At 45.0% G+C, this 72,089-nt stretch overlaps 1 protein-coding gene across 1 annotated transcript; it reads right to left on the reverse strand.

The window, feature by feature from the left end:
• Positions 1–13,349: 13,349 nt before the first annotated feature.
• On the reverse strand, positions 13,350–49,714 carry LOC311247503 (uncharacterized protein; the record flags this gene model as incomplete). Its single annotated transcript, XM_084338545.1, has 5 exons — positions 49,588–49,714; positions 43,077–43,301; positions 31,399–31,555; positions 15,081–15,556; positions 13,350–13,406 (listed from the first exon to the last, which is right to left on the reverse strand). The coding sequence occupies exons 2-5, from the start codon at positions 43,200–43,202 to the stop codon at positions 13,350–13,352; spliced, it is 816 nt and encodes a 271-aa protein (XP_084194671.1). The 5' UTR covers positions 43,203–43,301; positions 49,588–49,714.
• Positions 49,715–72,089: the final 22,375 nt, after the last annotated feature.

The raw sequence follows: 72,089 nt of genomic DNA on the forward strand, positions 1-72,089 counted from the left end.
TCGTCGGTACCATTGAACTTGACTCAAGGGGCTTGTCCCTGGCGCCAGGTCCTTGTCCAATAAGAGAATGAACTATTATGGGCTATAGTAGACTAAAGGGATATTCCGTGTATATGTACAAGGAATATACAAGGGATATCAAACGATATACAAATACTATTCAATATATATCCATAAATAAATATATATATTCGGTTTAATCTGATCCTTCACAACACTAGCAGTTAGTCAACTATGGAGATGTTAAAATACTACAAATGTAAAACATTTAGCCGAGAGGGAATATGTTTTGCAATTTGGTTAAAGGTATTGCAAAAGTTAGGTATGGTGTTAGGTATGGGCATAAGGTTTTAATAAATCACTGCATACAAGTTGGGGTATTCGCCTGGTGGCCTGTATGCATAAAATCCAATATGGCGCCGTCGGCCATATCCAAGTCTCCTATTAGAACTAGATCCTTGTATTATATCACCTTTTCTATGTTTGTTGATGCAAGGGATCAATTTATGAAGTAATTATTATGTCTCAAGGTCATTGTAAAGGTCAAATGTCATTTTCAAGGTAATGTTTAGCAAGAACTGATGATAACTATGGAACTAAGCCACATAGGAAGATTAACTAAAGCATGGTATATAATTATTTAATTCATTAATCATTAATAAGTACATTTTGTGTTTCAAGAACATGTTCAAGTTAATTTCCTAAATCTACATGCAAAACCCCAGACATTTTAAACTTGGACAACTTGCCCAAACAAATACCAAATTGTAAAAGCCTTCACCGTCTTAACTTAGGGAGACTGGGCCAGTGGGTAAGTTGACCCGCCCTCTGTAGGCACCTACACATTTTTGTCATGCAGCCATAAATGATAGAAACAGTTTATAAGAAGCTAGTGGAGGGAATCTTAACCTTTAACATGGCCATGTGGTAAGGAAATCTGAACATAAGGAAGGAATAAGTTGCAGAGGATAGTGAATTTGGCCTCTAAAACCATAGGGAAGCTGCATAAACAGCCAAGCTACATCTACAACGAAGTGCTTAGGAACAAAGCTAGGAAGATTGTGGGTGACCCCTTTCACCCACTCTATGGGGAGTTCGAGCTGTTGCCCTCTGGTCGTTACAGACTACCTAGGGCAAACCGAAACATTTTTAAAAACATTAAATGAATCTTGCACTCGTTAGACCCGGTCCTTGTTGATGTATTCCTACCAGTGTTAATTTTGGCAGTTATTTTCATTTTAGTTTTAGTCTTAGTCATGTGTCAAGTGCTCCTTTTTCGTTTATCCTAATAGTCATCTTCATTTATTTTTCGTTTAGTCCGTTTTAGTCAACTGAATGTCTGAGCATTTTAGTCTTAGTCAGTTTGTCTCAATTTTGTCTTTTTTGTTTTAGTCTAGATTTAGTCGACGAAAACGGATGACATTTTTGTCTATTTTTAGTTAATGGAAAAAAACTTGTCAGAAGTCAGAAATAGTCAACATGGAACATATTCTGATTTAAATTGCGTATTTATTTTTTAACCTAGGGGAATCTGAGTTGGCGGCACAAGTGATACACAGGAAGGGTGCGCTGTCGATCTGTGAATGGGGAAATAACTTAATAAGATACATTATCTCTTCTTGCCTTGCTTTCACTACCACACTACAGACTGTTAACCCTTCACCCCCTATTCATAATTCATGCAAGTACTCAATCTGGGAAAACATTACTCGTGCCCATCCGTGCCGGGTATGTCTGTCTCTGTGATGCTCAGATCGAGGTGGGCATGGATCAGAGGAAGCTGACCGGCTGGCTGGACGCCATGACGGAGACCACGGTGTCGGTGCAGATCCCACGTTTCCGTGTGGAAGACGGCTTCAGTTAGAGTTAGAGGTGGTCTAGGTCTGGTTAGGGGTTAGAGTTAGAGGTGGTCTAGGTCTGGGTATACTGATCCGATACCAGTGCATACATTTAAAAAAAAATTAATAAAAAATTATATTATAAAACCTTTTTTTTCTTTTCTTTTTTACAGCTACTGTTTTATATATACAGTTTTTTAGCAATAACTAGAAAGTAATGGTATTTATTCAACAACAGGTGATATAGATAATAATAATGTATAGATTAGTATTAGTATCATTAATTGACAACTATGCTCAATGAGTTCACCCACGGAAAGGTTGTTGGCACATTGGTTCCACACGGAGGTTACACGTTGTTGCAGTTCCTATCCAGTCGGCTCCGTTTAGGTTAGCTACTGTAGTAGCAGAGGCTCTGTTGTGATTTTTAATGCAAAATAAATATTCAACTTTCTTTTTTGAGACTCCGCCTCAGACTATTATCATTTGGCACTAAAAGCTAAACATTGTCACCGGTATGGCTGTCCGCAACATGTCATTAATTGTGTGCGAGAGGTCGATCAGTGACCACGTTAGCATGAGCTAGGTTAGCCACTAGTTAACGCGAGCTAGATGGAAAGCGAGCTAGATGGAAAGACAAACAATGTAACGTTACTGGTGAAAAAGTGATTTACCTTGGAATACTCCTTTGCCAACTTGCTGTACTTTGCTTGCAGGTCTGCAGCTGGATTATGAATAGTCCCAACTTTAGCCAAGGTAACGTTAAGCTAAAACTAGCTTTTCAAATAGCTCTTCAGCTAATGCTAATAACAGAGCTCCCCGTCACACTGCTCTGTCGGGACGATGGCATTAAGAAAAGTTATAATTCATTTGTCTCGTCTTGTTTTAGTCAAGAGAAATTTCGTCCTGGTTTTTGTAAATTACATTTTTGTGTCCTCAGTTGTGGTCAACGATATTTAATTAACTATTTAGTCACGTTAGCGTCGCCGTCACATGGTCTTCAATAACGTGACATCACGTCTCGTTGTCATGAAAAAAACCTTTGTTGACGAACATCTTTCGTCATAATTTTTGTTGACAAAATTAACACTGATTCCTACGTTCTCTGCACTTCTCCATTACTGATTTATGTATATGTATAATGTCTGCTGTCATTGTTGTTGTTTGTTTGTTCAAAGGTGAGACAAAAGACATATTTCCAGATTGTGGACAATGACATTTGTGCGCATGCGTCGCCTGTGACGGCCACTGCTGCAGATCGCTCTACCCGTTTCTGTACTTTATCTAATTCTACATTTCTATTGTATTTTTTTTTACCTTGGACACAAGTCCTTTTTATTTAAGTTATGCCCTTCTAAACATGCAAGAAGAGTTTTTGTCCGTCTGGCTGATGGTGGAATTTCAAGTTTACGAGTGGACAACAGCTGATCGGAGTGTCCGGGTTCTTTGTTTACATGAGGTTAGCTGTTGTCGCTACACAACCAGCCGGCTTTCCACAGCCAGCTAACCAACCCGGACTTAACTAACACAGTCCCAGAGGAGCTGAAAAGGACTAATGGTGGCTTTCGTGGATGTCGAGGACGTGGGTGACTTGTAAGACAGAAGAGGGCTGAAGCACGGAGAGAGAGAAAGCGATACAAACCATATCTCCCTTCCGTCGTCATGGGTAACGTGAGGTCTTTGGCAAATAAGATGGATGAGTAAACAATAAACAAGGTGGCCTATTGGGATGTTATATGTCTGCACTTTATGTGCTCATTTTGTGTCCCCGTCTTTTTTCTGTTGTGAAGCACATTCGAGTGTCAAACAGACTCTCGAATGCTCTCCCCCTGATCAACCAAGACCCAGGGATTAAAGCAAAAAAAAATCTCCTGACTGAACTTTTTTTCAGGCCAAGTCATATTCTTATTTTAACCTCCACTGTATTTATTTTTAATAGCGTTGGCGTTTTAAGGGAGCCTACTTGTTTCGGTTTCGTCGATAATGTACAGTCCCCCCCCCCCTCCACCCAACCTCCTCCAATGTACAGTTTCTTCGTCAAATGTATATACTCTCTTTTTTAGACTATTGTATCACAAACAATACTGTATTTGTAAATCTGGTGTCATAAATGTATAGATGTAGCAGTATTATCTATCTGTATGTCATGTATGTCATGTTATGATGAATAGAAAATGAGGGACCCTGATGTAAACAAGAGGAAAGTCTTTTTCTGGTCTGCAACCCCTTAACAATTGTGTGTATTGAGCTGTACTGTACCCATTCTGCAATATGTTATAACAATCAATCAATATTTAACAGATTGCAGAATTGGTACAATACAGTACGGCTCAATACACACAATTGTTAAGGGGATGCAGACCAGAGAAAGACGTTTGTCTTATTTACATCAGGGTCCCCCATTTTCAATTCACAGTGACATTTATGACATACACAACATTTATGGCATAGGGACATACATGACATACGTACAGGTATATAGTAATGTTACATTTGTGACATATACGATATGCAAATATACAGTACTGTTACCCATAGATCCTAACAGATTATATACATTATGATGGGGAGGAGACTGTACATTAGGGTGGGTGGGAGAAAAAAGATACATACAGTGGGGAGGAGACCGTCTACAGATACACCTGTGTGATGTTGCTACGGAGTTAAGCTAATAAAGGATACTCACAACCACAGCAGAGGACTCACATATTTGTACTGTGAAGTAACACGACAATGACAAATGTGTTGTTTCTGTTTTTCTTTTTGACATAGTTGCGGAACACGGAACAAGTTAACAACTCACCACAGTCTACAGCCCCCACATCATACTGTAGCCTAGCCAGTCTCTTGAAACACTGCTATCTTCAAACTTCCATTCCTCTCGAAACTTTCTTTTGTTGAGTGGTGCCGCTCATCCTTTTCGTCTGAGAACACTGTGTGTGTTTTCTTTTTAGTGGCCGGCTTACTCCTTCCATTATCGCTATTATGCTGACGTTAGCTAATAACTATGTGTTGGGGATAATGGTTCCGCACGGACCATATTGTTTGTTACATTGCTGTCGGCAATCTCGCTCAGAGTGTCAACATAGTGTTGACATTGAGTTGATGTTAGCTGCTAGCTGGCTACCCAAATCCACAACAGCCAGGCAGCCAACCGTACAAAATACAGTCTCAGCCAATCACATCGATTTGTACAGTTAGCTAGCTCCACTCCATTTGGGAACGAGGTTAACTCCATTGCGAAATAAAAGTTAGCCAGCCAGGACAGCCCGTATTAGCAAGCTACAGTTGCTAGGTAGCTAACGTTAGCCACAGCTTCAAAAACTAATTTCAATTATGTTATGAGCTATCAGCTAGCCAGCTAGATAACGTTAGAAAACGCCTTGTGTAGTAAACTAAAGTGATTGTTTAATGCTTCAGTGGTGTTAAAAGAGGACCTGCACGCTTGCCATCTTCGGTGCAAATGATACGGGTCTGTGACAAGACGGGTCTGTGAGGGGGAGGGCACTGTGAGCAGCGTGTGTGCGTCAAGCTCACATTTGATTGGTTAGAATGGTCAAAATGCCCTACGCATCTACAAATCATATTATACCAGGTAGCCAATTCCGTCAGACTCCAAATCAAATTGACGGAAAAAGAAAAAAAAAATACTGAAATCCGTCTGGAGACGGAACACTTTAATGCATGCAAGACTACAGTGTCAAACAGACTGACATTCTCCACCTGGTCAACCAAGACCAAAGTTTCTCTCAAAACTCCAGTCCTGCAAACCCACCTAGTCCCACCAGCTCTCCATCAAGGCCACCCTATCATCACTTCCCCTAATTGGCTGGTATCAATCCCGGTGTCCTGAGCCTTTCAGCCATTGTGTAGTGTGATGCGTGCCTGGTGCCAGTGTCTCGCAGCCATTGAGCCTGTAGCCCAAGGTTGGGTGCTACCCAGTGGTGAAGGAGGCCATTTACATCCTACACTGTAAAGTGTTAGGAGTGTCTAGAAAATAACTATATAAATCCAATGATAATCATGTCATGACCGTGAATTACATGCAATAGTATTGATTCTGAATTCCAACTCATCTCCTAACATGAGGCGACAGTGGCTCAGGAGGTAGAGCGGTCGTCTGGTAATTGGAAGGTTCCGGGGGCGATTCCCATTCCTCCCGGGCACGGGCAGTATGTCGAAGTGTCCTTGAGCAAGAAAACGTAACCCGTAATTGCTCCCAATGAGCAAGTTGGCACCTTGCACCGTTGGTGTGTGAATGTGTGAGTGAATGGGTGAATGTGAGGATCAAAATCGTAAAGCGCTTTGGATAAAAGTACTATATAAATGCACCATTTAACACACACATAAGAAAGAGACATAAAGAGATTGGCACTCTTATCCGACCCAGATTTGACCGTTGGGCTTTAAAGTTAAAACCGCTCTGATTTAGGGTTAGGTTGTTAGGTTAGGTTGAACAAGCAGCGGCTTTCTGTCTCACCAGGAATAATAAAAGAAAATCAACTATTATTTCTTTATTTGCATACTCATGTTTAGTGTATTAGCCCAATATATTCGCGCTGACCCTTTGTACACAAGACAAGAGCTACTGGACATTGGTCGGATTACTGGATATTCCCATCTTTTTCGATGGACCGAACAACATCGTCAGACCTCCGGGCACACCGGGTCGGTTTACATTGCCTCCCCGGACAAAGAGGCCTCATAGACGGCGTAGGGATCGCAAGCAGAAGCGGGGCTGCAGAGCTGGTGCGCGAGTGAGGCTAGCTCAGGCTCCTCATAGCGCTGCTCTTCCCAGCCTCCTTCGTGCACAAAATGGACGAGCTACGTTTATGGATTACAAATAACAAAAGGATTTTGGATGCAAACATGCTAATCTTCACTGAATCCTGGCTACACGATGGTGTACCAGATAGCGCGATTGAACTACAAGGATGTTATTGCATCCGCTCGGACAGAACAGCTGACTGCGGTAAGAAGCGTGGGGGAGGAGTGTGCGTGTATGTAAACAACTTGTGGTGTACAGATAACGTCACCATCGTTAAGCATTGTTCTGCTCAGCTTGAGTTTGTCATGATTAAAAATAGGCCTTTCCATCTGCCCAGAGAAACTACATGCATCATTACAGTTGCAGTATACACACCACCCAAAAGACCCCAAAACACCTGGAGAAGAGACACTGAGCAGGAACTCAAGACAAGGGGACTGACGTGGAAACAGCTGGAGAGGATGGCGCAAAACAGACGGGGGTGGAAACTTTTCATCAATGGCCTATGTTCCAAAAGGAATAAAAGGCCTAAGTAAGTAAGTAAATACACACCACCAGATGCTAATGCAAAGCTAGCCATGAATGAACTGCATGTAGCCATTAGCAAACAACAGACACGACACCCGGAGGCTGCCTTCATTATTGCAGGAGATTTCAACCACTCCAATTTAAAGTCTGTACTACCTACATTTTTCCAACACGTTTCTTGTCCAACAAGAGGAGACAAGACATTAGATCACGTCTATACTAACACCAAAGACGCTTACAAGGCCCTCCCTCTCGCCCACCTGGGCCAGTCGGACCACATCTCACTGTTCCTCCTACCCAAATACCAACCACTCATCAAGCGAATAAAGCCCATAGTTAAATCTGTGAAAGTCTGGCCCGAGGGAGCAGACCTGGCACTTCAGCATCGGCTTCAAAACACCAACTGGAGTAACTTTGCTGCGGAGGCCAGTGGACTTTCACACAAACATTGATACCTTCACCTCCTCCACCCTGGACTGCATCAGCACCAACGAGGTCACCACCACCAAGCTGATCACAATCTTCCCTAACCAGAAGCCATGGATGGACGGGCAGGTCCGCCAGCTGCTGAAGGCACGTGACATCGCCTTCAGATCAGGTGACCCACAAGCCTAGTCTAGCCCGGGCCGATCTGAAGAGGGGCATCAAACGGGCCAAGCACGACCACAAGCTCAAGGTCGAGGAGCATCTAAATGGCTCTGACCCCCGGCTCATGTGGCAGGGCTTGCAGGCCATTACAGACTACAAACCCAAACACGCCACCCACCCCGACCGCTGACCCCTCCCTCCCAGACGACCTAAACTACTTTTACGCGCGTTTTGACAGGGACAACCACGAGAGGGCCATCAAGACCCACCACCCCTGCCAACCACCTGACCCTCACACTCGCCCCCATTGACGTGTTTGCAGAACTGTGCAAAACCAATACACGAAAAGCTGCCGGACCCGATGGGATCCCCGGGCAGGTACTCAGTGTCTGTGCTGGGCAGCTGACGCGGGTCCTGACTAGGGCTGCAACTAACGATTATTTTGGTAGTTGACTAATCTGTCGATTATTTTTGTCACACCCTCAATCTCTGCTTCCTGTGGGCGCGGCTCCTTCTCCAGTGCATGTTTTACCTCACATGCTCAAGTCTGCACACCTGTGAATGTCACCCTGTTGTCCAGTCAGTTAACTTAACATAACATGATGATCCCATAGCAAATTAAAATAATGACTCGTGAAACATTTGAATTTGGATCTTAAGCAACTTTAAATCAAAATGTATTTGAACAATACAACAATCACTCATAACAAGATAAATAAATTAAATAATACAAATTAAAGTGGAAGTGTTTAAATAACAAACAAAAAAAAAGAAAAGAAAAGAATAACTAGCAGCATCTGCCCCCAGCACCGCGGCTGATGGGGCTGTAACTTGGTCCAGGACCAGGAGGGTGACGTGGAACAGCTGTAGAGGGAGAGGAGAGGAGGATGAGTCAGATCAGACATACTTCTAGGTCTTTTGTTTGCTATGTGTGAGAGGAGTCAGTGTGTGTGTGTGTGTGTGTATGTGTGTGTGTCTTACTCTGATCACTGTGTGTGAGTGAGAGGAGTGTGTGTGTGTGTGTGTGTGTGTCTTACGCTGATCGCTGTGTGAGTGAGAGGAGTGTGTATGTGTGTGTGTCTTACTCTGATCGCTGTGTGTGAGTGAGAGGAGTGCGTGTGTAATGTATTGTGTCTTACTCTGATCATCATCTCCTGCAGGGGAACACACCATTTACAATTTCTTTAAATTGCAGTGCAGGAACGTGAGCATATCGACATGCTCTGGAGCAGACCTGGGCATTGTATGGCCCGCGGGATGATTCTGACCGGCCCGCGAAAGATTACATGATAATTTTTTTTTTTTTTACTTTTTTCTTTTCATGTCAACATTCACATGCACAATATACGCTTAGGAGACATACTCAGAAGATGTTGGTTCTCTTTGGATCCACCTACATATGTGAACAGACATTCTCAGTCATGACGTTTACCAAGTCCAGGTACAGATCCTCTCTCACTGATGAACATCTGTCAGCTGTGCTTCGCATCTCCACCTCAGACATCCAACCTGACTTTGATGGACTTGTTAAAGCTCAACAGAGACTGGATTTCTCACACTGAATGAAAAAAAAAGAACCGAAGAACACTAAAATGTGGAAATATAAGTGAAATGGGACAGTTGATTTCTTTTTTTTGCACAGTTCTGAAAACATTAAATGTTTAATATAGGCATGTAAAGTAAAAAAGGCTACAAAACTGGGACACTTTTCTTTACACAGTTCAGTGACATGTCTTGTTTATTTTTGCTATAAGATGATGTGATGTCTTTAGAAAGCTAAGAAAATCCTTGTTTCAATAGTATATGAAACTCAAAATGCCCTTTGTTATTAATGTTTCACATTTTGTTTATCATTTTGGAAATAAATTCTATTTGAATAAATGATATTTTTTAAAGCTAACCTCACCTTTTAATTGCCAAATAATAACATACTCTTACCAGGGGTCAAAACAATGCCATTTACTGCTTTTTATATAGAAATAAAATGTATATTATGCATAATTGAGTTTGGAATTTTGGCCCGGCCCCCCAACATATTTTCAGTTGCTCATTAAATAATTGCCCACCCCTGCTCTGGAGTGAGGCTGGCCCTTTTCTTTGGGGCGATGTTCCCAGCTGCTGAGAATTGATTGAATAGTTTATTGGTTTAGAAGAGACGCTCAGAGGGAGTGGAAGTAACTGGAATGCACAAGAATGACTTGGCTTGTGATGCAAGGGTTGGGTACTTTGCCTCATTCAACTTCCACCAAGACAGGGGATTTTCTGTCTTTGAGATGGGCTGCTCTCTGAAGTACATAAGCACTTCGTTAATGATCGCTTGTGTGCGTGCATCCTGATCATTGGTCTCAGTGTCACTGTCTGTTGAGTCACCTCCAAGCAGTGAATCGAGAGCTGAAACAGACCTAGTTGTCTCAGCTGAGGTTGTGGCATCATTGTCAACTGCTGTAGCTTCTTCATTCCTACTGGACTGTAGGACCAGAGCTTGCAATTTATTCTGAACACTGAACCTCTCCTCTGGTGTCAGGAATAAAAAATTTCTGAATCGTGGGTCTAGTGCAGATGCAATGATCGGTTTGCTTGGGTCATCATCTGTGATGGCAAGCTCTCTTGACCAGCGTGCAGTGGTCTCCTCTGAAGCAGCCACCTGGAAGGCCTGCACAGGAGCTGTATCATAGGCAGTGTGGGTGGACTTCAAAAGCCCTCCGACTAGAGGAGGCAGAGCGGAGACGGTCACATAGTTTTCAGCACTCAAGTAGACAGTGGCACATTCAAAAGCTTGGAGAGCTTTGGCCAGTTCATCTAGCAGGTTCCACTGCTCAGGCGTGAGGTCCAAGTATTGTTTCCCTCTCTGTGTTACTGCCGGGTCAGACAGAGTCGCAGTCAGTGGCCATCTCTGTTCCAGGCGAGTCACCATGTAATAGGTGCTGTTCCACCTGGTAGAGACATCTTGGACAAGTTTGTGTTCCGTGGTGCCCATCTGTTTCTGCTTTATTTTCAGCTTGAAGCCAGTTCACTCCTTTTAAAGTGCTCGACGAGACACCTCGCTGCTCCTAGTGCTTTACTAATCAGAGGGTGTTTCAGTGTACGATTGATCACCAACTGTAATGTGTGGCCTGCGCAGCGGATAGACACCCACCCATGTTTTTCCTGCAAGATGTTTGCAGCCAGCACGACATTGGCGCCATTGTCATGAACAACCGCCACAACCTTGCTTGGAGGGATCTCAAACCTTTCCACAGCCTGCTCAATTCATGCAGCAATGTTGGTTCCAGTGTGCCGTTCTTCGAGTGGCATGGTTGTGAGGCAGAAGCTATTGAGCTTCCAGTCATCACTTATAAAGTGACAGGTGATGCCAAGATATGCCTCTGTCGCAACACTGGTCCAGGCATCAGTTGTCAGGGCAATCTTGTTCTTGGTTGCTTTAAGAGCATCTTTAACCTTAGCAAAAGTAGCTTCATACTTTCCCTAAATGAGCTCTGTAAAATGAGTTCTGGAAGGTAAGGTGTAACCTGAATGGAATGTGGTGACCATCTGCTTAAAGCCCTCATCTTCAACCATCGATATTGGTCTCATGTCTTTAACAAGCATGTTGAGGATGCTCTCTGTGAAGACTCCAGCCATTTGAGGGGTGCATGAGCCTCTCTTCAGGACAAACTCATCCACACGTGTTTGCTTTGTACTACAATAGAAAGAGAACAAAACAGAAAGCTGTATTAATTATCATCAGAATTTCAAGTTCAAGTTTCAAGTTTCTTTATTATTTGTCATACAGAATACAGAATACTTTGCATGAAATGCTTCTTTCTGATTGCTCCTGAGAGTGTGCTAGATAAGATAGTATAAATAAGTATAATAAGTATAAAATAGGCTATGGTATCAGTTTATTTTAGATGGTTGTTATAATGTCAGCCTTATATATACCTAGGATTAATATTGAGATGCAATATCTATGTTTTCCCACTAGAGGGAGTTATTGCTTAAGGGATATCATTTTGTGGACTACAGAGTGACTACAGATATATATATGAGGTATTTCCGCATCCGGTTAGTCGGCATAACTGAAATGAAACTGAGAGTGTAAGCATGGCGCTGTTTAACGTTACATACAACATAATACCGCAGCCTCTATAAGCCTCAGCAAGAGTTCGCATAGCAAGCATTATCCATATCCATGAGACGTTCCGTGTTCCAACATGTAAGCTAACGTAAAAAATACAATACTATGGCTAACTATCTAAAACTTACCCATGTTCCGACGTCACCATGGCTCCGGGGTGCTTTCGTTTTAGATGCTCGTGCATCGCCGTGGTGCTGCTGTGGAATGCCAATTCCACTTTGCATAATCGGCATTTAACAGTTTTCTTCGGTTTGTCATCTGTAAAATACTCCCACACCTTTGATACCCTCTGTCTCGCTTTTTTTAATTCATCTCCGTCGTTCTCTCTCCCTTCCGCCATCGTTCATTCTTTCTTCTGAAGTTCTTACCCGCGCCGTTACTACAGAATGCAGTCAGACAATGTAAACGATACTGCCCCCAGCAGTTCCTGTAATGCATTGCAGTTACAAATGAACATTTTGCGTCTCCGATTGTTTTTATGCGACGCATCGACGCAACAATTCCTCGTCGCGGATTTTTTTATGATCGACGTCGTCAATTATGTCGACTAATCGTTGCAGCCCTAGTCCTGACTGAGATTTTCAATCTGTCCCTGGCCCAGGCAAAAGTTCCCACATGCTTCAAAGTCACCTCCATCATTCCTGTCCCTAAACACGCCTCCCCAGAGAGCCTCAATGACTACCGACCCGTAGCACTCACCTCCATCATCATGAAGTGCTTCGAGAGGCTAGTCCTGGCTCACCTTAAATCCTGCCTACCGCCCTAACTTGACCCCTACCAGTTTGCCTACCGCCAGAACAGGAGTACGGACAACGCCATCTCCGCAGCACTACACCCTGCCCTCCTCCATCTGGACCAGAAGGACACGTACGTGCGACTTCTGTTCATTGATTTCAGCTCAGCGTTTAACATCATCATCCCCTCCAAGCTGATCACCAAGCTCCATGACCTTGGTATCGACCCGTCACTCTACAACTGGATACTGGACTTCCTGACCGACAGACCTCAGCATGTCAGACTGGACAGCCTCAAGTCCTCCACTCTCATCCTAAGCACTGGTGTACCACAGGGCTGCGTGCTGAGCCCTCTTCTCTACTCCCTCTTCACCCACGACTGCAAACCGGTGCATGGCTCAAACACCATTGTCAAGTTTGCAGACGACACCACCGTGGTGGGACTAGTCAGCAACAATGACGAGTCGGCGTACAGAGAAGAGGTCCAGTACCTAGCTCTGTGGTGTGCTGATAACAACCTGGCCCTCAACACCAAAAAAAATAAGGAAATAGTGGTGGACTTCAGGAAAAATAAAACAGGCACGCACAGCCCCATCCACATCAATGGAGAGGAGGTTGAGCGTGTCTGTAGTTTCAAATTCCTGGGAGTTCACATCTCTCTGAGGACCTGTCCTGGACCACAAACACCTCGACCCTGGTCAAGAGGGCCCACAAGCGCCTCTTTTTCCTGAGGAAGTTGGCCAAACTCCACCTATCCCCTCCGTGCTAGTGAACTTTTATCGCTGTACGATTGAGAGCATCCTCACCACCAGCATCTCAGTCTGGTACGGCAACTGCACAATTAAGGACCGGAAATCACTGCAGAGGGTAGCGAAAATAGACCAACGCATCACCAAGACCCCCCCCCCCCCCCCCCGTCTCATCAATCTATGAGAAGCGGTGCTCACGGAGAGCACAGAACATCATCAAAGACGCTTCTCACCCCAACCATGGACTGTTCACCCGCCTGCGGGGTACTCGCTCTGGGGCACGCTATCGCAGCCTCCCAGGCAGAACCAACAGGACCACGAATAGTTTCTTCCCCTCAGCTGTCAGACTTGTGAATCAAAACTCTACATAGCCCACTGCACCTCACTGTATATATAGCCATAGCTTATTTAGACTTTATTTTAATGATTATTTTTAATAATATTTTGTATTCTCACCATTTCACATTGTGCTAACCATTGCACTTTACTGTACAGTTTTATTTATATGTGTTTTATATGCAACTGACTGACTGTCACATCCTGATTAGACATACAAAATCTCGTTGCACTGTCTTGTACTGTGTAATGACAATAAAGTGAATTTTCTAATTCTCTCTGACACAAAAGTCAAAACACCACTTCAGAACCCTGACTTGTATTGTTAAAAGTAGAGGTGTTTACACTCACTAGAACAGATATTATGGCTAGATGATGCCTCAACCACAATCTAAATTTTTTATTGATTTGCTTGATTTATTTGGATGTGTTAGCTAACTGACTAATCGTCCAAGAATCAGGAATAATCCAACACCAATCTCTCTGAGCAGGGTTTTACTCACACTAGTCTGAGCAGGGTTTTGGTGTGAGATTTGGTACAGAAAAGGTACACAACAGGGGCACATTGTACATCCCACTATCAAAGTGTCTACTTTAATCTACAGCGCAAACTAAACTGAGTGTGTTTGGTCAGAGTGTCTCTCTCTCCACACCTCTCTCTCTCGCTATGAGACAGTAGGCTACAGACAGACACCCAGTCAAGCCCAACTCAGCCAGGAACAAGACTAGGCAAGTCAAGTTAAGCAAGACCCAGCCAAGAACGAGACTAGGCAAGTGTAGTTAAGCAAGACCCAGCCAAGAACAAGATTAGGCAAGCCTAGTTAAGCAAGACCCAGCCAAGAACGAGACTCTGCAAGTCTAATTAAGCAAGACACAGCCAAGAACAAGACTAGGCAAGCTTAGTTAAGCAAGACCCAGCCAAGAACAAGACTAGGCAAGCTTAGTTAAGCAAGACCCAGCCAAGAATATACAGTATATCTATATTTTTATCATGTAAAAGTTTATATAAAATCTGCAAATGGATTTTGCAAAACATCTTACCGCTGACAATCTCTTGAGCGGGATTTCCAAGAGACTTGTCTGTAGTTTATTCTCTCCAGTATGACTTATGCGTCTCTTCAGATGTCCCTTCTTGCTGAAGCCAGGACTACTTCGTATTTTCTGTGTCTTCTTTGGTTTCAAAGTCATCAAACCTGGTCCTCCACTCTCCTTCCATTCATCACCGTCATCAGTCTCAGTTCCAGAACTCTCATCATCACTGTCAACAGTCTCAGTTCCATCATTGTCGTCAGTCACATTTTCAGAACGTTTATCATCACGGTCTTCAGTCTCAATTAGAGAACAGTCTGAAGAAAGGGGCTGGCTATCTCTAGTTGGTTCTAAGTCACCAGCTGGATCTAAGTTACTGTCTGGTTCTGATACTCTACAGTCCTCTCCATCAGGTTCTGTTTTCATCTGTTTAGTTGAGGTGCTGGGTAAAGAGTAAGCTTCTCTGTTTCTCTCCCTCTGGGTTTGAAGAGGCTGGAAGGGCTGAGCGTTCTCTTGACCATCTTCACATTTCACTGGGTGTCTTGTGATCCCTGAGCCACCAGCTTCTTCCAGCCCTTGATGTAGTTCATCTTTAATCTGTAGGGACTCTGGGTCCTGGGTTTGGTTAAACCATGAGGACTGAGGTTTATCATCATCATGCTCACATTTCACAGAGACAGGATTGAATGTGGACTTTATGATATCAGCCTCCTCCAGACCTTGAAGCTGCTCTCCATCCTGACTGATCCAGAGTTCCTCCTGTTCCTCTTTAATCTGCAGGGGCTCCGACTCCTCTTGGCCCAGACTGGGGCTCCTCTCCTGCTGCTCAGGGGGAACCTCCTCTTTACACACAGGGAGCTGTGGGGGGTCTGGAGGGAGGAATAATAATAATATGAGTAACAAACATAAAGATACAGTAGATAACCTTTCAGCATTAAGTGAAACTCTGCAACTGAGAGTAAAAACACAAGTGCTTTCAATCAATTACTGCTTGGCTACAAAATGAGCCTATTTAATAGTGAGGACATGTCCTCATCACGCTGTCAATCACAACTTAGGCCTTGTCCAGACTAACACGATTTTGATCTTTTTCGTTTCGTTTTCATTTAAAAAAAGGTTTCCGTAAAAACGAAAACGTTTAAAGATAATAAGTGCGTGCCACAAATGTACAAAATAAATGTCTTTCCTGTTTTAGACGTCGCTCTTTTATTTTGAAAACCCCAGACCGGAAGTGTTGTTGTGCCGTCCGGTTTTGTGCTTTTGAGCAAACCTAGTTTTCCAGAGACACACACCGCGGCGCAACGTACGTTCGGGAGTGGAGAGAGAGAGACCGCGGCTCAAACTACCTGTGCTGTATTAAAGTAATTGATTGTTGTTTAACTTGTACCCGTGTCCAGTCCTTTCGACTAGCAAACGTTGTCTGTATTTAACGTTACCTCAGGATACCACTGTCTATTGTATTTAGTTGGTTAGCTATTTAGCTAATGTTGATAGCATAGCATAGCTTGCTGGCTACAGCTCAACACCATGCCATGGGGATACTATTTACCAAATGATAGAGGCTTTTTAATCGTCAAGGTAAGAGGATTTGTCATGATCAACTGAAGGGGTATGATATGGAACAGTATGTACTTGGCTACTACTTGGGTTTTCAGAAAAAGTACATTTAGCTGTAAAAGCCAGATCAAGCTCAATAGCTTCTGTAACACTGTAAGGGAGATGTCAATCTGTTGTCGACGGTGGTTGGTGATGTTTGGCTGAGATTGCACATGCGGGTTAAGGGAGAGGTGGGCTATTGCGTCATCGGTTCAGGAGAAGACGCGTATCGCTTGTAAAGATGGTGACAAAAGGGGAGCATCTTCAGAATTGCGCACTCTGGAAGCCGGTCTCAGAAAGTAGCGTCTTCAGGCTGCCAGAACGCAGTTCCGTGTGGATGAAAGGTGCAAACGATCAAATACTTTGCCTGATATGACCGAAATCGGTTTAGTCTGGACATGGCCTTAGAGGTTGATCAGATGTTGTCAGGGGGTGAAAATGTAAACAAACAAAGTGAGACTTGAGGTTCTCCAAACTAAACAAGGGAACTATGGATATCTGAAATACTTATGGATTGTTAGCTTGACCAATTACCTTTTTTACTTGAGTTGGGGCACATGTAGAAACTCCTACACTGTTCACCTGATTTGGTGAATACCCTCAAAAGAAAGCTGAAAGTCTGCACTTGAAGCACACCTTGATTTAATTTCAAGTCCATTGTGGTGGTGTAGAGCGCCAGAATTGTGAAAAATTGTGTCAATGTCCAAATATTTATGGGCCTTAGTGTATAAAGTCAGAATATAAGCCCCAGGGGCGAATAGAGTCCACTACCGGGTTTATAAAAGTGCGCCTGATGTACTCGGATTCTTGTGGAGGTTATTGAGAGTAGTATGGGATAAACCTCACTGTTAAGCCAGCTTCGGACTACTATATCTCTCCAGAATGTAGAAGGTGAGATTTTCTTTACTGTACTGGCACAGAGGCTAGCAAACGACCTAGAAATTAATTGTTAAATAGACACAGCAGTGCAGAAAGCAGGAATCCCAGGGTTTTCCGGATGTATAGAACACACAAGCATGATATGGCACCAGATGCAATCAGCCAAGATAGAGAAAAGAGATTTACAGGTGGTATTTTTAGACCTGGCAAATGCGTTTGATTCGGTACCGCATAACCTTATTTGGAATTAGAGCTGTGAATTTTCACTGGCCTCACGATTGGATTACGATTCAGCTGTCCCCGATTCTATTCGATTCTACGATGTATCTCGATGCAGCTCAATAATATATTACATCCTCAATTTTATAATCTATATTACTGCACATGGCGACTTTTTCATCAATTAATACAAGCAGTCAGATCAATTAACTTTTATTTCAAAAGTTCTTAAATCAGAATGTCAAAATAAATGTGTTGCATGATACAAATACTAGAAATGTATCTCGATACCCAGCTGTTAAAAACGGTTCAATACTCTTTTTATTAGTATTAGTATCAGTATCAGGTCTACACTATAGGCTACACCAGGGGTTCCCAAAGTTTTCAGGCTGCGACCCCCGAAATAACTGTGTCAGAGAGCCGCGACTTCCACTATTATAGGAGCTATAAAAAAAATATATATATATATATATAATTACTAAAAAAAATTATAATAATTGGAAATGTATGGTAGAAACATGCAAACGTTCAAACGCACACACACTAATAAGCATTGGAGGCTTTTAACCAGGGCCGGACTGGGGAAATCATTCAGGCCAGGAAATAGTGCAAAATATAGCCCCAGTCAGGCTACTTTTTAAGCGGGGGGTCCCCCACCAGGATTTTTTTTGTTACAAAGACTTAAAGGAAAACTCCAACATTTTGGGAAATTAGCTTATTTCCCATCTACCCTGGAGTTAGACAAGAAGATACATACCTTTTTCTTCTCTGTGCATGCAGTAGGAGTAGGAAGACGTTGGGAACTAGGCTAATGGAGGAATCTACTTCCAGTGGCTGACGCTAAGCTAGGCTAACGGTGCGCGTCTTCCTACTCCTACTGCATGCACAGAGAAGAAAAAGGTATGCATCTTAACACTCCAACATTTTGGGAACCCTGGAGTTAGACAAGAAGATGCATAGGCTTGGGCGGTATGACGGTATTACGGTATACCAGGGTATTTAGAAATCCCGACGGTATTGAAAATCAATACCGTCAAAATCACAGATGCGTTTCAGTTTCTATTACACTGAAACAGAGTTTTGACAGGGACGGCATTGGTTGTAGTGCACACACAGCACGCGCCAGCAGAGGGCGAGACCAGTCCTCACTAGTGGAGCAAGCACACGCAGAGCTGGTTGTCTACACACAGGAGGACGCAATCGATAGGGGAAAACCCGCTTCAGTGGTGGAAATTAAATGAGACACGCTTACCGTTGCTGGTGCTGCGGGCTAACTGGCTACCATTCTGAGAGCCAACGTTACTAGTACTAGGGTGCTGCAGGCTAACTGGCTACCATTCTGAGAGCTAACGTTACTAGTACTAGGATGCTGCAGGCTTCTGGCTACTGTTCTGAGAGCTAACGTTAGTAGTACTAGGATGCTGCGGGCTTCTGGCTACCATTCTGAGAGCTAACGATAGTAGCACCCCCCCCCCCCCCCCCCCCCCCCCGCTGATGAAAATGAAAGTCATACCGTCATATACCGGGGTATTATGTCAGCAAGGTATGACGGTATGAAAAAAATTATACCGCCCAAGTCTAATGCATACCTTTTTCTTCTCTGTGCATGCAGTAGGAGTAGGAAGACGTTTGGAACTAGGCTAATGGTGACTGACGCTAAGCTAGGCTAACAGTGCGTGTCTTCCTACTCCTACTGCATGCACAGAGAAGAAAAAGGGTATGTATCTTCTTGTCTAACTCCAGGGTAGATGCCAAATAAGCTAATTTCCCAAAATGTTGGGAGTTTTCCTTTAATTTCCTGCATTCTGCAGCTCCCTTTGTGTGTGTGTGTGTGTGTGAGCAAGAAAGAGAGAGAGAGAGAGAGATGGTTCTCCAACTTGTGTGAGTTGCAGTGATCTCCTGGTTGTTCCCCACCTAGGTTATCTAACTATTGCGCCGCTGCAACCAGAAACACTGGCCTGGCCTGCTTCTATGTTCAGTGGCCAGACCAGGGCTCCAGACTAACTTTTTTCACCACCGTCCCAGAACCGTCCCGAAATACAATTTTAACCGTCCCAAAGTGAATGTAACCGTCCCAAAAATCAAATGTCGTTTCTTTACTTTGGTTTTGTCGTCTATAGTTATTGCCATAAGAAACACCATTCAGAGAAGGGGAGAATAAATTGATTTAGTCAAAAGGCTCCCAGGTGGAAAGATTTCACAAGAATAATTATTAAAAATAAATAAATATATATATATATTAGAGCTGGGCATAGATTAATTTTTTTAATCTAGATTAATCTACCTGCAATCCTGGAATTAATCTAGATTAATCTAGATTAAAATGGCTCAAAAAAAAATCTGCCGAAGGTGTTCAAAATAGGTGTGTTCTACCCAAATAATGACCAGAGGAGGAGATTTATCCTCTCCTCTTCATCTGAGGAGTCACTAGCTGTTCTATCTCCTTGTTCAACAGCATGAACATGTCTCTTCTTTTAGTAATTTCCAGTGTTTCTTTTAAAACCAGATTTATCGTAATTTTCTGTGCCCTTCCTTTGATGCCATTAACATTGTTACACTGATATTGACAGCTCTCTCCAGTGTCAAATCACTCTCTGTCAGTAGTTTCTTCTGTGAACCTTCATTTCTTAATCCACACACAAACCTGTCTCTCAATGTGTCTTTTAGTGAATCTCTAAATTCACAATGCTGCTGACTGGTTGCTCACACACAGACTGCTGCAGAAGCAGGTTTCTCAACAAATTCAGTGCAAGCTCAGTGTAACAGTTCCATGAATGAATGAATGAATGAATGAAAACGTTATTTAACAGATTGCAGAATGGGTACAATACAGTACGGCTCAATACATACAATTGTTAAGGGGATGCAGACCAGAGAAAGACGTTTGTCTTGTTTACATCAGGGTCCCCCATTTTCATTTATTTGCTCCACATTGTCATTAGCCCCTTTCGTGACTGTGATGCACTGAGTGAATCCACAGTCACTTGCTCCTCAATAGGAAACCAACCTAGATTTACCATGAAGGACTGGTTCTGGCCGAACCGTTCGTTATACAAGAATCACAGAGAAATTACAAAGGTACTCACAGTTGCACGAGGATTTCGGACAGAGATAAGGGATGGTTCGCATGCGCTGTGATCACCCAACGGCGGAAATAATGCCGTTTTGAGCAGTTTATAAAAATTATTTAAAATGTTTATTAGCAACGCAGAGCTTTCAAACCATCCCGTATCTCTGTCTGAAACCCTCGTGCAACTGTGAGCACCTTTGAAACGTCTCTGTGATTCTTGTATAACGAACGGTTCAGCCAGAACCAGTCCTTCATGGTAAATCTAGGTTAGTTTCCTATTGAGGAGCAAGTGACTGTGGATTCACTCCGTGCATCACAGTCACGAAAGGGGCTACATTGTCATCAAACGGTCCAATATTTCCAATAACCCAAGCCATTTCTGTTGTAAACACTCACGATAGTCCAGTCGATCCTTCCTTTAGTGTGTAAAGTGGATTTCCTCCTCTTGTAGATGTTTCCCAGTGCCGCCCGTATCCAACGTGAGCTAACATGCTAACTCGCGTCGTTAATAATGTAAACAAAGCTTGCAACGGACTTCTTTTTTCTTGCATTGCGCAGATTCAGACGTCCTCATCGCCGAATTGTGTTATATCCTGAGGACTTCTTAACCTCACCTGTATAACAATGATTACCGGACCACTACTTTAGTTTAACACATTATTCTGACTACAGCTCCGGTAGTGCAATCACTTCCTGGTACCACAGCTGGGAACTACGGCAAGTATTTAAGGACAATACAGACCCAACGCTGAGAAAAAGATTAACGGCGTCAATTATATTATCGCGCGATACTAGTCTCACGATAACGCAGCACGTTAACGCCGTTAACGGCCCAGCTCTAATATATATATTAAAAAAAAGTGTTTAACAAGGTGCTAGTATAGGGATATTTGGTCACGGTGCTGTTATAGTCAACCAATTGGAGCCATGTTGATTATTCCTTCGATAGGAAAATATATTTAAATGTATTTGTATTTTATTTCGTTTTAGTTTTTTTTGTTATTACAAATGTGTGTGTTTATGGTTGAAAATGTTAGAGATAAATAAAGATCAAATCAAATCTAACTGAATAAGTTATCCCTCTTCTAACAAGAAAGAAAAACGTAGTTTAGCTTTAAACTATATAATGTCATTGCGTCCAGAGATTCCACCTTTGATAACTAAAGTAATGACACTTGACTAGTAATGAAACATGTCCCTTAGATCGCGCTGTCCTCCTGGTCGATATTGATAACTGCTGCTAAAATAAAATAAGTCCCGAGTCGAGACTCCGTGCTGCTCCCAACGAATCCCAATAGTATGCAACTGCAGAGCCGCACAGGGGCGCTTTCAGGTCCGGTCACAGGCCCGCTCAACAGCGCCCCCCACCCAACGGCTGAATTGCCAATGGCTGAATTGGAATATTGCACTGTGCAGGCACAGCGGCCCCGCTCTGCGGCTCTGCAGCTGCATGCTATTCGCAAATCCAGCATCCAGCTCTCGCTGCCCAGCCGTCGTTATCAGAACACTACACGCATATCATAATGTTTACAGCAAACTGTAGTTGATCACCAGGTATGTTTTATTAACGTAGAATAATTCATATATATATGCGCGCACTGACAGTCGGCTAATTGACATTTCCTGTGAAAAAAATAAAATCCCCGTTTGCGTCCCAAAAAAGATTTCTGTTCGTCCCAAATCAATATTTGATCGTCCCCGGGACGACGGGACATCGTTAGTCTCGAGCCCTGGGCCAGACTGCATTTTTTTATTTTATTTAATGAACACCTGTACGTGCAATTTCCTGCAATATAGAGCCTTCAATATTGACCAATAAAGCTGCACTTTTCACTATAAAGTAGGGCTGGGCGATACGGCCTCTAAATGATATCGCGATATTTTTTGGCCATATCACGATACACGATATATATCACGATATTTTGACATTTCCTCTAAAGCACTTAAAAATGCTTGATTTAACCCTTTGATGCATACAGTCACGCCAATATGATTATAATAAGTCCCTGCAACATATGTTTGCATTATTAAACCATGAAGATGCTTTAAAAAATAATTTAATGAAAATGTACTAAGAGTAGTCTACTGAATATGTATTTACATCTAAGACTATTTATATAAAAACTCTTGGGTGCCTAAGACTTTTGCACAGTACTGTGTTTTCTATCCACTTTAGCCAAACACACACAAACACATTATATATATATATATATATATATATATATATATATATATATATATATACACACACACTGAGAAAATAATAATCACACACAAAGGGATAATGGCTTATAGCAGACTTAATGATTTTAGAATATTTCAGATAATGTAATGAAATTAAATGTTTATATCATCAACTATCCAGTTAGTATTTATTAGATGTGGGCATAGATAAAAAAAAATGTAATCTAGATTAATCTATCTGCAATCCTGGATTTAATCTAGATTAATCTAGATTAAAATGACTAAAAAAAAAAAAAAAAAAAACCTGCTGAAGGCATTCAAGTGTTCTACCCAAATAATGACCAGAAGTAAGTCCTTACTTTTTCTTTCCTCCTTATGTTTCTCAGGCCAGGTGGCCCATTACACCTTGAGCCCATCTCCCGTTTCCAAAATGCATTACAGACTGTTTGAAAAAGCTGTTTTGCTATGATAATTGGTAATGCAATATCAAAATAATGTTCAATAAGGTCGCTTTCACACAGGGGCTGTTTGGTCCAGACTTTCGGACCAGAATTCGATAGTCCGGTTTTTCGGGTCTGTGTGAATGCGCGTCGAACTCGGTTCGCGGACCAAACAGTCGAACTCTGGTCCGCCTGAAAACGTAGGTCTCGGTTCGGCTTCATCGGACCAAACACGAACCAAATATAGGAAGTGATTATTATTACCACTGCTCGCAGCACTCACTGCAAAACAAGCACACTGCATCTAATCTCTCTATCTATCTATCTATCTATATATCTGTGCATCTTGGGAAGAAGGAAGAAAAAACGCGGCTTATTATTATTACCGAGGCGCGGCTTATTATATTATTAATAAAACAGCTACTTGTGGGCACTCATAAAAACACCGTGGTCTACAAGTTGTTTAGCGAGAGGATGGTGGTAATGTGCTTCAATAGAACAATGGATCAATGCCATGTCAAAACTCGGCTCCGCTGATCTGGAGGACTCGCAGTCCACACAGACACACACGCGCGCGCGCACACACACAGGCTTGCAGCCACACACACATTTCCACTGTCCAATAGACAAGCGCCCTTTTCGACCGCGTGACATTGTTCAGAAGGTCTCGGTCCGCCTGACAGATATCTGTGTGAAAGCAGGCGAACCAAATGAAGAATGCAACAATGTTGCAACTTCACCCCCAGAACCGCACAGAGTCCACCAAAACTATATGTGAAAGCGACGTAAGATGTACTTGTGTTTAATAAGTTGTTTTATTCAGAAGTTAACACAAACAAATAATATTACCAGTACAGTATCTAGCACTCTCAGGAGCAAAACAGAAAGAATCATTTCAAACTTGAACTATGTGACATGGCTTGAATCAACTGCTCCAGTGGAGTTGCTCAGTGGCCAATGGTGTCAACTGTGGTTGTACTGGGCAGCTCCCAGGTGTGAATGGAACTGTGTGAATGTGAAGCAGGGCGTTCCTGAAAAAGAGCATCTGTGCTCCGCAAACCTACCCTGGGTAAATAAAAGGTAAAAAAAAATGTATTTTTTTATTTTTTTTTAGATTAATGCGTTAATTATATTATCGCGCGATAGTAGTATAGCGTTAACGCCGTTAACGGCCCAGCTCTAGTATTTATACTGTAACGTTTGGCCACTTTAGAGCGAGAACGCACGAGAGAGCCAGCCCCCCCCGCCCCCCCCCCCCCGGGTTTTGTAGGTTTGCGTTTTGAGCGTCTAAGCTGCCGTAGGTGATGTCACACTCGAATGTCAACACAGGAAGTTGAACACACAGTGATGCGAACTGGATGCCCGATATAAAGACACGAGTAAGCAATAAATATGAAGTTATGTTTGAACTTCTGTTGTCAAGCCTCATCAATATTACCCCACCCCTTTTCCTCACGAATGGAACTAGTGTCGTGGAGTCCGCTTTGAGCGTTTCCAGGGTTAGCAGCTAACGCTAGTTAGCTTAGCCTAGTTATGTGGGATAACTTAATTAGCAGCTAACGTTAGCCCATTGCTCGCGTCAATTAAATTGCATGTCATTAAAGGTCCGTGCTGGTCTGTGTAATGAAATTACAATTGCATGTCATTTAAGGTCCGCGCTGCTCTGCGTCTATAATGAAATGAGGAAAGCTCTGCGCTAAAGCAAGTCTCATCTCAGCCGCAACGTGACAACATATACTCGATGTTCACGATATAGTAATTTACTACATCTCATGTAGAACAAGCCGCGATACATCGAGTATACTCGATATATCGCCCAGCCCTACTATAAAGCTCAGTTTATATTGCAGTATGATAGCCAATTACTATAATAATAATATATGAATCTATATATATACTGTATATTGATTTAAGCATGCTTTTTATGGGTGCTTAGTAATAATTTCTGCAATCTTGACCAATAAAGCTGCTCTTTTCACTTTAAAGCTCAATTAATGTTGCACTATATATTAAATTAGTTTTTCATTGTTTTCTGTACTTTCTGCAGTGAGTTTTTTACTATCCATAGAATAATGGAATGTGTGATTCTCTTTAAGAATAACTAGAAAAAAATATCATAAAATGTTGGAGGTTCGAACTCACTGGAAGCGCCTGCGCACTAAAACACTTGTTAAAAGAACATATGATCCAAGTATTTGTGGCTTAATTTGTTATCCCTAGTCAGAAAATGCTATGGGAATCCTATAATAATCTGTATACATTTTTGGAACCAAACCCATAAGAATTTCCATTACATGTAACTCTTGGGTCTCTTTCTCACTTCCTCTGCCTCCTCCCTGAGTCTGCAGTCACCACATCATTCTACATTAAGGAGAGGAATACACTTATGAATACACTGGCAGTCTGTTCCTGCCTATCTGTCCCCAGCTCTGCTGTCTGTTTACCATCTCTTGCCTGCTCTGCCTAATGACATCATTATGAAACATTACCATTAGCATTTCACCTCTTTCTTATGAACATATTTCAACTAGTTTAAGTCTTTTGAGATATTAGGCTACTAGGGTTATTACTAGGGTTATTATTATTATCATCATTTTCTTTCCAATTAACACTTTAACTGCAGAAGGTTAAATTCATGATATACCATCCCTTGCCAGCTCTATTTGTCTATGGAGAAGTTCCCCTTCTTTGCAGGGCTATAACTTTTTAAATTATATTGCTAGATTGCCATTATTAGGGCCCATTCAATGTCCTATATGTATTGTTCAGGGTGTATGAACGTTAAACTTTTTCATTCACATATTCATACTAAAATATGATCTAAAGTATAAGTATGTTTTCATCTCTTTCTGCAGCTTTCTCCAGAACGTGATTTATAAACCCAAATGCATTATATTGATGATCAAATACAGTTTGGTAGCGATCGGTGCCAGATGAAAAATTTCAAATGGACGTGCTTCTAGAAGTTTCTACATATCATCTGATGATGACCGGATGGGCGGGGGATCGTTTATAATTCCGTGGGCAACGTTATACCATTCATCTAATGTGGGTCAAATGTTCATCATAGCAGTTAGTGTCGAACACGGTAATACTACACGCTAAAACTCACCCCAGTCTCCGCGGGCCGTTGGGCGATCAGCGTGGGGTAGACAGTTTTCCATTATGGGATGTCGAAATACCCGGTCCATTTCCAGGTTGTACAATAGTATATACGTCCAAATAACGTTGTTTATTGAGTTAGGGCAAGCGATCTATTATCGAGTGTTTCAAGATGGAGTCGCAGGAGCTATAGAGAGTGGCCGGAAGTAATATGGGTGATCACCACTTCATCCACATGACTTCCTGTTTGGCGCTTCTGCCGATCGGCCACCAGATGGCGCTCTTGAACCGCTAGAGGGTTGAGAGGAGGCCAGCACTGTGTCTCAGGGCTGCGGAGGAAAAATATGATTTCGATCACAGATTTTTGAAATATTGATATTAAAGACGAGTTAGGGCGTCCTCGGCAAACTTTAGCATGGCTAGGAAAGACGCCTAAACACGTTTTCGGCACTTAAAAGTGTTAAATGAAAATCAGTGGTATAAGTGGTATATGATGGAAAATATTAAAGTCAATGCTTGAATGTAATGTTTTGTGTGGACCCCAGTAAGACTAGTTGTTGTCATGCAACAGCTAATGGGTAGGGGATCCTAATAAACTCAAACAGGCTTTGATCTACCAGGTAGCCAACTAGTCAAACACACAAACACTGGTTACTAGCTAGCTAGCAAATGTGAGCTAACTGCTAGCTAACATAAAGAGTGACCTGAGAGAAGAGAAGGTGATGATTATAAATGTGTTTTATTGTATTGAGTGGTAGAATATCCTTTGTTTGAACAACTTACTGGAAAGGTCTGCCACCAATGACAGACTCGGTCACGGTGATTCCCACACACTCACTGTAGCCTACCTGCATCATGCGCCACTGACTGCGTGCTGGGGTGGGAGGCAGTTGATCAAACCATTGTGAGGGAAATGCAAGGAGGGTCACAATCTTTGGAAACTTAAGAACTCGCTATTAACACTATGGTCGCCAAAAACGCCTTACCACGTCATTCCCCGCCATGCTCATTCTGCCAAAGACGCCGTACCACGTCTTTGATATCAATATTTCAAAAATCTGTGATCGAAATCATATTTCTCCCCCGGAGACTTGAGATCTACTGTTGATCCCCTCTCAACTCTCCAACGGTTCAAGAGCGCCATCTGGTGGCCGATCGGCGGATCGCCCAGACCGGAAACAGGAAATGGAAGCTGGTGCTCATTCCAATTCGGTCCGATCACTCGCTAATAGTCCCAGGACTCGAGCTAGACACAACGGATAGCAATCCGTTACCAATAACTCGATAAACAACATAATTTGGACGTATATACTATTATACAACCTGGAGATGGATTGCATATTTCTACATCCCATAATATGAATATTTCTGCTCCACGCTCATCGCCCAACGGCCCGAGGACGCTACGGTGAGATTCAGCGTTTTTTTTTAACGTGTTCGATATAAACTGCTCTGATGATCATATCACCCACACTAGATGAATCATCTAACGTTGGCCACGGAATTATAAACGACCCCCCCCCCCCCATCCGGTCAACATCAGATGATAAGTAGTAACTTCTAGAAGCACGTCCATTTGAAATTTTTTATCTCGCGCCGATTGCTATCAAACTGTATACAATCATCAATATAATGCATTTAGGGCTATAAATCACGTTCTGGAGAAAGCTGCAGAAAATGATAAAAACATACTTGTACTTTAGACCGTATTTTAGTATGAATGTGAATGAAAAAGTATAACGTTGCTACACCCTGAACAATAGATACTTGATGTTGAATGGGCTATTGTAATGTCAATTTAGCAATACAATTTAAAAAGTTATAGCCCTGCAAAGAAGGGGAACTTCTCCATAGACAAATAGAGCTGGCGTGGGATGGTTTATTCTGAATTTAAGCCTGGCGACCAAAGTGTTAAGTGTCTATAATCAGCACAAGTTCTTTCATTGCGTATTATTAATTTGATTGAAATTACATAGTTATGTTTACAGTGATATATTGGGGGGGACATATCATATATTTCATATGATCAAAAAGTGGGGGTGCAAAAGCACACGTTTGCTCCCCCCAAGTTCAATTGTGGGGATGCACCTGCTCCACTTGCTCCATTGCTCAGGCGCCCATGCTACTAGGTGTACACTATAGGCTACACTACTAGGTCTACATTATAGGCTACAGGTATTAGGGATGACCCCGATTAGTCGAAGTCGACTAATCGATCGAAAGGAGCTGTAGTCGACTGCCAATCTCTTAGTCGAATGCAAAAATAAATTAACATTAAGCACCCCCCACAGCACAAATGGAATAATAAAAAAAAATATATATATATATTATATAATTTTATATATACTACCAGTAGACTATTGTCAAATTTCGGTCAATCAAAGTCGACTATCCAAATCCTTAGTCGGCGACAGCCCTAATAGGTCTACACTATAGGCTACACTACTAGGTCTTCACTATAGGCTACACTACTAGGTCTACACTATAGGCTACACTACTAGGTATACACTATAGGCTACACTACTAGGTCTACACTATAGGCTACACTACTAGGTATACACTATAGGCTACACTACTAGGTCTACACTAGGGCTGACCTCGACTAAGGATTTGTATAGTAGACTTTGATTGACCAATATTTGCAGATCGACTACAATGCAATTTCTTTTATATATATATATTTTTTTTTATCATTCCATTTGGGCTGTGGGGGTGTTTAACTCAATCAGCGCCAGAGGGCGCTGTGTAATGTGTGGTTAAAAGGCCAGCATTCTAAAGTATAGGAATACGTGGCGGTGTGGGCCAGTTTGACTTTTTCTTCACCGTTATCTTTGTTACAAGGAGCATGAGCTGCTAAGCAGCTGTGTCCATAGAGATGTATTATGTCCGTGGGTTAGGAATACCACAGCCACACACTCGCATCTTTTCCACAATGTTCTGCGACTGGACACATAACTACAACATTGAAAGTGGGCAGGACCAAATAAGGTGAATAGGCCACATCTGTGGAGTAGATGAGAAGAAGATATACATACATGGATAAAGAGATCTAGCACTAAGCTCAGCTCTACACTGACATTAGTAGTAAACAGTCAAATGACACAAAGAGAACCCAACACCTGGATGTTTAGAAGGAATTTCAGCTCAACCCTTCCTCCCGTTACCCCTTTTCCTCACTCCATCCTAGCATCGCACCCCCCCCCCCCCCTTCCTCCCGTTACCCCTTTTCCTCACTCCATCCCAGCACCCCCCCCCCCCCCCCCCCGCTGCTGTGTTGCATAAGAGCAGCATTATTAATACCTGTAAAGACAACAATGCAGTAATTACAGCTGACGCTACACACATGTTAGTTTCCATCCCGAGACATTAATACAACAAACAGACACCTTTGAAACACAACACAAACCGGAGATAGAGCTTCACTATAAACATTAATTATGGTAATGAGTGGGTTTGACTATATAATTATCAACACACAGCAGGCTGGACTGAACCCTCGTCAGCCAAGCTGTGCGTGGCATATTATAAGACATGTATGCTAAGCTCTCTTGCCAACAACCTTGACCATGGTAGAGACATTACAACTGACCCATCTCAAGCCATGCCCTCTTTTCTTGATCCTCCCATCACAACTGTTGCTTCCCTCGCCCCCAGACAACTGGAAGCAACGGTTGCGATTGGAGGATCAAGAAAAGAGGACGGGGGTTGAGATAGGTAAATTGAAGTTGGTCCCACGGGTGTCTGTCTGTGGCTGTCAATACTCTTAAGTGGTTAGGATGTAGAGAATAATTTCCCTACAAGGATTAATGAAGTTAAACTTGACTTAATATGGTACCTGTCCAGGATTTAGCAGATTCTCTGCTAAAACAATGCTTGCTTTGCAGGGTTTTTTAATATAAAAGTGCACGGCTATAAATGCAAGTCATTTAAATGCTATCTATTTGTTGGCAAGAGCTTTTATTAGGCCATTAGTTGCTGACTGAATGAAGAAAGCATCCACACTCAGATCTACGCTACGCTATAACAATCGCTTTTTTTTATTGCAAGCGTTCAGTCAGAGACCTTCTTCAAAGCAACTGGTGCGAGGTTTTCATTTTGCAATCTCAAAAGGGACTAAATGTAGCTGTCTCAATTAGAGTTGTTCCGATACCGATACCAGTATCGGAAAAGCCGCCGATACTGCCTAAAATGCTGGTATCGGTATCGGCGAGTACCCTCTAATGCTGCGCTCCGATACCATATGACGTAATTTATCAACAACACTGCGGTCTGTTGAGTAAGCATTATAAAACAAACGTGTGCCTAATCGATTAAAGTGTCAATGCCATTTGTCATTTTAACAGCAGATACTTTCTTAAATGTCATCGTCCCGACAGAGCGGGGAGCTCATGGGTTCGCTTGGTGGCTGGTGTTATTAGCATTGAACAGCTAACCGAAAGCTAGCTTTAACATTACCTTGGCTAAAGTTGGGGCTATTCATAATCCAGCAATAATGGCTGCAGACCTGCAAGCAAAGTACAGCAAGTTGGCAAAGGAGTATTCGTTAAATCACAATGTCACCAGTAACGTTACAGTCTTTTCATATACCGGCAGCTCATGCTATGCTAACCTAGCTCGCGTTGACGTCGTCATTGAGACCACCTCGCTCGCGTACACAATTAATGACATGTTGCGGACAGCCATATTGGTGACAATGTTTAGCTTTTAGTGCCAAATGATAAGAGTCTGAGGCGGAGTCTCAAAAGAGAATGTTGAATATTTATTGTGCAAAAATCACAACAGATCCGACTGCTACTGAAACGGAGCCTTGTAGACAGACTGAGTAGGGTATATCTGCAGAGCCAGTGGGTAGCGAGTGCAGCAACGTATAATGTCCGTGTGGATCATTGGAGTAGGGTATATCTGCAGTGCTGAAGCCCCATACTCATTGATTAATGATACTAATACAAATCTATACAATCACCTGTTGTTGAATAAATACCATTACTTTCTAGTTATTACTAAAAAACAGTATATATAAAACAGTATTTGTTAAAAAAAATAAAAATGTATAATTTATATAATATCGTTTTTTTTTTTTTTTTTTTTTTTTATGCACTGGTATCGGATAAGTATCGGTATCGGCCGATACCCAAAGCTTAGGTATCGGAATCGGATCGGAAAGGAAAAAATGGTATCGGAACATCTCTAGTCTCAATCTTCCTCACACACACACACACACCTCTCCTCTCCCCAGTGAAGGGCACTCCATCCTCTCTGTCCTCGTGTTCCAGAGCTTCCTTCTCCAGGTAGCTGAGCAGTCGTTCCCTGTCGTAGGTCCCTGCGTCTTTCTTTACTGTCTGGTCCTTCTGACACATGCCTGCTGGGAGGAGTGCATTCTGGAGGAGACAGTTAAACAGCAGGACAGTTAGTTGGTCAAGAGATGTATATTCAGTAGGGGTGGAACGATACGCATTCAAACCGTGTACCGTACGGTACGACCCCCACGGTTCGGGGCGTCTGTGTATCGTACGGTTCAGATGTAAAATAAAAAAATAAAAAGGTTATTTGGCGGAGCCGGGAGAGGTGAGCGCTGGCAGCAGCAGCAGCAGCAGCAGCAGCAGGTGCTAGTCAGTTTGTGTAAAAATGGCAAGCACAATATAAATCAATCTTCATTACGACTTTAATAACATAGCCATTAACATTACATATGCCTACACACATCTTGCCATAGCGTTAGCAGTTTGTACAACACAACGCATGTTGAACTAGGGTAGCCCGCCAGCTAATACAGTCAATGCAATGTTATCGTAGCTACTTACTAGCAGAGGAGAAAATGGGAGTCTGAGTGGCGGGGTGTTTAAAGACAATGATAGGCGGGGTGTTTAAAGACAATGATAGGCGTTTATTCAACATCCAAGAAGGCTAACATACAACTGTGTTTTACTAACTCCAACCGGGACTATTGCCGCTTTTCCACTGCATGCCATCACCTCCTAACGTTACCGGAGCTGATAATGTTGGCTGAGCCACCAACCCATAGATAGTTCCACCACAGTTGCACTCAATATTTAAATAATGTTAGTCTAAATAAATGTAGACAGATAATGTACGTATTTTAAAAATAGAATGAACAGAGCAGTGTTGTTTTGAAACAGTACTGTGTGTGTGTGTGTTAGTTTGATGTATGCTGCAATTTATATTGATGGCCTTCTAATTTGTTTATTTATTTAAAATAACAGTGACACTTTTCCCTTTGATAAGAAATCCAGCCATATTCCTTTCATTGTATTTCAAATACTGCACTTTAATTTCAAGCAGAAAACGAATATTTCCATTAAGAACTGACAATCAGGGAATTTAAACATTGTTGACATTGTTTTTTTGCGTTTATATTAAAGAAAGGAAAGTCTAGTGCTGGCTGAGCATATTGTTTGTTTGCACTAAGTTAATACTTTGACAAATGTAGCCTATATTTCAGTTCGGTCTTTGTGTGGCAAACATTATTTAAGGTTGTAAACACTAAACTTTTTATTTATTTTTTTTTATAAATGAGAAGCATGTTTCGATTTTTGAGTGTTAAATTTTTTTTATATATAAAAAACAATGTATATCGAACCGAACCGAAAACCGTGACCCCAAAACCGTGATACGAACCGAACCATCCATTTTGTGAACCGTTCCACCCCTAATATTCAGAGTATATACTAACTGGTTAACTGTGTTAAATGGATACTTTTAAGAGGCGTTTACAAAATTTGTCACAAAATGGGAGTGCTTTAAGTCCATGCAGTCCAAACAAAACAAACAAACAACCGGTGTGTTTTGAGATATCAAAAACGGTAGTATTTGTTAGTGATGGGGAACCAAAACGCTCCCAAACATCCTCCCTGTTTACTATGCTACGAAAACCATTAGTAAGCCATTTGGAATGTGGGATCAATGAAGATATATAGGTTTGGCGCTTGGTATTGTGTGGAGAGAGACAAAAGAAAAGCACAATGGGCCTCATTCAACAATACTCTCTTATTATTTTTCTTATATTCTTGCTTACCCGTCTGTTAAGAGAACAATAAGAAAAGCCACCGCCACATTCATCAAGCCGTTCTTAACGTCAAAATCTGTGCTTACCCAGGGGATTTGCATGATGAATCCCACTCATTCTTAAACTGAAATGCGCGCTCGCGCTAAATTCATTTGCATACAGACACGCCCACCATATCCTTATAAGGCGGGTGAGGCGTATGCAAAACAGCTTGAGAGTTTGGTATTGCTTGCTGATCCATTCAACAGGAAGCGGTTTGCGAGTTGCGACTGATCTCAAAGAGATTAAAATGTATTGTTATTATACAGCACAGGTACAATACACCATCCAACCAGAGAGGATAAATGCATTTAATGCTCCAGAAATAAATATATAAATAAATAAACGGCTTAGCGAGGCAGCCTTAGCGCACGTCCAAGCGCACACACACACGACACACACATTTGAATACTTTATTTGGTTCCACAAATTATATTACATAAACAGGGAATCAAATATATCGGGGTGGGATCGATTGCCTTTGATTTGCGATGTTGCCAGAGGTATGCCAGCTTGTTCCTGAAAACGTTTCTTTGCTGCTGATGTGTCTCTGTCCCGGAGGCCGCAACGCTGGTTGTATTATCTCACGGATGAAGCAGAGCTGCGTTTCTATCCAATAAGGTTGTTGTAACTAGAGCTGCCGCGGTATTGATTATTTCCTTACCGCACAAATTTGCAAAATATTTCCTACCGCCGCGGTTTTTACACAAAAAATTAAAAAAAAAAGTTTGAATGCATTTTTTTTTTTTAGTAGTAGTAGTCTACTCTTTATAGCATATAGCCTGCCTCTAGTCTAAATGTCTATCTTTAGAGGATGACTTTGCAGCATGAATATTGTTTGGGATTCGGCAATCACGCATTAGTTATTGAAAGTGAAACACGGATGCGCAGTTCACTCGGTGTCGCGGGCAGGGGTGGTTACCCCTAACCCCCCCGACCCTTTCTTATTATTATTACTATAAAGTTACTACTTTATAATAAAGGCATTCGTTTTGTGGCATTGACATTATATAGTTATACGTTCAATAACATCAGCGTATTTACCGGACCATAGCAAGCAATACTCTATTCATATCTCAGTTCCTTTCTTTGCTCAGAGCGTGCTGAGTTGTCCCATTCTGCGGTCTGTTAATAAAGTTTTCAATCAGACAAGTGTATAGAACGAAGGGCTTTTATTATAACATTCGTTGCAGACAGTAAAATCATTATGTCTCGTTTAGTACTCCTGAGGCGCGATGTTAGTCCACTCCGGCGGAGAGTTAAAGCTCTAGTTGTAACTATTATATAGTAGGGATGGGTACCGAATTCGGTACTTTTGAGGCACCGAACCGAAACACGTCGGTACTACCGAGTATCGAATCAAGTGAGAAACCGAAAAAAGGTAAAAAAAAAATTAAAAAAATATTTTTTTATTATTATTTTTTTATCTTTTTTTTTTTTTTTTTTTTATGGCCGATACCGATCGTTTTTGGTTTAATTTTTTTATTTATTAAATATATATATTATATAATCATACTTGTAGTTGTTTTATCTGCGAGACATCGCCACCACGCAACAAGTCAAAATGCTCGCTATCTGCAAACAGCTCCACTGTCTGTGTGTATACTAGAGTAGCATCCAGCTACAGCCAGGATTCTCCGGCGCTGCAGCTGGACCCTATTGGTATACGGTGCTTTGGTCAAATCACATTCAGCAGGGGCTCGAATACGCATCGAATCAATGTTATAAGACATTGATATCAGGAGCTATCTGTAGCTACTGCTAGCCGGGTAGATAACGTTAAGACAACGCCTCAGTGAACTATTTAGTTTACTGGCACATTTCATATAGAGCTAACGTGAGCTAACGTTGGCTACCGAGCTAACGGAGGTGTCATGCACTCGACTATTGCTGGAGCATTTGTTGATATCAGCAGCTATCAGTAGCTAGCCAGCTAGATAACGTTAGACAATGCCTCATGTATTAAACTACCATACTTTTCGGACTATAAGCCGCGGCTTTTTCCCCTATTTTTCGACCCTGCAGCTTATATAACGGTGCGGCTAATCTATGGATTTTTACAGCTAACTGGCCGCACTCCCTCAGCTCTGTGACCGTCAGATCAGACTCCTAAATCTGCTGCAGCAGTGCACGTCAACCACGTCAACAAACCATTACGGCAAGAGTCTAGTGTATGAGCAGCTCAGGGCTCCTCTTTCAACATGCTGCCTACCTACTGTACCCGGCGCTGCTAACTGGCTAACGTTATGAGAGCTAACGTTGCTACCTACTGTACCAGGCGCTGCTAACTGGCTAACGTTATGAGAGCTAACGTTTCTACCTACTGTACCTGGAGCTGCAAACTCGGAGCTGCTAACTGGCTAACGTTATGAGAGCTAACGTTGCTACCTACTGTACCCGGCGCTGCTAACTGGCTAACGTTATGAGAGCTAACGTTGCTACCTACTGTACCCGGAGCTGCTAACTGGCTAACGTTATGAGAGCTAACGTTGCTAACTACTGTACCCGGAGCTGCTAACTGGCTAACGTTATGAGAGCTAACGTTGCTACCTACTGTACCCGGAGCTGCTAACTGGCTAACGTTATGAGAGCTAACATTGCTACCTACTGTACCCGGCGCTGCTAACTGGCTATCGTTCCTGTTTAAACAAAAATGTTAATAAATGGGAGCTTCCTCAAACAGCCATCTCTTTCCTGACAATCCCCTCTGTGCATGAACCCTTACATATGGTAATTAAACATTAAAACACCTGCGGCTTATAGTCCAGTGCGGCTTATATATGTACACATCATTCAATTAAGCTGCTGCAGCTTATATTCAGGTGCGGCTTATAGTGCGGAAAGTACGGTAAAAGTGAATAGTTGACTGCGTCATTTAGTTTAAACAGTAACGATAGCTAAGTAGCTAACGTTAGCTCACGGTCGCAGACTGAGAGCAGACTGCCGGAGGCAATAGGAGCCTCTTGTTTACACGGGTGCGGGAGGGGCAGGGGAGGAGGAGGAGGAGCGGCAGTGCGCTGCAGCTGTGAGAGAGAAGTCAGCGAGTGAGATCTCCGCTAAGAATTGGATCATGTTTTTCTATCGGTTTTCACGATCTGTGAAAATAAAGCATTATCGGAATTCACCGATCTCATATTTATACTGAATATCGGTCGATACCGATCGCTGGCCGATCGATCGGGGCATCCCTATTTACAACCTCTCCTCTCCTCTCCTCTCCTCTCTTCTCTGCTCCACACCTAAAGTTCTGAGCGCACTCTGGGTTTTAGCCACAGGGACATTTCAGAGAGAGATGACGGGTGACAGATCCGGTATTTCCGAACCTCGGAAATACCGGATCCGTCACCTGTCATCTCTCTCTGAAAGGAGAGAGCATAGGATCAGCGGCATATACATATCAGTATACTGTGCGATTGGTTCTTGACAAGCGCGCAGCCAGTCGTTCAGTATTGACAAAGCCTACTTTGCTGGAACGGTTTATTTCACACTATACAGTACGTATACGTATAAGTACAAGTATAAGTCTTTATTTGTCATCAGATTAACACACACACACATGCGATGAGCGACCCACAGGAACACCCACACACACAAATGCACGCAAGTCGTGAGACGTGTGTGTGTGTGTGTCATTTTGAGATCAGTCGCAAATCGCTTCCTGTTGAATATATCAGACATGCAGGGGAGGAAATTAGGCCATTTTACTCTCCGAGTGCGAGTATTTTCTATGTTTGGCGAGTGATTCATGAAGACCACTCGCCAGTCTGGCGATTAAAGAAAACAAAAAAAACGATTGGTTCATATTGCAATACTCTTATTTTGAAAATCCGGCGAGTCGTATCCGCCGGATACGGACAGTAGTATGAAATGATGTGTAGCTCTGTACAGCACAGCAGGGCTACAGAGCGCCTATTTTGCGACCCGATATAAGTCTGTGCAGTTTTTTCCCGCAACGGGTCAAATGCTTTGCATCGTCGCCATTCCTTTATGCCCATGTCGCATTAAATGCCTAAATTAACATTACGTTAGCTGCTTACGATAACTAAGCAGCTAACCCTGAGAGAGAACAGGAGACGGAGAGGGGAAGGAGGAGGGGGGGCAGTCTCCCTTTCTGTCTGGGGGAGGGGCATTCTCTGTGTGTGTGTGTGTGTGTGTGCGTGTGTGCGTTGCGTGTGTGTGTTTGAAAAGACCAGATGATGTCAGGAGTATTATATTGATAGTATTTACTGAGGATGGACAGATAATGTTGATATTTAAACATAAAAAATACAGTACATAATAGGGCTGACCCCTATTAATCGATTAGTCGACTAATCGGTCGAAAGGAGCCGTAGTCGACTGGCCAACCTTTAGTCGAATATAATAATAAAAAAATATATATATATATTAATATATATATATATATATTTTTTTTTTCTTTTTTTTTTTTATATTATTGCAAAACAAAAATTATTAAAAGTCAGTACTCAACACATAATGCATAATGAAACTAACAGTCAAGGTGGTTAAAATTACATGCAAGTACAAACAAGACAAAGAAAAAAGTCTATAATAACATTTTAACCGTATACAGTGTATATCCAGCGAAATTAACAATTATATAAATGTTTATATAGGACATACCCCTAATACCTATTTTCTAAAACCCTACACACATATGCTCCAGCTCGAACCCCCCCCTCCCGGACCCCTCCTTGGATAGTACCTCCATTATCCCTCACTCCTAACCAGACACTACCATTATAAGCTAGCTTTTATTCTCTCCACCACTTCTACCCACATTGACATTTTGGATTCGTTGAGACCCAGAATTCTTGTTGTAGATATTTCTTGATATATCACATCGAGATATGTAAGAGACCAAACTTTCCGGCCCATTTTTTCCGGTTGAAACCAGCGTGATGCAATCAGTTTTTTAGCTACTGTGATACCCGATAAGACCAATCTCTTTAGCTGTGGATTTACTGCAAACTCAAAAACATCATTTAAAAGCAATACAGAGGGGTGTACTGGTATATTCCAAGATACGAGTTTTGATAATTGATGGGTCACATCTTTCCAGAATGCCTTAACTGGTGGGCAGTCCCTTCGTCTCCATTTGTACACTGGGAGCATTTTGAGTCCTGTTTCAGGCCCATTCTGTTCAGTCTTATAGGAGTCAAGTATGTCCTGTGAATATAGTTAAGATTGATTTGTTGATGGTCCGGGTTCCTTGATGTAAGACGGACATTTGCCCATGCTTCTTGCCAATCAAAGTCACTTTCCAGGTCTGGAATATCCCTCCTCCAGACAGTGTCTAGTTGAAGGGTTTCATACGAGGACGTTAGTAATTGATAATAAAAACCTGATACAAAACCTCCCAATGTTTCTCTTTCATAGAAAAATTTGTGGTATCTGTGGTGTTCAACTGGTATGTGTAATGGAATACCGTGAGACCTCAAACATAGGCGTAACTGTATGTAAAAAAGCCATGTGGACTCGGTGAGGTTAAACTTTGTGCATATTTCTCCATAACTACAGAAGCCCTGGTTATTAAAAAGATCCCCTGATGAGTGTATGCCTTGCTCTTCCCATATAGGGAATCTTATAGGACGTTTTCCCATTAAGAGTGCATTGTTATTGAATATGGGAGTGTGATTATGCCATTTTTGAGGGTTAGGATATTTTTTTTTTGTTTCCCGCCATGTTCTGATTGCATGGGTAATTATGGGGCCAAATTTCCGCTCACAGTGCTTGATTGGAAGTTTAGTGTGTGCTATGTCCTTCAGTCTCTGTGGGGCTACTATGTTTTCTTCCAATTCTCTCCAAGATACCAAAGCCTGGGGATCAAACCATATTGTCAATGGTCTTAATGTGAAAGCCTTAAAATATTGTAAAAAATCTGGAACTGCCATGCCACCGTCTGCTTTATTTCTCTGTGCGGTGGATCTTTTTATGCGAGGTGGTTTGTTATTCCAAATAAATTTGTATGTGGAGGAGTGTAATCTTTTCCAGTAGCCCTCTGGAGGGGGTAACGGTAGCATTGAGCTGATGAAGTTGATTCTTGGTAATACATCCATCTTAACTATTGATACCCTTGCCTGTACTGAGTTTCTAAGTTTTGCCCACCTGTCCAGGTCATCTTTGATTTTGTTTTGTATTTTTGTGTAATTGTGCTTCACCGTTTGTCTTATGGTGGGAAATATTTCCACACCCAAGCATCTAAAATGTTTTACCATGGGTATCGCACCTGGGAGGGTTGTGTCTTTTTTTGCATGGATGTTAAGTGGAAGGAAAGCCGACTTCGGCCAATTTATTTTAAATCCCGATAAATCACCAAAGTTCTCTATCAACTTGAGTAGATGCGGCAATGTGGTGTTGGGGTTTTGCATGAACAATATTACGTCGTCCGCATATAAACAAATTTTATGTTGTGTGCCCTTGATTACGATTGGTTCTATGTATTGGGATTGTCTTATATATTGTGCTAAAGGCTCTAATGATAGATCGAATAGTCCGGGACTAAGAGGGCAACCCTGTCTGGCTGAGCGTGATACCGGAAAGATTTCGGAGATGAATGTGCCTGTTGTAATCATGGCCGATGGGTCCTTGTATAATACTTTAATCATATCAATGAATCCTTTTCCTAACCCCATCCTTTCTAATACTGCCCATAGAAACGACCATTCCAGCCTGTCAAATGCTTTCATAGCATCCAGGGATAGCATCGCCTTAGGTGTGGTGTCCTCTTTGTCTGCATCTAGTACGTGCAGTATTCGTCTTATGTTATCATTGATCAGGCAACCTCTTATGAAGCCAGTTTGGTCCGGATGAACTAAAGACGTCATATGCTTTTGCAATCTGATGGCTAATACCTTAGAGTACATACTAGATATACATACTATATATATTTTTTTATCATTCTTTCCAAAAGAAAAGAGGCCTAGAAGCGTGGCTAACGCTAATGGCACGCATACCAGAGGCTAACTGCCTACGAAAACAGGCACAGAGGCACTGAAAGAGGATTTCACCCATCTAATGAACACACTAGACTAGACAAATATCAAGATGTATCCATCAGTGGACCAATTGCATGCTTTTGCAGAGGACAAGAAGCCTTCAGTCGACTCCTTCAGACATTAAGCACCCCCCACAGCCCAAATGGAATGATAAAAAAAAGAAAAGAAATATGTTTAAAAATATTATACTTTTTTTTCTTTTTTTTTAAGTCGACCAATAGTGGACTAACGGCACATTTTGGCCAATCCTAGTCGACCATCCAAATCCTTAGTCGGGGACAGCCCTAGTACCGTACTTTTCGGACTATAAGCCGAGGCTTTTTTCCCCATTTTTCGACCCTGCGGCTTATATAACGGTGCGGCTTATATGTGGACAAAACCCAAAAATCAAAATATTGCTTTTTTTTACTGCATTGAAATGTTATTTATCTCTTCCCTTATTTGCTAAACTTAATACAACTTGTAAATGAGTTAATGTTATTTGTCCGACAGTATTGTGTCCCAATGGGAGTCATTCTCTGTAGAGGTGGGAACTTAAAGCTCAATATAAGAACGGCCATGCACCACCAGTCACAGAATCGAGAAAGAGCAATCAATCTGTCAATCCTTTCCGTGTCCGGGCCGGGTGAGGTTTCCCGTGTTGAGTCAAATTAAACCTCAGGCTCCACTCCTTACATATGGTAATTAAACATTAAAACACATGCAGCTTATAGTCCAGTGCGGCTTATATATGTACAGTACACATCATTCAATTTAGCTGCTGCGGCTTATAGTCAGGTGCGGCTTATAGTGCGAAAAGTACGGTACATAATAAATGTATTCATGATCTGAACAGTTTGGGAGAGGAAGGGGGAAAATGAACACTCACCATGCCCCGCTCAATCCAATATTTAGTCCAGTCCATCCCAGCATCTCTTGTCCAGCCCAACCCAGTCCAGTGCAACCCAGCACAGCCTAACCCAGTCCAGCCCAGCAGCTTTCACTGCCCAACCCAGTCCAGTGCAACCCAGCACAGCCTAACCCAGTCCAGCATCTTTCACTGCCCAACCCAGTCCAACCTAGACCAGCCCAACCCAGTCCAGAATAGTTCCCTCTTTCATGTTAATATGTTTTATGCTAATATTGTGAAGAGTAGACACTGTTATTAATGTTTTATGCTAATAAATATTTTAAAGAGTAGAGACACGGTGTGATTATTACTATGATTGAAAATCAATTTAGACGAAGACATACAAAGGCGTAATTATCACAATTAGCGATTTATTTTTGGCTGGTAAAACAAATCATCTACTCGCCAGTTGGCTGGTAAGCCAAAAAGTTAGTTTCCTCCCCTGCAGACAGGGATCAGATGCCGAACCACAGCTGTTTTACACACGCCTCATTCGCCTTATAAGGAGATGGCGGGCGTGTCTGTAATGAAATTTGCAAATTAATTTAACACGAACGCGCATTTCAGTTTAAGAATGAGTGGGATTCATCATGCAAATCACCTGGGTAAGAACCGATTTCGACGTTAAGAACGGCTTGATGAATGTGGCGGTGGCTTTTCTTATCGTCATCTTAACAGACAGGTAAGCAAGAATATAAGAAAAATAATAAGAGTATTGTTGAATGAGGCCCAATATGTAGTCCGTTTTTCCTCAAGTATGATACCTTCCGTCTTATTAGTCTGCCTTTTATCTCTCCACATGACCACCAAATAACTACCACCTTCAACCCTCTTTCTAACTCCTGCCTCTCGCTCACCTTTAACCCCCTTTCTAACTCCTTCTGCCTCTCGCTCACCTTCAACCCTCTTTCTAACTCCTTCAACTCTCTTTCTAACTCCTTCTGCCTGTCACTCACCTTCAACCCTCTTTCTAACTCCTTCTGCCTCCTGCTCACCTTGGCTAATGACGCCCACTAATGGCTATGATAGGGGAAACATTGGGGGGGGGGTGTAAATCTGTTTTTGACATTATCTTCAACAATCCTGATGCAGAAACCGAGATCTATCTATTTTGTTCAAAAGGAAGATAGATTTGTATTTATATAATGGGCTATATACAATATATATATATACATATTTATAATATTTGTATATCTCTATATCTTCTAAATAATATTTTAAAAATAAATTGTGAAAACTGTGAGACTGATATTTCCTCAGACAATAATCGTACCATGAAAATCTCAAATCATGACATCCCTAGTCTGTGGCGACACTGATAGTTGTCTGAAAACAAAATTGAGGCAAACACTGATAGCTGCCTGCTATAAACCTTAGGGTTACAAAGCCTTCATATTGTGCGAGTGTTTCTGCTCGGACAAGCTGTTGGCGTCTTCTGGCCGCCTCAGATCTACTCCTATCCAAGCTCCCGGAGGGTCATCAAAGAGAAGCCGCCTATTCTCAGTCCTTGCCCCACAATGGTGGAATGAACTACCCATCCCAGTTAGGACAGCCGAATCCCGTCCAATCTTTCGCCGTCGACTAAAGACTCACTTCTTCAACCATTATCTGAAATGATAAAAAAAAAAAAAAAAAAAAAAATCTAACCCCGACCAACCTTAATGTCATGCACTTGTCCTAATAAACTAACCTACACTGTAACACGCAACACTTTGATGAACATTGTTACTCAGCTGATAGAGTTATACCCTTCTTGCTGTCTTGTCGCACAGAACTTGTAAGTCGCTTTGGATAAAAGCGTCAGCTAAATGACTAAATGTAAATGTAAATGTAAATTTAGCAAGCTACCGGTGGATCGATTTATAGTTCTGCGGTCATGAGTTGAAAAGTTGAAATCATATCACAAGACCCAAAAAGACCCGTGCCAGGCAGCTGTACCGAGCCTTTACCTCAGGGTCCATCTCCTCCAGGGCCGGCTCCAGCTGTTTGAGCTCCTCGGCAGACAACTGGTTAAGGATCTCATCCTCGTCGATCTCCTTGTACTTGTCCAGGTCCTTCTTGTAGGACAGTGCCATGGTCCCTGCTACAGCTAGCTCGCTACGTACTACTACAGCAACACGCAGAACAGAACGTCTACTGCTCCTCAGGATCCCAGCTTCAGAACCAGATGCTACCTAGACAGAAGATGAGAGAAAAACTAATTTTGTTTAGCTGCATTTAAAACACAATAAAAACATTAATCACACATTAAAAAGGTAATGAGTGATTACATCAAGAGCACAATAGCGGTCTCTCAGTCAACATTAGACCTCTGGTCACCCACAGACCCTTCCACTGACTGTGACAGACACACATAGTAGCCCGACTCTGATCTGATCAGAACTCACAAGAGTCATGGATAGTGGGGGACTAATGGATGGAAGCATAGTAGATTAATAATACAGCGTAAAAACAACAGCTCTGATGAATGAAGGAGTCCTGATAAACACAGTGGAGAGAGAGAGGCTACACCCATAGCTTCTCCTCCCATGACATAGTCTGAATAACACACATGACCTCATGGTCCCCAGAGTCCCTGCACCAGCGTTTCCGTTAGCCGGTAATTACCGGTATTTGACCGGCAAAATATGTTGAAGTCCGAATATTTAAATCTCTCCGGTCATAATGTCCGGTGAAAATAATTCCTCTAAGCACAATTTTATTATTTGAATTGTTTTAAAATAGGCTAAAATTAAATAGCCTATGCGATGAACGAAACAATCATTACATTTGTTTCATTGTTGCTTCACTCTGATAAAGCGCGGATGGCGCCGCTCAGATGTGAATCTTTTTTTTTCTTTCTTTTTTTGAGCCTGTCTGGCCAGCCACCATAACGACAAACAGGTATACGAGCGAGAGAGAGAGATGACCAAACAAGCTAAACTTAACAAATATTTCATGAAACCAAGCACAAGCAGGTCTAATAATAATGACATTGACAACGAAGATGAGTCTTCTGAAGTCAGAGACCGCCGATGCTCCCGCGGAAAATAAACAGAAAAGTCGAGCGTTCAGGCGGCGGCCCGAGTGGAAAGTTAAATTCTCCTGGCTGAGGTACGACATTATAGTCTAGTAGTCTAGCCTCTATGATGTACGAGAGATAACATTGATTGAACGTACACAAAGTACACTTTATTGATTGAACCACAAAGAGCATCCCCAGTCTGCTGCTACCGTTGCGAGCCTCGCAGACGTCCGTCCACCTGTTCCAATGGGGATATATAAAAGTCGAACCAACCAGACAACCCGCTGTTCTCGCACAACGAGAGACGGGGTGAGTGAGTGTTGACATTTTTTAATCATATGCAACTGTTGGTTGACTGCCGTGTCACATAGTAATGCATATTATTGATTATAACTAAATGTAATGAAATCAACAAATGCGTTACGAGCATGTGGCTCGTCCTCTCTGCATGTGGCGACGAGCTAGCAAACGAGGCAATGTGATGATCAACTACAGTTTGCTGTGTGTGAAGTTGAACATTATGATATGTGTGACGTGTCTGATACAACGAGGTGAAGCGATGTCGACTCGAGATTCATTTGGGGGTGCGTGTGACAGCTGCTGCAGCGGGAGCCTGCGGGGCGGGAGCTTGATGCTGGATTAGTGTATCGCACTAACTTGGGAGGCGATAGATAGTAATTTGATTCTGCAAATCAATTTCTCATTCTTCGCTTGATGTAATTAATACAAATGTCCAATATAACGGAATTAGTTAGCTCATAAAAATGTGATTATAACAGACTGCTGTTTAAAACTCTGACCGGAATTTCTCGAATATGTCCGGAGCAGGGGAGGAAATTAGGCCACTTTACTGGCCAAATGCTGGTATTTTTTACGTTTGGCTGGTAAAAAAAATCAGATACCCGCCAGTTGGCTGGTAAGCCAAAAAGTTTGTTTCCTCCCCTGCTGGCGAGTATACAAAAAAATAAAACATTCTGTAATCACTGCACTGGCAAACGGTGCGCGTCTTCTGAGTGTTCTCTTTAGTTGACAGTGCCACGAGAGCACTGCACAAGACCACCCGCGGACATATAATGTTTAATAAACGTTTGCGCAGTACTGGCCAACCCGCGGACATATAATAATAAAAGTCCCGCGGTACTAGGCTAGCCATCAGGAGCACTCGCAAACAGATAACGTTAAACACAGCAGAAGATGGAAAACAGACAGACTGACCAACGGGGAACTGCATCCAACCCTAGTACAACCCTCGAGTATAAGTTACTAAGGACACATTTAAATCACAGAGGTGTAATGTTAGTCTACTGGAACTGTATACAGTGGTTAGCTTCTAGTTAGCGTTTTAGCTATAGCTGCTTGCTAGCTAACGTTAGCCCCGTGTGCTCAAAGCAGCCAGCTAGGTGTATCTGTTATGACTATAATGTTTCCAAAAAAGCACCGGACTACGACGTAAGGTTAGACATTTTATTTCATGCTCAAAAGCCCCTGGCTTGCACATCGCAGTCACGAAAGGGGCTAGCTCAACCAGTGCACTGTGCACAACAGCACACCAACCCAACTGACGTTACCACAACACTTGACGGTACTTCACAGCACTGTCGTAAGACCACCGTGCTGTCTTAAAGGCACAGTGTGCCTACCCAGATGCATACACAACATTGACACGGCTTGACATACAAAGAAGTAATTATCACAATTAGCGATTTTTTTTGTCTGGTAAAAAATCTGTTTGGCTGGTAAAAAAAATCAGATACTCGCCAGTTGGCTGGTAAGCCAAAAAGTTAGTTTCCTCCCCTGGTCCGGAGATAGAAATCTTGCAGGACACCCAGACCGGCACGAATATGTTCTAACGGAAACAATGCCCTGCACTATGACCTCCTACGCAGTGTACCCTAACCCTAACTACCCCACACAGATGAGACGGCCCTCATTCCTCATCACTCACTCTTTTAGAACAGAGACCCTAACTACCCCACACAGATGAGATGCCCTCATTCCTCATCACTCACTCTTTTAGAACAGAGACCCTAACTACCCCACCCAGATGAGATGGCCCTCATTCCTCATCAGTCATCACTCACTCTTTTAGAACAGAGACCCTAACTACCCCACACAGATGAGATGCCCTCATTCCTCATCACTCACTCTTTTAGAACAGAGACTTGCCGGAGAAGAAGCGCTGTTATTCCAACGCGCTGCATTCTACTAGGGATCCACCGATAGCGATAAGCAGAAGAGCAACATCACAACAGTGCTTCACGGAGCATAAACAATAATAGGCATTCATAAATCATAATGCAGTTGCAGATTCAAGCGTCCCGCGCTCTCCGCGACACATATGTGCTCATTACGCACCTTTTTTTCACGCGGGCTCTCCGCTAATCTATCTTGTTATTCTGGTTTCAACAAAAAAAATTACTTTGGCTTTAACACACTTGCAATTAACTTCACTGCTCTTCAGTGGGCTGTTAGGCCTAACAAAAATAATGGTTGGTTTCAGGTTGCCGACCGACCCTGCCGATTTAGGTGCGACCCAATATATTTTATGAGTTTTTAAAAAAAATTATATATTCAAAAAAAAAAAAAAAAAAAATCCGATTTTTTTTTTTTTTTTTTTTTAGAATAAAGTTTCATAGAAATCTTAGTCAAACATTTAGTATTATGGATATTAAACATGCTGGCAGAGTACATGCATCCATGTTGTTGTGAACATTTTAATTAAATAAAGAAATTCCCTATCCATAGTCGCCGTGGGAAAGAATAAAATAAAAAAATAAAATAAAATAAATTCCCTACCTACCCATGGCCAAACTGACAACCAACCTGAAACCAACTATTATTTTTGTTAGGCCTTACTTGGGAGTTCACTTTCCCGACAGCCACCGGGTGCATCACAACAAGTGCTCTAACCCTAACCCACGCCTCAAGCATCTTCTGCCTCAAGCACAATACATTAGCCAGTATAATCTACTGCTCACTCCAGAGTCAGCTTTTCTCGGTATCTCCCAACTATTACGGCTATGGGGCTAATCATAATCATCCACTCTGTGAAAGTTGAGTGGATGCCATTACAAGGAAGGTTCAGGACATCAGGTCTAGTATTAAATGTACTCAAAAGGATGTAGATGATATGAAAACTCAAAAAGCTAATTTCTGGATAAAGAGGGGGGATACAACCTCAGAGGACCATTGAACTTCAAAAAACCTGTGACGAAAACCAACCTGAAAATAATGTGTATCTCCTCTTACGGAGCCACCCTGTGGAGTGGGCTAGAGGATGAACTAAAATATTGTGAAAACATAAATCAATTCAAATCTAGACTAAAAAAAAATCAATTTTTGATAGGTACAGAGGGGAAGAAGAGCTTTAATTGCATATTAATTTAAAAAAAATAAGTCGGATACTGTATTGTATGTTATATCATATTACATTGTATAATCATATTATAATTAATTTGTATATTATATTGAACTAGATTTGCAGTATGCTATTATATTATGGTACTATATCATGTACTATATATCTCACATCACATTATATATGTGCTGTATACACTATTATGTACTATATGCTATTATGTATACTATTATATACTGCAGGTATACTATACTGTAATGTGTACTATATGTGTGTACTGTAATGTGTACTATATGTATGTACTATGTATGTATGTAAATGAAAAAACAAAAAGAAAAGAAACGCAAGTCTTCAGGGGTAGGGCCCGACAAGCCTAGTGCTTCTCCCTAGCCCTTTTCGGACAATTGGACAATGCTGCAATAGCAGCTGGTAAAACTTTGACGATTTATGGAATGACCGTTGTTATGTGTCCAAAGCCTGAAATAAAAAAATAACTGAACTGAACTGAAACTCAAAATGTGAAACAGTCTATATTGTCTGGCCTGTCAGCCGGCATTGACAAAATGGAATATGCAGAAGGACAATCGAGAAGGAGCAACTTGGTTCTTGACGGCATCGGTGAGGAGCCTGGGGAGACCTGGGAGCAAACCGAGGAAAAGGTGAAGGATGTTCTTGTGGACAAGCTCAAGCTTCAACGAGGCATTGAGATTGAGCGAGCTCACTGGGAAGCCAGCCGCTCACAACACCAAACCCAGAACCATAGTGGTGAAGTTCTTGAGGTTCAAGGACAGATCAGCGGTTTTGGAGACAAAAATCTAAGAGGGACGAACATCTACATTAATGAATATTACACTGACGCAGTCAGAATGAAAAGGAAAGAGCTACTCCCTAAATTGAGGGAAGCCCGGGAGAGGGGTGAGATTGCCTTTCTGAGGCATGACAATCTCAGAAAACTGCAATGTATAGAGCCATAACATCTTGGAATAGGATCCCATTACATATCATACGGACGGAAAATAAGGACAGTTTCAAAAAATAAACTTAAAGGAGCCATAATCCGGAAGGAAATCAATATATGTCATGCATGAGTGTAGCTGCAGCCATATTATCCAAATTTATTCTGTGTACTTTGTTTTTGTTTTAAAGGTATGGTGAAATTGATTCACCTATGACCTTCTTTTGTTTTATTTTTTATTGATTATGCATGTGATATATGACTATATGATTTATACTTAACTGAATGTTTCATATTTGTATGTGTATATCTGTGCAGACCCCAGGAAGAATAGTCAATACGTTGGTGATGACTAATGGGGATCCTAATAAACATAAACTTGGCAATAAACACCCTTCTGATTCTGATGGTTGCTGGCTTGGTAGTGGTGGCTTGTTGCTTGAGGCACAGCAACTAACTGTGAGACTGGTGCTGGAGGGGCCTCAGTCTGTACCAACTAACTGAGAGACTGGTGCTGGAGGGGCCTCAGTCTGTAACTAACTGAGAGACTGGTGCTGGAGGGGCCTCAGTCTGTACCAACTAACTGAGAGACTGGTGCTGGAGGGGCCTCAGTGTGTACCAACTAACTGAGAGACTGGTGCTGGAGGGGCCTCTAAACTGAGACTGGTGCTGGAGGGGCCTCAGTCTGTACCAACTAACAATGTGTACTTTGCATCACTTCATAACGGGTGTCTGTGTAGAGAGAGATAAATATGTTATTGTGAAAGAATTAATTAGACATTTTGAATAAATCATATGCTGTTGCATAATGTCCATTTTGTTATTTATTAACTAAGAATGAGTCCCTTGTTGCGTTTTGTTGTGTTTTTCCAGACAAAGAGATTCGGGTTCATCTTTAACTGAAACTAGAGGTGTATTTATGTTCAGCCTGTTAGGTAATAAAGACAGAAACAATGCAGCAGCATTTAGGGTACAATGGTGGCGTCTGCAGCACACAAGGCCCAGCCTGGTTATGAAACCACTGCAAGCGGCTGGTAATATGCAGAATAAAACATTACATTGTGCAATGTCGTAATCTCAAGTGGGAGCCTATTGATCAAGAGGGTGACATTAAAGTTCAAAGGACCTTCTGATTTAACAAACCTGCTTTGTGTTTCTTCATCTCAGTTTCAGCATCAAAACATTCAGTAGTTTCACGGTGAAGAATCTGGCGATCAGTCTCTCCTCTAGTTCATCCTCCTCCACGGTGCTCCACCTTAGTCCGTTCAAACACTTCAAATATATCTTCTGCAGCTGCAGTTAGTCCATTCATTACACCATCTCTGCATTATAGTTCTAGATATTATCAGAGAATTAGATTAGCATTAGCTTATTAGCCATAGTTCTAGATATTATCAGAGAATTAGATTAGCATTAGCTTATTAGCCATAGACAACGAGGTGATGCTACAGTACACAAAGTCTGTGCTGACGTCATTTCCGCTGGGCGGGGACTGCCTCAAAGCTCTATAAAGGAGAGGACCAACTCTAATGTTGCCAGTAGAGGGCGCTCGAAGCGCAGTCATTGTAATTGCGGGAGGTACACAAAAAATGGGAGGTTTACACAAAATCACTATTTATAACTAACAAAAATACATTTTTGAGAATATTATTTCTTCTCTCTAAATGCATTCCATTGAAGTGGGAACTAGGATACATCGGTGTGGTCTCGGTAAACACTTTTAAAAAGCAGCTAAAGACTGTGTTGTTCAAACAGGCTTTTGGCTAACTATGTCTGTAAATGTTTTGTCTTTTTATCTTGTTTTTTTTTCTTTCACGTTTTTAATTACTTTCTTTTTAACATGCTGCTATCCTTGCACTTTATTGATGTTTTTATATGTGAAGCACTTTGTGACCCTGGTCTGTGAAAGGTGCAATATAAATAAACCTTACTTACCCTGGTAAGTATGCCCTCTCAGAACACATACTGTATGTGAGAATGCTCTTCATTGATTATGGCTCAGCATTCAACACCATCATTCCCTCTAAACGTGACAGGCAGGCAGGCCCCAGGTGGTGAGGCAGACGCCTCCGTCTCACTGACCCTTAACACGGTGCACCACAGGGCGGTGTGCTAGGCCTCCTCCTGTAGTCCCTGCTCACCTACAACTGTGCTGCCAAGCACAGCTTCAATATCACCATCAAGCCGACAACATGACCATCCTGGGCCTCATCACATGCCAGCATCCTCAGTGCACCATTGAGAGCTTGCTGAGGGCCTGCATCACAGCCTGTACGGAGACCTTTCTGCCTGCATCACAGCCTGTACGGAGACCTTTCTGCCTGCATCACAGCCTGTACAGAGACCTTTCTGCCTGCATCACAGCCTGTACAGAGACCTTTCTGCCTGCATCACAGCCTGTACAGAGACCGTTCTGCCTGCATCACAGCCTGTATGGAGACCTTTCTGCCCACCCAGCATATTTACATTTACATTTAGTCATTTAGCTGATGCTTTTATCCAAAGCGACTTACAAGTTCTGTACGACAAGACGGAAGTATTTCTCTGGTCTGCATCCCCTTAACAATTGTGTGTATTGAGCCGTAGGCTACTGTATTGTACCCATTCTGCAATCTGTTAATAAAAATTTCATTCAATCAATCACTGTGCAGATTGATTGATTGAATGAAAGTTTTATTAACAGATTGCAGAATGGGTACAATACAGTACGGCTCAATACACACAATTGTTAAGGGGATGCAGACCAGAAAAAGACTTCCGTCTTGTTTACGTCAGGGTCCCCCATTTTCAATTCATGATGAATTGTAAGTAAGGGTGCAACTTGCTCCGTGCAATCCATTCTTTGTGGATCTAGCCCTGAGTGTGAGACCGAGTGATCAGCAAACTCCAAATAAGCTAGCTTTCCCTGTAATCTGAGTCCACACCAGTGCTGCCTGATCTCAGACTGCTTCATGCTAAGCAGAACCCTCCTTGCAGAGTCTCTGTGCAGTTCGACAGATATTTATTGTCGCACAATGGGAAACTTAGCTTGCAGCAATAAGGCACAATAAAGGTCAATACAGTGGACAGGAATGAGTGTTCAGTTCAGTTCAGTTCAGAGTTTTTATTTGCCACATGGAATCATACAATCAGAGTTTCTTCATTACACAATCATAAATATCATTCCATGGACAAAAGGAGCAGGAAGGAAGAAGAATAAATCTTATAGTTAGCTGCCCCTTATTCCTAAACTAAACAAGTATTTACTTAATGGTCGGCGTACAACCTAATTTACACAAATTATAATTTATACCATTATACAAGAAACACACAATCCACAGTTAAACAAGAAAAAATTTTATAATAAGAAGAAGAATAAAGAATAAAATATCACATAAATCAGATCACATTTGATTTTCATACTGACTAAATTTTTTTTTTTTATAATATTTTTTGAATTGATAAACACTTACATCCCTTAAGCTCGCTATGGAGAGAATTCCACAACTTTACACCAATAACTGAAGGACACATCTGTTCTGAAGTGTCAGTTCATGTAATAATAATTATAAGAACATAATGAATAATTTTTTTTATAAAGCACTTTTCATTGTGAAACTATCTCGGAGTGCTAATACAGAGTGTTGTAGTGGCTACTGGGACATAAAGCGAGACGAGTGAAAGATGAATGGAAGTGTTGTTTGTGCGACAGTAGAGTGCGTAATAAACTAGTGTTTTTGCATCGGAACACGACTCCGTCTACGCTATCATTACTGCATTCCTACATTGGTGACCCTGATTTTCTCTTGGACGTATTTCGGAGATTATATCGAACATGTCAACTGAACAACAGAACGCAGATCGCAGAACTTTGAACGCAGTTTCACTCAAGCTGCCCGAGTTTTGGGAGCAGAGTGCCAACGCTTGGTTTGCGCAAGCCGAAGCCCAATTCGCTCTCAGGGATATTACCGCGGATGCCACCAAGTACTACTATGTGGTAGCAGCCCTTACAAACTCAACGGCAGCGAGAGTGGTGAGTTTGCTGGAAAACCCACCTACACATGACAAATATGTGACTATAAAAACACACCTTAAAGAGACTTTCAGTCTGTCTGAATCTGACCGTGCTCGCCAGCTTCTCTCTCTACCTGGATTGGGTGACTCAAAGCCCTCTGAACTGATGGACCACATGTTAGCTCTGCTGGGTGACCATGGGCCATGTTTTCTATTTAAAGAACTTTTCCTGCAGCAGCTGCCAGACTATGTTCGTTTACCTATGGCTAATTCCATCAAAACTGACCTTTCGTCAGCTAGCTAGAGAAGCGGATGTATTGTTCTCAGCTGGGAATAAGTGTTTGGCAGCATCGGCCTACACCATTGATGAGCAGGGGTTCCAACCAATCTCTATCTCTGCCGCGGCTATGCTCCGCCGGGTGAGGCCCGTCAGGCAGTGGGCGGCTGCTGGATTCTTCTCCACTAGGGGCGCTATACCAAACATTTTGCAAACATGTACAAGGTACGCATTGGCGAATATTATCACCATTGCCATCGATCAATATATGATCACAGTCAGTCAAATGCAACCACGTTTCCAATAGCCCAACACAAACACGCACAGCTCTCTCTCTCTCTCTCTCTCTCCTCTCTCTCTCTCTCTCTCTCTCTCGCTCTCTCTCTCTCTCTCTCCCTCTCTCTCCCTCTCTCTTTCTCTCCCTCTCTCTCTCTCTCTCTCTCTCAGATCGATTCAATAAGAAACACATATGTATATATTGTCATTTTAAACAAGTTACCATTCATTGTCTGAGTGGTTATGCTCCACCCGCGGCAAAATTAGAGAGAGAGAGAGAGAGAGAGAGAGAGAGAGAAAGAGAGAGAGAGAGAGAGAGAGAGAGAGAGAGAGAGAGAGAGAGAGAGAGAGAGAGAGAGAGAGAGCGAGAGAGAGAGAGAGAGAGAGAGAGCGAGAGAGAGCGAGAGAGAGAAAGAGAGAGAGAGAGAGAGAGCGAGAGAGAGAGAGAGAGGGGGAGAGAGAGAGAGAGAGAGAGCGAGAGAGAGGGGGAGGAGAGAGAGAGAGCGAGAGAGAGAGAGAGAGAGAGAGAGCGAGAGAGAGAGAGAGAGAGAGAGAGAGAGCAAGAGAGAGAGAGAGAGAGCGAGAGAGAGAGAGAGAGAGAGAGAGAGAGAGAGAGAGAGGAGAGAGAGAGAGAGAGAGAGAGAGAGAGAGAGCGAGAGAGAGACCGAATTAACTCACTGTTTACGTGGTCCACTCACTGTTGTCCCGACTCCCCAGACTGTTGATGTATATCAAGCCGGAGGGCTTGATAAAGTGTATAATCCGCTGTTGATGATGTATATCCAGTCCACTGTCCAGACTGCCATATAGCTTGTTAGCTGTTAGCAGTTAGCACCACACAACAAGTAGTTTGATTTCTTTGTCCATTTCCGCGTCGAACAGACTGCAAACTACCTGGCGTTCTATCGCCATGCTCTAAGACAAACTCTAACCTTAACCAACTTTGAAAGAGTGCCTAAGCTTAACCGTCGAAAGAACTTGCTCTAAGACAAATAGCTTGCATCTCAGTCACAACAACACAACTATGATCTCTACCACCAAGCTAGAATTGGAACATAGAAATTGGATTCGGCCAATCAGAGATCGTCTCCGCGAAATGCTGCTACGAAAAAAAAAAACTGACGTCGGCCAATCAGAGAGCGTCTCCGCGAAATGCGGCTACAGAAATTCTTGACGCTGCTGCCTAGACCGCTTCAAATCGCGCCCGGATTCCAACATAATAGTCATATTTCAACGCACAACGCGCTACGCACTGATTGGCTGCGACGGATACAGCGATCACACAGTGACGCGCACTCAGAGCGCTATTGCGTCTAGCCCGGGCCGAGATTTTTTTTTTTTTTATATTTACGTTATATTGTGCATTGGAAACACAAACATACTTAAAATGAGTAAATATTATTCATTTTAAACATGTTTATATTATTTATAGGGCTATAAAACAAAAAACAAAAAAATAATTTTTCTTGTTCTTCTCTCATATAACCAGGGGCCTGAGGGGGGGCGGCGCCCGAGCGCCCCTAGTGGCGAGCCGCCACTGCCGTCAGGGTTGTGTTTTTACCACGCAAAGTTTGGGAACAAAGCTAAGAAGTGTCTGCCACCATGTAACTACAGTGGGTCAGGAAACGCACTGGCTGCCACTCATTAGCAGCCGTGAGTGTTGGCCATCCTGCAGGCTTGCTGTATGTCACGACTCACTCTCCGGCCGCCGTTTTTTATGTGACACTGGTGCCCAGGTGAGCGTGCTGCCGGCGTCCACTCAGGACTTCCACTCAGCGAGACAGGGCCCCGCCCTTGAAGCTGCCAATGGCAGTGCGATCCCTACATTTGGCAAACGCACCGTGGCATTATGTTTTGCTGACCAGCGTTTCACCTGGGATTTCGTGTTGGCCAAGGTGTCCACTCCCCTCCTAGGCGCTGACTTTCTCTGCGCCAACAGTCTCTTGGTAGATGTGGGGAATCGCCGGCTCGTCAATGCTGAGACGTTCGGCTCCTTGGCATGTGAGCACAGTGACACAGCCACAATGACACTGTCCAGCGCCGTCTCGCCCGCTGATGATTTCTCCCGCCTCCTGTTGGAGTTCTCGGACATCACAACACCCACCTTCTCGTCCGCTGCCACTAAGCATGGAGTCGTGCATTACATCTCCACGGAAGGCCCACCAGTACATGCTAGGGCTCGTCGTCTCGACCCACACAAGCTCACCATCGCCAAGAATGAGTTTGCCTCCATGGAGGCACTGGGCCATCATTAGTCGTTCCGACAGTCCTTGGGCCTCGCCTCTCCATCTCGTTCCAAAGGCTAACGGCGGCTGGCGTCCGTGTGACAACTACCGGCACCTTAATGATGCCACTACACCTGATCGTTACCCGGTTCCACACATACAAGATTTTTCAGCCCACCTAGCTGGCATGTCTGTTTTTCCGAAGGTGGATCTGGTGAGAGGATACCACCAGGTGCCGGTTAGCCCTCAGGACATCCCCAAGACGACAGTTATAACCCCATTTGGACTCTTTGAATTTCTGAGGATGCCTTTTGGCCTAAAAAATGCTGCTCAGACCTTTCAGAGGTTAATGGACGCCATGCTGCGCAACCTGTCTTTCATGTTCGTCTACCTAGACCAGGGCTATTCAACTGGCGGCCCGCGGGCCAGATCCGGCCCGCGGGATGATTCTGACCGTCCCGCCAAAGATTACATGATAATAAAAAAAAAATTAAAAAAAATTAAAAAACAATTTTTTTTTTTTTTTTTTTTAATTTTTTTTTTTTACTTTTTTCTTTTCATGTCAACGTTAACACGCACAATTGAGCCAAAAGTCACTCAATTAATGACAGATTTCATTGATAAATTGAGGGAAAACTTTGCAAGTCGATTTGATGAATGTCCAGAGAATTGATGCATTTTGTGAGCAACCCATTTGCCAATGTAGCTGCTATTTCCACAAAAGGACAAGAGTTCCTTGCATCACTTCACATTGATGAAGGTCTCCTGCAACTTGAAATAATTGACATGCAAGCATCATCTGCTCTGAAGCAGGCACTTGAGAATGAATCCACCACAACATTTTGGATAAAGTGTATTCATGTCAAGACATTCCCCAAAATAAAAACGCTGGCAATATCTGTGCTAACAATGTTTGGCTCAACATACACCTGTGAATCCAGTTTCTCTCACATGAATGCCATTAAAACAAGCAACCGTGCCTCCTTGACAAATGAGCATTTGCATCACTGTTTGCGGGTAGCCCTCACTTCCTATGAACCCTCTTTCTCTGCCATTGCCCAGTCAAAGAAGTGCAATCGCTCTCATTAGATGTGTGTATGTTGTGAGGTTTTGTCCGCTGCTCACCAACTTTCTCTGTTTTCTTTAAGCCTACTGTTAGAAATTCCCTTCTCACTCACTCTCTCTAGCCCCCACCCTCTCGTTCTTTACTCTCGTTTACTCTCAGTGGCCACACCTGGACTATTATCAATTACCTCTCGCACCTGTGGTGGCAGGCTAATTAGTTCCCCTGTGGGCTTTAAATACCAGGGCTCTTCCCCTCGTTTCGGCGTGGGGTCGTGTTGTATTCATGCTGAGTCATATTTTCTAACATCTAGACTCTTTCGGGAGATCCTCTGGTCTACCAATGCTGTATATGGATTTCTCCAGCCTTGAGATGTTTTGCTCCAGCCTTCGTCTGCTGTCGCCGTAGCCTGTGGAGGAGACTGTTCTGCGCTCCCTGTACTTCCACGGGAGGCACCCCAGCGCTCCACTGCAGACCCCAGCGCAGCTGTTCGTCCTGACGCACATCTAGACCAACGCGCATCTCCCGGACCCTCGGGCTTGGCACGCTCTCCAGTCACCAGCGCGCAACGCGCATCTGCAAGGGCTTGGCACGCTCTCCAGTCACCAGCGCGCAACGCGCATCTTCAAGGGCTTGGCACGCTCTCCAGTCTCCAGCGCGCAACGCGCATCTTCCAAGGATCCTCGTGCTTGGCACGCTCTCCAGTCACCAGCGCGCAACGCGCATCTGCAAGGGCTTGGCACGCTCTCCAGTCACCAGCGCGCAACGCGCATCTTCAAGGGCTTGGCACGCTCTCCAGTCTCCAGCGCGCAACGCGCATCTTCCAAGGATCCTCGTGCTTGGCACACTCCTCCTCGCAGACGCACCCCGAGGCGTCTCTCGGTTCCGACGTGCACACCAAGGTGTGGCGCGCCACTCTGTTCCTCGGCTCCGACAGCGGCTACCCGGTGGACGACATCCTCGCCACCGCCGCTGTTCCAGCACCCTGTTCCTCGGCTCCGACAGCGGCTACCCGGTGGACGACATCCTCGCCACCGCCGCTGTTCCAGCACCCTGTTCCTCGGCTCCGACAGCGGCTACCCGGTGGACGACACCCTCGCCACCGCCGCTGTTCCAGCACTCTGTTCCTCGGCTCCGACAGCGGCTACCCGGTGGACGACACCCTCGCCACCGCCACTGTTCCAGCACTCTGTTCCTCGGCTCCGACAGTCGGCTACCCGGTGGACGACACCCTCGCCACCGCCACTGTTCCAGCACTCTGTTCCTCGGCTCCGACAGTCGGCTACCCGGTGGACGACACCCTCGCCACCGCCACTGTTCCAGCACTCTGTTCCTCGGCTCGGACAGCCAGCCACCCGGTGGCGATGCCCTCGCCCCGCTGCTGTCCCTGTACCATTACGCATACGCCTGGGTGAGTTTTGATTGTGATGTCACTCACCCAGCGTAATGCCTCTTGCCCCCGTTCCCGCTGCTGTCCCTGTACCATTACGCATACGCCTGGGTGAGTTTTGATTGTGATGTCACTCACCCAGCGTAATGCCTCTTGCCCCCGTTCCCGCTGCTGTTTCCTGTACCATTACGCATACGCCTGGGTGAGTTTTGATTGTGATGTCACTCACCCAGCGTAATGCCTCTTGCCCCCGTCTCGCTGCTGTTCCTGTACCATTACGCATACGCCTGGGTGAGTTTTGATTGTGATGTCACTCACCCAGCGTATTGCCTCCTTTAGTTCTCACTTAGTTAGTAGTTTGGACATTTCATCTCCCTCTCTGTTTTTGTTCTCACTTAGATAGTATTTTTGGACATTACATCTCCCCCTGTGTGTTTGTCACACGAAGATATTATTACTTTGTTACCTTGTTTATTTGGACTGTTCTGCATCTGCTCTGTTTGTTCCCTTTTGAATATTAACCCTCTCCTCTGTTCTGCAGAGCGGCCCAGATGTTTTCCCACCAGTCCCCAGTTCCTCCCTGTCCCCAGCCCGCCTCCGCGGGTCTCTGTCCCCAGTTCCTCCCTGTTCCCCAGCCCGCCTCCGCGGGCCTCAGTCCCCTCTGTCCCTAGTTCTCCCCTTCTAGTTCCACCTAGTTCCTGGTCCCAAGTTCTCCCCTTCTAGTTCCACCTAGTTCCTTGTCCCTAGTTCTCCTAGTCCCCAGTTCTCCTGTTCCCTAGCTCTCCTTGTCCCGACATCTCCTAGTCTCTAGTTCCTCTGTTTCCTTAACCTTCCCCTAGCGTTCCTTTAATGTTTCCCCTAGCGTTCATTAACCTTCCCTTAGTGTACCCTTTTCCTGCCCGCCTCTTAAAGGCACCTAGTTTTTCCCCTCTTGTTATATTCCTGTATTTGTGTTCTCCCTTAAAGGGACAGTGCCCTTTTTTCCCTGTCTCTCAATAAATATCTGTTTCTTGGCAAACCATCATACCTGTCTTGTGTTGTGCGATTGGGGTCGGTTACAAACCATAACAGTACGACCCCACCAAATCGACGACCCCAGCCAGCACAGACGGTGTATGTTGAGTTTGCCTTTTTTTTTCTTGTTCCCTCTAGCTCCCCTCTAGCTTCCTTGTTAGCCTGTTAGCTCCCCTGTTAGCTTGTTGGTCTCCCCGGTTAGCTCCCCTGTTAGCCTGTTGACTCCCCCATTTGCTTCCCTGTTAGCCCTGTTTAGCTCCCCTCTTAGCCCTGTTTGACCCCCCTGCAGCTTGTTAGGCCTCTACTACCAGCATGGCCCTGTCTGCTAGCTTTGCCTCGGCGGCTAGCACAGCCTCTATGTTAATGCAGCCCTTACTGCTGGCATAGGCCCTGTAGCTAGCCATGCCCTGGCAGCTAACCCAGTCCCTCAGCAGAGCCCCAGTCTGCTAGCTTAGCCCCGGCTGCTAGCACAGCCTCTATGTTAATGCAGCCTTGCAGCTGGCATAGGCCCTGTAGCTAGCCAGGCCCAAGCAGCTAACCCGGTCCCTCTGCATGGCCTCCACTTTTTTGTGTAGTTTATCCCACTGCTAGGACTGCCCTTTCAGCTAGCAAGGTCAGTTTATCTCCCACTGCTAGGACTGCCTTTTCAGCTAGCAAGGTCAGTTTATCTCTCACTGCTAGGACTGCCTTTTCAGCTAGCAAGGTCAGTTTTTCTCCCACTGCTAGGACTGCCTTTTCAGCTAGCAAGGTCAGTTTATCTCACACTGCTAGGACTGCCCTTCAGCTAGCAAGGTCAGTTTATCTCACACAGCTAGGACTGTCCTTCCAGCTAGCTTGTTCTCTCATGCTGGTCCAGCCCTGTCTGCCAGCCTAGCTCCGGCAGCTAGCGCAGCCTCTATGTTAATGTAGCAGTACATCTGGCATAGGCCCTGTAGCTATCAGTGCCTTGGCAGCTACCCTTTCCCCCTGCTAGCCTAGCTCGGCAGCTAGCGCAGCCTCTATGTTGATGTAGCAGTACAGCTAGCATAGGCCCTGTAGCTATCAGTGCCTTGGCAGCTACCCTTTCCCTCTGCTAGCCCTTTCCCGGTGCTACCATGGTTACCCCTTAGCTACCCTGCTTGCCCCTCAGTTCCTCTAGACCAGTTCCTCTAGACCAGTTCTCTAGACCAGTTCTCTAGGCCAGTTCTCTAAACCAGTTCTCTAGACCGGTTCTCTAGGCCAGTTCTCTTGGCCAGTTCTCTAGGCTAGTTCTCTGGACCCAGTTCCTCCTGACCCGGTTCCTCTAGGCCCGGTTTCCTCTAGGCCAGTTCCTCCTGTTGCCCCTCTGCTACCCTAGTTACCCCTCGGCGACCCTGTTTCTTTTGCTAGCCCCACTCTTGTGGTGGCTTCCCCTGCTGGCTTGGCCAGTACCTTTTGTTTTTGTCTTGTTTTGCCCCCTGCCACTCTGTCTGTATTTGTTTTGGGTCGCCAGGTGGCTCCCGTTGAGGGGGGGGTACTGTGAGGTTTTGTCCGCTGCTCACCAACTTTCTCTGTTTTCTTTAAGCCTACTGTTAGAAATTCCCTTCTCACTCACTCTCTCTAGCCCCCACCCTCTCGTTCTTTACTCTCGTTTACTCTCAGTGGCCACACCTGGACTATTATCAATTACCTCTCGCACCTGTGGTGGCAGGCTAATTAGTTCCCCTGTGGGCTTTAAATACCAGGGCTCTTCCCCTCGTTTCGGCGTGGGGTCGTGTTGTATTCATGCTGAGTCATATTTTCTAACATCTAGACTCTTTCGGGAGATCCTCTGGTCTACCAATGCTGTATATGGATTTCTCCAGCCTTGAGATGTTTTGCTCCAGCCTTCGTCTGCTGTCGCCGTAGCCTGTGGAGGAGACTGTTCTGCGCTCCCTGTACTTCCACGGGAGGCACCCCAGCGCTCCACTGCAGACCCCAGCGCAGCTGTTCGTCCTGACGCACATCTAGACCAACGCGCATCTCCCGGACCCTCGGGCTTGGCACGCTCTCCAGTCACCAGCGCGCAACGCGCATCTGCAAGGGCTTGGCACGCTCTCCAGTCACCAGCGCGCAACGCGCATCTTCAAGGGCTTGGCACGCTCTCCAGTCTCCAGCGCGCAACGCGCATCTTCCAAGGATCCTCGTGCTTGGCACGCTCTCCAGTCACCAGCGCGCAACGCGCATCTGCAAGGGCTTGGCACGCTCTCCAGTCACCAGCGCGCAACGCGCATCTTCAAGGGCTTGGCACGCTCTCCAGTCTCCAGCGCGCAACGCGCATCTTCCAAGGATCCTCGTGCTTGGCACACTCCTCCTCGCAGACGCACCCCGAGGCGTCTCTCGGTTCCGACGTGCACACCAAGGTGTGGCGCGCCACTCTGTTCCTCGGCTCCGACAGCGGCTACCCGGTGGACGACATCCTCGCCACCGCCGCTGTTCCAGCACCCTGTTCCTCGGCTCCGACAGCGGCTACCCGGTGGACGACATCCTCGCCACCGCCGCTGTTCCAGCACCCTGTTCCTCGGCTCCGACAGCGGCTACCCGGTGGACGACACCCTCGCCACCGCCGCTGTTCCAGCACTCTGTTCCTCGGCTCCGACAGCGGCTACCCGGTGGACGACACCCTCGCCACCGCCACTGTTCCAGCACTCTGTTCCTCGGCTCCGACAGTCGGCTACCCGGTGGACGACACCCTCGCCACCGCCACTGTTCCAGCACTCTGTTCCTCGGCTCGGACAGCCAGCCACCCGGTGGCGATGCCCTCGCCCCGCTGCTGTCCCTGTACCATTACGCATACGCCTGGGTGAGTTTTGATTGTGATGTCACTCACCCAGCGTAATGCCTCTTGCCCCCGTTCCCGCTGCTGTCCCTGTACCATTACGCATACGCCTGGGTGAGTTTTGATTGTGATGTCACTCACCCAGCGTAATGCCTCTTGCCCCCGTTCCCGCTGCTGTTTCCTGTACCATTACGCATACGCCTGGGTGAGTTTTGATTGTGATGTCACTCACCCAGCGTAATGCCTCTTGCCCCCGTCTCGCTGCTGTTCCTGTACCATTACGCATACGCCTGGGTGAGTTTTGATTGTGATGTCACTCACCCAGCGTATTGCCTCCTTTAGTTCTCACTTAGTTAGTAGTTTGGACATTTCATCTCCCTCTCTGTTTTTGTTCTCACTTAGATAGTATTTTTGGACATTACATCTCCCCCTGTGTGTTTGTCACACGAAGATATTATTACTTTGTTACCTTGTTTATTTGGACTGTTCTGCATCTGCTCTGTTTGTTCCCTTTTGAATATTAACCCTCTCCTCTGTTCTGCAGAGCGGCCCAGATGTTTTCCCACCAGTCCCCAGTTCCTCCCTGTCCCCAGCCCGCCTCCGCGGGTCTCTGTCCCCAGTTCCTCCCTGTTCCCCAGCCCGCCTCCGCGGGCCTCAGTCCCCTCTGTCCCTAGTTCTCCCCTTCTAGTTCCACCTAGTTCCTGGTCCCAAGTTCTCCCCTTCTAGTTCCACCTAGTTCCTTGTCCCTAGTTCTCCTAGTCCCCAGTTCTCCTGTTCCCTAGCTCTCCTTGTCCCGACATCTCCTAGTCTCTAGTTCCTCTGTTTCCTTAACCTTCCCCTAGCGTTCCTTTAATGTTTCCCCTAGCGTTCATTAACCTTCCCTTAGTGTACCCTTTTCCTGCCCGCCTCTTAAAGGCACCTAGTTTTTCCCCTCTTGTTATATTCCTGTATTTGTGTTCTCCCTTAAAGGGACAGTGCCCTTTTTTCCCTGTCTCTCAATAAATATCTGTTTCTTGGCAAACCATCATACCTGTCTTGTGTTGTGCGATTGGGGTCGGTTACAAACCATAACATATGTAGGCTAGGCCTGTCTGCCCCCCACCCCCCTGATGTTTGAGAGTTAAGAGTGGACAATAAGTGCTGATAAGATGCTGTGATTTGCTGTTGTTGCACAGACATGAAGCACTTTTTCATAAGCTCAGCTGCACTATAAATGTGTTTTTTTGTTCAAGTGTTGATGTTAGAATGTTCAGATGCACATCATGCACTTGTTTTTTATTTTATTTTTATATTGAAATGTTGAAGAGGAGATGTTGCAGTTGTTGCACAGTCATAAATGAAGCACTTTTTGCAGGAGATGTTGCAGATGTGGCACATAAATGAAGCACTTTTTTTGAAAAGTATACTACTTTTGCAATGTAGTTAAATAAAAGTTGTGAAAATGTGGTTGCGTGTTGTGTCAAGTGTACATATATTCATAGCACGGGGAGGCGCCGTGGCAGTCCGGCCCCTGGCCCCTTGGGTTTCTGACAATGTGGCCCCCTGAACAATTTAGTTGAATAGCCCTGACCTAGACGATATCCTGGTAGCCAGCCCATCCAAGGCAGAACACCTAATACACCTCCGTCTCCTCTTCAGTCGCCTCAGAGAGCATGGATTAATCATCAACCCAGCAAAGTGTCAGTTTGGACTGCGTGCCATGGACTTCCTTGGCCACCACATCACTACTGCTGGGGTGGTCCCATTGCCAGTAAAGGTGGAAGCGGTGCTGCAGCTCCCACGCCCTGCCACTGTTAGGGCCTTGCAGGAGTTCCTGGGGATGGTGAATTTCTACCATCGGTTCATCCCTCAAGCTGCCCACCTAATGCGCCCCCTGTATGGGGCTCTCAAGGGCAAGACTCCCAAGCATGCCATTGCCTGGTCCGACGACATGTCAAACGCGTTCTCGGGTACCAAGGAGGCCCTTGCGAGCGCAACCATGCTGACGCACCCCGTGCCTGAGGCTCCCGTGGCGTTGACAACTGATGCCTCGGATTATGCCGTTGGAGCCGTTTACGAACAGTTGGTCAATGGCATTTGGCAACCCCTGGCGTTCTTCAGCCGACAACTCCGTTCCAGCGAACAGAAGTACAGCACTTTTGACCGTGAGCTCCTTGCCCTGTACTTGGCAGTCAGACATTTCCGTTTCCTGCTGGAGGCTCGCCCTTTCACTGTTTTTGTCGACCACAAACCATTGATTTTTGCTATGGCGAAGGTGTCAGAACCGTGGTCTGCCAGGCAACAACGCCATCTGGCTTTCATCTCTGAGTTCACCATTGACATCCGGCATGTGGCTGGGAAGGACAACCCCGTGGCTGACTGCCTCTCTCGTGCCACCATTGGTGCTGTCCACCTGGGCATTGATTACGCCCGTATGGCTACGGATCAGGTTTCAGACCCAGACATCCAGGCATGCAGGACGGCGGTTACTGGCCTCCGGTTGGCGGACGTCCCCTTCATTGATGATGGCACAACGCTGCTATGTGATATATCTATGGCGCAGCCACGGCCAGTGGTTCCACATGCATGGAGACGACAAGTTTTCGAGGCTGTCCATGGCCTCTCGCACCCGGGCAGAAAACCATCACAGCGCCTAGTGGCAGCGAAATTCGTCTGGCCCAGGATGAAGGTTGACATTGGGGGTTGGGTCAAGACCTGCATGGCATGCCAACGCGCAAAGGTCCATCGGCATGTTAAGGCCCCGTTGGAGCGGTTCAATGTCCCTGAGAGGCGTTTTGACCACATGAACGTGGATCTGGTGGGACCCCTTCCTCCCTCCAGGGGGTACACTCACCTTCTGACGATGGTAGACAGGGCCACCCGTTGGCCAGAGGCTGTCCCACTCACTGCGACTACTACAGCTGACGTGGACCGCGCATTCATTAGTACCTGGGTCGCCCGGTTCGGTGTTCCCTCTGATCTTTCCTCTGACCGAGGGGCCCAATTCACTTCCGCGTTATGGACTTCCATTACCCAGCAGTTGGATGTCTCCCTCCACCGCACTAAGGCCTATCATCCACAGGCCAACGGCCTGTGTGAACGTTTTCACCGGTCGATGAAAGTTGCCCTTAAGGCCAATCTCCGGGTCGACAGACTCCCTTGGGTGATGCTGGGACTCCGTACTGCACCTAAGGAGGACCTTCTTTCATGTTCGGCTGAGCTGGTATACGGCCAACCCCTCCGTGTCCCAGGGGATTTCATTCCCTGTGTTACGGCCTCCTGGTCAGCACTGGAACAGCGGGATGCTCTGCTGGACAAGGCCAAGTCTTTCTTGCCCATCCCTACCTCATGCCACGGCGTTCCGACGGTGCGTGTCCCGCCTGATCTGCAAGCAGCGGGGTATGTGTTTATCCGCTGCGACGCCCATCGAGGCCCCCTACAGCCATCCTACGATGGTCCTTACCGGGTTGTGAAGGCAGGCGATAAGACCTTTGTCATTGACATGGGGGGGAGGGAAGAACGAATCTCAGTGGATCGCCTGAAGCCTGCTCACCTGGATTTGGACCGCCCCATTGATTTGGCCCAACCGCCCGGCCGCGGTCGCCCCCCTGGTAGGGCAGTCCCGACGCCTACTCTAGCTCCGGCACACCCCCGGACCTGCCGTCCGAGGCCTGTTAAGTGTCAGCCTACTGCTTTACCACTGCCTCGGTCTCCTGTGCCTGCCCAGCGGTACCGGAGTCGTTTTGGGCCGGTCGTCAGAGCCCCTGGCCGTTTTTTGGGGCCAGTTCTTGTGAATTATGGGGGGACGTGTGTAGTGGCTACTCGGACATAATTCACGGCATTCTAGCCTATTGTGGTGTTTACTACATCTCCCATGACCCTTAGCGGGGGATGACGTAGTTAAAGAGAGACGAGTGAAAGATGAATGGAAGTGTTGTTTGTGCGACAGTAGAGTGCGTAATAAACTAGTGTTTTTGCATCGGAACACGACTCCGTCTATGCTATCATTACTGCATTCCTACAGTGTAATGCATACAGAGGTAGATGTAAGATAATAATATGTATAATACTATGTCAAGTTTCTTTATTATATACAGTATGTTGTGAAGGATCAGATTAAACCGAATATATATATTTATTTATGGATATATATTTAATAGTATTTGTATATCGTTTGATATCCCTTGTATATTCCTTGTACATATACACTGAATATCCCTTTAGTCTACTAACAGCCCATAATAGTTTCATTCTCTCATTGGACAAGAACCTGGCGCCAGCAGCCAAGCCCCTTGGTTCAAGTTCAATCGTGCCGACGAACATGTCGTTACAAGCCCGGTTCCGCGTAGGAATACGTCTGGCGAAATACGAATGGTACTATTTGTTCACAGCGCATATATATATGGCGCAAGTAAAGTAGAACTTTCTTTTAGTCCATTAGTCCTTTACCCTCCAACCTAGTAACCGACGTGAAGCCTCACCCACGACCCACGTGTGGTGCAGTATGGCCTACTTGGCCTCAGAATAGGCATTGAGACATCGTGTGGATTAATAGTTGAATTGTCATAGTTTGGCACTATACCGTCGAGTGGGACGTATTTCTATTAAGTTAATAATAGTCTATTATGTATGGTGCATCGTTCGGTTAGAGTTATAAAGTGAGCAGTACCCCCATCGTTCCTGGCGTTATCTAGAGTCTTAACCAGGCTGGGCAGACCACGTGTGGTGCTTTCATCCGAGGAGTTCTGGGCCAGGACGAGTGGACCCGCACATTGGATTACTTTACCCGGACGACGGCGAGCCCTACACGGCTTGGATTATCTACTTGCTTTGGGTGCTTTGATTATGCCATGGATAACAGCCAACACTGCTGAGTGTTGGAACTACCCCCCGAGAGGAGTCCAGGTGAGACGGCGCTCTACCCCGAGTGAGGTCGCCTCACGTCTCTTCGTTGTGGACCGGCAGCTACCATCTACAAGAGGGCCCAGCTGTATTCATCTGTGGACCGAGGTTCTGTGGGCACCGTGTTCAGCACTCTGAATTCTCCCAAGAAATCGTTGGCCAGATGGGATATCGCCGGCGGCTCTCCTAACCCCCCCCCCTACTGACTTACAACCAGCGGGACCCCCCTTTAGTGTATCCAGCTATAATCATTTAAGTACCATCGCTATAGTTCCCTAAAGAACCAGGTTGTATACTTGCTCCCTGCGTAACCAGAGATTGGACATTCAATGTTGATTTGCCTACGAATACTCATTTGCCTTACAAGTGCATTCAAATAATAAATGTCATTAAGTGAACGTTGTATATACCCTTTGCTATATAAAATATTCGATTTATACATTTGTGTGGACTTCGTTTCATGGTGGGAAAGTGTTCATCATATCTATATCATGTACTGTGTGGCCAGTAGTTAAAGTACATAATCGGTAGTGGTTTAATGATACCATACTTATCAATACAGTCAGGGAATTGTACCCCTCAGTTACAATTGGTCCTTCGAGCCGGAGGGTAACTAGTGTAATATTAATATAGTGTTATTAATATTGAAATGGCCTATGATGAACACTCCACGAAACGGTCCTCCTAACGTAGAACGCCCGCGGCGCAGACGACAGACACCTCAGTACTTAGAGGATTACGCTGTCAGTCAACTACCTAGCCTTCGACAAACGGTAAACGCGGTAAAAGTAGAAAGTAAAATTATGTCTGACCTTAACGACCAGGTTACCCCGACCACAGAGGCCCTAGTGGGTTCTAATGTAACTGACCAAGCTCACGGTGGGGACCAGGAGGGAGCTGACATACCTTTACCCCCCGCCAATACCGAAGAAGTAGTCCCCGACCAGCCCCGGGAGGAAGACAACCCTACAGAGAGAGAACTCTGCACGGAAGAAGAGGAGGAGAGCGCCGAGGAAATAGAGCTCCAGGACTCCCCAACGAGTACAGCCAGGAGCGGCTCACCTCTACAACCGTCTTCCCCCAGCGAAGCGGAGAGGATGCTATCACAGGCGTTCCTCGCCAGCCTGACAGCCTCTACCGAACGCGATCGACTTCAGGGTGAACGCGATCGACTTCAGGGTGAACGCGATCGACTCCAGACACAGCAACGGAGCGAGGAAGAGCGCATACGCCTGGAGATGAGACGCCTTCAGACGGAAGAGAATATGGCAAGAGACCGGGCCGACGCCCAGCGCGCCACTGCCGGTGCCCAAAGAGAAGCAGATCTCACCAAGCGCGAAGCCGAGCGTGACAGACTACAAGCGCAGCTAATGGAGCAGCTGATCCTCAAGGCAACACCCTCTCCCTCCGCCAGGGGTTCAAGGAACTCGTCGAGACAACAGTCAAGGGCAGCGTCTCCTAACCGAGCAAGCAACCCTGAACTTGACCAACAGACCAAGCCTATACCCCCCGCAGACCCCCTTCCCAGACCGGTCCAAGCGAGACCCAGCTACAAGGAAGGAGCGGCATACACTGCGGAGAAGCTAAATAAACGACTACAGGATCTAGAGGACCTGATAGAAGAAGAAGAGGGAGAGGAGGAGAACCAAGCCCGACGACAGCACAGCACTCCACCGGACCAGGAGGTCCAGTACAGCCCAGGCTATACCCCGCGGCACTGCGCTACAGACCCCCGACTCTATTCACGGGTGAGCATGACGCACGACCAGCCCCGAGGAATAGCACCTGGACCAGCGGGCCATGGTACCCTGCCGGTACCAGCCCACAGAGAGGCGCAAGAGGAGACTCGCCTAGGAGGTCTCTCCCCCAACGCTCGCCGATGTATCAGCCATCCACGGCGTCATACATTGCCACACCGACGTTTCCAGACTTCACCTATGAGAATCGAGCACAGTACACGGAGCTCCGGATGTGCTTAGAGACAATGATGGTGGATGTCGCTGATGAACGCCACAAGTATGCAATATTACTGAAGCACCTGAAAGTACCGCGAGCGCACAATATAGCGCTAGCCTATGCCACCTCTACGACCCCATACACCGCGGCTCTAGCAGCGCTGGACCAGAGATATGGACGTATATGGGATTACGTAATCCAAGAGATAAGGCATATTGACCGCTTACCCCCAGCAACAGACAATCGCTCATTAGACGACCTGTCTATAAAAGTGCAGTCCCTGGTAGGGATGCTGGGAGCGCAACGGGAAAAGGGTATGCACGAGCTATACGCCAACTCTAACGTCGAGAGGATTTTAGAGAAGCTGCCACCCGCCAGACAAGAGCGCTCCAGGCGGCAGAGAGACCACCGTGATCCTAACGGTCCCGAACCATCCCTCCTCGATCTAGCCGACTTCCTGGCGAGAGAAGTCAGCAGCCTACGACTGGATACGTTCGGGCGGAGCACACCAAGCTCCAGAGAGGGACCCAGGAGAATAAACGATGGAAGAAGATCGGTGACTGTCATGCACCAATCAGAATCAGTACCGAGCAGTAAGAACCACAGTACCCCCTCGAGAAAAGAGAAGTGGAAGATGGTGTGCCCGTACTGCGAGAAGGAACACTGGCTGTCACAATGTGACCTGTTCACAAAGATGAATGCAGAAGAAGTGAGTCAATGGATAAAGTCCAACAGGCGCTGTTACCGATGTGCGCGCAGTCACATGGCAGCCGAATGCCGCCTAAAGAAGAGGTGCAGTCGGTGTGACGGAGCCCATCTAGATGTACTACACGACAGTAACAGAAGAAAGCCTGCACCTGCACCATCGAGCAGCACCAAGGCAAGTGTCATGTACATTGACCCCGCCAGCAGCAGCGGCGCCCAAGTGCTCTTAAAGGTAGTCCGTGTAACATTGAGCTACCAAGATAAAGTCATGGACACTTACGCCGTCCTTGATGACGGGTCAGAGAAGACCCTTCTGCTCGCGTCCGCTGCGGCCCAGCTGGGACTGCGGGGGAGCGAGAACCAAATGACGATTCGGACAATAAGAAGAGATTTAAAGACGATAAAGGGCGAGAATGTCTCCTTCACTATCGCAGCAAGCGGGCAGCCAGAGCGACGGTATAGGATTACAAATGCTTTCACCAGCCAAGAAATAGGACTATCACAGTACACCTACCCCATCGCCAAGCTGATGGATAAATATGTGCACCTGCGTCAACTACCTATCCCGCTCATAGACGGCGCCACCCCGACCCTGCTGATAGGCTCCGACCATGCAGACCTCATAGTCCCGATAGACCGGGTCCATACAGGACCCAGAGGCTGTCCTGCAGCAGTCGAGACCCGCCTAGGATGGACACTACAAGGCCCCCTCGCTAAATCTCTCAACCGAACAGCAGCCACTAGCTGCCTCCACTCCAGAGCGACAGAAGGAGACACCACACTCCTGCAGCATGTCGAGAAGAAAATTGACTGGCGACGTCGTGCGCTGCTCCGCGCCTCCCTGATCAAAGACGGCTTTGATCTCCGGCAGCGGGCCAGCAGCGACCCCCCAGTATTGCGCAACCTCAACCCAGAGGTCGCAGAGGACCCAGCAGCAGATGAAGAGGTCCGACACAGTGTGAAGAACAGTTTCTACGTGGACAACTGTTTACAAAGCGTTTCGACTCAAGAAGAAGCCGAGGCTCTCCTACTCAAGCTACGCGCCTCCCTGATCAAAGGCGGCTTTGATCTCAGGCAGTGGGCCAGCAGCGACCCGCAAGTACTGCGCAGCCTCTCCCCCGCGGACAAGGCTGCCAGCAGCGAGACCTGGATGGCGACAATCCCAGGAGAAGCCCAAGAAATGACACTAGGACTAGTCTGGCGCTTCAAAACAGACTCGCTCCACTATAGACACAAACCCCTGACCACGGAGCAGGGAAGGTCGACGGCGATACCGACCACCAGACGGAGTGTGTACAGAACACTCGCCAGACAATATGACCCGTTGGGATGTATTCTACCTTACACCACCAGGGCAAAGATGATTGTACGAGCACTATGGGACAAGGACCAGGGCTGGGACGACCCAATACCCGCACACCTTGCCTCCACATGGAGAGAGTGGGAGACGGAGCTCCGCTCACTCCCAGGCGTCAATATACGCCGCAGCTACTTCCCACCCACAGTGAGGCCAGAGACATGCAAGATGGATCTACACGTCTTCAGTGACGCCTCCGAAGTAGCCTATGGATCGGTGGCCTACTTGCGTGCCCAAGAGAAGGGAGGAGAGATACACACTGCTTTCATCCTGGCTCGCTCAAGAATAGCCCCACGAAAGCAACAATCTATCCCGCGTCTAGAGCTCTGCGCAGCCCTAGCAGGAGCGCATCTAGCCACGTTAATCCAACGTGAACTCACCATTCCGGTGCACAGAACAATCTTGTGGTCAGATTCCACGACAGTACTCACATGGATCAAGTCTGATTCATGCAGATACAAGGTCTTCGTGGGAGTCAGAGTCACCGAGATTCAAGAGTTAACAGAAGCAGCGAGCTGGCGGTATGTGGACACCAAACACAACCCAGCTGACGTCATCACCCGGGGAATGTCCCTAGATGACCTCACCCGTCGCAACATCTACAGTGACGGACCAGAGTTCCTCAAGCTCCCGGAAGAAGAGTGGCCTACGCCCACCCCACGGGAAGCGAGTAAAGAGGAGGCTGAGAACAAGAAACCTATGTTCTGTGGACTGAGCACAGTCGCCTCCACAGACCCCAACATAGATGATTGCATTACCCTACAGAGTGCGCAGCTAAAGACATTTCTGCGGCACCACCCAGAGATTCAGCCCACTGCCGACATTTCAGCAGCTGACTACGAAGAAGCAGAACTTCTTCTACTACAACGAGCCCAGAGAGACTCGTTCCCCGATGAGCTAGACTGTCTACAGGGAGGAAAGCCCGTCCCATCAGACAGCAGACTGCTCCACCTGGCACCCGAGAGCGACGCCCATAATCTCATCAGAGTGGGTGGTCGTCTGCGGAGAGCCCCCAATCTACCGGATGACGTTAAGTACCCGATAGTCTTGAACAGCCGACACAAGGTCACAGAGCTGATCATAAAGAAATACGACGAGGATGTACACCACGCAGGAGCAGAGAGAGTCTTTGCGGAGATCAGACGTCGCTATTGGATACTTCAAGGAAGAGAAGCAGTGCGACGCTTCCAGCGAACCTGTCTAGACTGCCGAAAGTGGCGCGCGCAGCCCAGCATACCCCGGATGGCTGACCTACCTCCCTGTCGCCTCCGACTCGGCGACAAGCCATTCCACTCCACAGGCATGGACTGTTTTGGCCCGTTATATATAAAGAAAGGAAGAGGAACCGAGAAGCGGTGGGGTATTGTATTCAAATGCATGACCACCAGAGCGATACATATCGAACTCCTTCCGACCATGAGCACAGACTCATTCCTTATGGCCTTCCGAAGATTCACATCACGGAAAGGAAAACCGTCTACATTGTTGTCTGATCACGGGACAAACTTCAAAGGCGGAGAAAGAGAGCTGAGAGAGAGCTTCCAAGCTATGGGCCCAGAACTTAAGACCCACCTCGCTCCATCCCAGATTGACTTCCAGTTTAATCCCCCGAACGCACCCCACTTCGGTGGAACCTGGGAACGAGAAGTACGTTCTATAAAGACAGCCCTGTACGCCGTGCTTGGGGCCCAGACTGTGGCGGAAGAAGTCCTAATGACAGTCCTCACGGAGA

This window comes from Notolepis coatsorum, assembly GCF_963971535.1.
Source record: "Notolepis coatsorum genome assembly, contig: SCAFFOLD_229, whole genome shotgun sequence".
Classification (NCBI taxonomy): domain Eukaryota; kingdom Metazoa; phylum Chordata; class Actinopteri; order Aulopiformes; family Paralepididae; genus Notolepis; species Notolepis coatsorum.